General features: G+C 38.3%; 1 protein-coding gene and 1 long non-coding RNA gene across 2 annotated transcripts; both read left to right on the forward strand.

Annotated features, from left to right (window-relative positions):
• The first annotated feature begins 21,494 nt into the window (after window positions 1–21,494).
• wu:fb63a08 (MAM and LDL-receptor class A domain-containing protein 1) lies at window positions 21,495–44,336 on the forward strand. The gene is given in 37 exon segments (XM_052133312.1): window positions 21,495–21,669; window positions 21,775–21,818; window positions 22,978–23,115; window positions 23,299–23,555; window positions 25,868–25,952; window positions 26,091–26,249; window positions 26,578–26,715; window positions 26,899–27,093; window positions 27,096–27,154; window positions 27,250–27,334; window positions 27,473–27,631; window positions 27,961–28,098; window positions 28,283–28,539; window positions 28,635–28,719; window positions 30,235–30,393; window positions 30,738–30,875; window positions 31,060–31,316; window positions 31,412–31,496; window positions 31,635–31,793; window positions 32,123–32,260; window positions 32,445–32,701; window positions 32,797–32,881; window positions 33,020–33,178; window positions 33,508–33,645; window positions 33,829–34,085; window positions 34,181–34,265; window positions 34,404–34,562; window positions 35,721–35,858; window positions 36,126–36,382; window positions 36,485–36,569; window positions 36,711–37,247; window positions 37,699–37,907; window positions 38,302–38,452; window positions 38,798–39,117; window positions 39,710–39,839; window positions 42,073–42,241; window positions 43,774–44,336. Coding segments are annotated over 36 exon segments (5,943 nt in total). The 5' UTR covers window positions 21,495–21,592; the 3' UTR covers window positions 42,237–42,241; window positions 43,774–44,336.
• An 8,478-nt stretch (window positions 44,337–52,814) lies between these two features.
• On the forward strand, window positions 52,815–53,842 carry LOC127648656 (uncharacterized). Its single transcript, XR_007971192.1, has 3 exons — window positions 52,815–52,918; window positions 53,099–53,162; window positions 53,248–53,842. It is a non-coding gene; the product is annotated as an uncharacterized LOC127648656 (long non-coding RNA).
• Window positions 53,843–68,266: the final 14,424 nt, after the last annotated feature.

Genomic DNA, 68,266 nt, shown 5'->3' on the forward strand with positions numbered 1-68,266 from the left:
AGTTTTGATGGGTTTTTCGTAGTGCTGAGGTAGCATGCAGGGCATGGAAAGGACTTTAAGAGGAGCTGTGTGTCACTGTCAAGGTCTGTATACATCAGTCATGCAAACACACATTTGTTTTTCTATCATAGCGGCCACTTTCTATTGAATACTATTGTTTTAAAACTGAGCTAATAATTTTTATATCACCTAAGTGTGCCCATTAACCTAACCCATAAAGAATTGTTTTTATGTGTTTATCAAGCAGATTTCCTAGTGGTGTTTAAAGTTTTACTAAATGGGCATTTAGCATAGACGTTTATTGCTTGACATAAAGCTAATTCTGATATCTCCAGAATAACCCAAACCCTTACACAATGGCCACATTCAAACAAAAATCTTTTCCTTATAATACACATACATTTATACGTTTATACCTCTCACCTACAATAGAACACCTTTTTTCTCTACCGAAAACTGAGACTTATGAATACACTCCCCATTACTACTCCCCATTACTTTTTTTTTTTTTAAAACAGTATTTGCTTATTTATAAATGGATTTTCCAGTTATGGACCACTCCGGAAGTCTTTTTATTTATTTATTTTGGAAACTATTTTTTTTTTTTTTTTTTTTCAGATATTCCTCACTTTAGAGGGACAATTTTATACTTAAACTTAAAGTATATATACGCACACAATCTCAGTGTGCTCAAATATGCAAAAGTTATCTACGATATCAAAATAAAAAACTGAATTTGATAAAATGACAGGCTTTATCTAAAGACTCAATCCATGGCATGGGGAATATTAGCTATGTATTGTCTATATACTGTATGTTATTTTACTGTTGTAAACCTACAGACAATCAAGGTTATGAATTCACAGGAGGCTCAAAGCAGCTAATAAATAAACTACAGTATCTTAGTGTCCCAAACCACCTTACAGTGCACAAAGAAGACCTGTGTACAGCATGTACCTGTGATGCTGCTGTACTAATGCAGCCTTTCATCTTACTGATTTGCTTTTTAAACACATACTTTCTACTTCCAGTAATAAATCATTGACTTTCACATATTTTAGCTTGTGTTCCTTCAGCTGGTTGCAATAAATCCCCTGTGTATACTTAGAATTATAACTATAACTATGAATTTCCTTAACTTAAAATATTTCTTGCAACTGGGCCTTTACCCTTATTCCACAAGATCTGTATCACACTGCAACAGCGGAATACAAATAAGCAGTAAAACTGAAAAGAAACTTTGGGGTTTGGCGCACTCTTCTGGATTTTACATGCTAATACAAGCCAATAAAATAAATAAGATATTTTGGCTATGTTTGGAATAACATGCTGAATACTGGACAGTAAAAAACAATATAGTGCCTACTGCTTTTTATAAGTAGCTGATGAAATATGAGAGAAAATGTTTTCGTGTCAACCTATTTTCTCAGCAAATTATTTCTTGTGATCTACAAGAAAGTGGATATCGGGTTGTGTAACAGAACCTTTCATCATCACAGAATTTTGCTCTTGAAGAGAATATCACACCTTATTTAGTCCCAAACTTCGGCATCATAAGATCCCCTTAAGGAGAACAAAGTTAATGTTTGCTGAAACGTAACAGTTCCATGTCATAGGGAGCCTAATTTAAGATATGATATAAGATACTGCAATTTAAAAAAAATTCTAGAATAAGCATCAAAGTGGAACTATGTCATAAGATTTCTAGTTTAATCATTTCTAGGGTTTCCAGTCAGAAGAGGACAGAGGAAACATTTTTGCAACCTTGCACAGTAATCTATATGCATTTATGATCTTAGAAGAAGTCTGAATGTGGATGTGTTACACACTGTTCCAAAAGTATGTCCATAGGATGCAAAACTTATACATTACATTATACACACGGTATAGTGTTAACATGATTTTAGTGTACTAAAATTAAGGATCAACTATTGTTACATTGTATACTAGATTACAGATACCAGCGTTACATCGTCATAACAACAAAGTTGTAATATTGGCTATAACTTTTAAAAGATAAGGTTAATAAGCGATTGTATTGCACTAAAATCAGGTTAACACATAAAATGTTCAAGTATATACTTTTGAAGCTGAGTATTTTCACGCTTTTGGACTGTCCCTATTCATTTAGATTATAAGTGCCTTACTGGAACTGCAATAATTATGTGAAATTATTATTTGTGGTAATCAACATTATGCCACAAACGCTATCAGATGAGCATAACTCGTATTGAATTTGGAAAATTCCTTTAATAAGCTCTATAAACCTTTATAATATTTCCACATTTGAGAAGCTTAAGTAAGCTTAATATTTTGTTTTATTCTTCATCTGATTTGAATGCTACACAAATAAAGATAACCAATATACTGTGTCAACAACTGCATTAGGATTGAAATTCAAAGGAGAGATAACCATTCCGTAACTCTCTTTGTCTTTTTGGTTTTGAGTTCAATTAAGTTTAATTGAACTATCTAATCTGTGTCAACTATTCCAAGCAGGGTGTGACCACACACGGATTGTGATAAAGGTTTATTACTATACTGAGATGCAATGTCCCTTAATTTTAAGTTGCAAGTAACTGCCCTATATAAACAACTTTAAAACATCTTTTCATTTAGTGCCATGCTTCTGTTTGAAATGTGTCAAGGCAATGCAAGTTAATTTATGTAGCACATTTGATTTCATACAGAGTTGTAATTCAAAGTGCTTAACATGAGAATTATAAAGAAAATAAATATACATAAAAATTATAAGAAAAAAAAAAGAAAGAAAGAATAAAAATGTGTTATTTGAAAACTAAGAAAATGTGTTATGTTAGAAGATTAACGTAAACATCAGTTTTACTTTGGACACAATTACAGTAACTGGTGTTACAAAAGGTGTGTTCGACTTTATGCAGGCCTGCACAGATCAATTGATGCCTGACTAGAAACAATGCATATTGGTTAGAACTTTTATCCGACATCTGGCGCCACCATCACATCATGGAATAATGACACATGCCATCAAAGTTTCACAAGAGCAAGGCGAAAGTCAAGACCAGCTGCCTGGATCAGCCCACTGTCAGTCAATTGCCTAGTCTGCCTATAGACTCTGCAAACAGCACTTCTAAGCTAAACTCAATGGTTTCCAAAACAAATCCCTCAATGAGCAACAAACCACAAACCTAGTTACTGAACCTCACGTACTTTTAGCGTCTTGGCAGCAATGTGACAGCAACATTAATTAAGAACAGTTAGCAACAAGAGTTGCTAAAACAATGAAATAAAAAAAACTCAGTGACACCCTCCAAAGAGGAGGACACAGCGGAGATCACACTCGGAATTCTAAGTGGAATACACATCGGAGCGGAAGCACATCGTGCAGCGGGGTAGGTCCTACCCAAGGAGGGGAGGAGTTACTACAAACATGATGACCACGGACAGAGAGCCCTCTGCCCAAGGAAGACATGGTTTACCAGCGGAGAAACCATTTTGCGGAATATACATCACACAGGGTTACTTAAGGAGACAACCAGTACATGTGGAACACTTACCTCAGTACGGGGGCCTAAGTGAAGCATGTACTGGGGCGGCGGTGAGCCTCTCCGAAGACTTGTCGGCTGCTGGGCTAAGAAGGAAGAACGTCCAGGATTCACACTTTTTTTTGAGAACGCAGCTGGGAAAAGAGCTCACGTCTTCACCTAAAGGGAGGGAAAAGGCGCTATTCAAAAGCAGTACACCTGGCCAACTGATCCGAACGTACATGTTTGTGTCACCTGATAACACACGAGACAATACTAGCTCAACCCTGAGGTTATAGATCCTCATAAAGCTGCGGGCTGGGCAACACCTAACACCTCTACAGATGTCTGCTAGAGAGGCGCTGTGGGACAACACCCAAGAAACCGCTACATCCCTGGTAGAGAGGGCTCGCAGGCCAGCAGGGGGCGGCACAATCTGGGCATGGTATGCCACAGTAATGATCCCTGAAAGGGGTAGTGGAACCTTGGGCATGTAGCCCGGTCGGGCTCTCAGGATGACGTGAGAGTAAACTGGACTGAACGGTTTGCTGACAGAGAACGCCTGCAGGTCCCCTACCCTCTTGATGGAGGTGAGCGCCGTCAGGAGGACAGTCTTTAAGGAGAGCGCCTTTAACTCAGCTGACTCTAGGGGCTCGCGAGCGAATGAGGTGCGACCTGGGGGGTTTAACCCCTTCAAGCCTCTCAGCAACCTGAGAATCAAGTCATGCTTACCCAAATACTTAAATTTTAATGCATCGTGATGTGCCGATGTAGCGGCCCATCCAACCTCTCCTGCAGAAAGGAAAGCACTGATCCAACTGCGTATCTCTGAGGGTCTTCGCATCGTGAAGAACACCACTTAGCAAACAGACGCCACTTCAGGTCAACAGGCACCTTGATAATGGGGCCCTGGCCTTAGTGACCATGTCTAGCACAGTGGGTGGTAGGCCACTTAAGTCTTCCGCGTCCCATCCAAGGGCCAGACATGGAGATTCCAGAGGTCCAGTCACGAGTGCCAGATGGTGCCCCGTCCCTGAGAAAGAAGGTCCTTCCTCAGGGGAATTCGCCGGGGGGCGATGGAGCATGAAGTCCGAGAACTGAGTCCAGGGGGCCCATTGAGAGGCCACTAGAAGGATCTGCTCCTTGTCCGCCCTGACATTGCACAACGTCTGTGCAAGTAGGCTCACTGGGGGAAAACGCACTCTTGTGTTGCCTCAGGGGCCAGGGCATCTGCGCCGAGAGGAGCCTCGGTCAGAGAGTACCAGAGCGGAGAGTGGTAGGATTCTGGGTAGCGAACAGGTCTACCTGTGCTTGGCCAAATCGACTCCAGATCAGCTGGACCACCTGAGGGTGGAGTGTCCACTCTCCCCTGAGCGTGACTTGCCGCGACAGCGCGTCCACTGTGCTGTTGAGGTGGCCCGGGATGTGAGTGGCTCGCAGCGACTTGAGCAGCAGCTGATTCCAGAGGAGGAGATGACAGATGAGTTGTGACATTTGAAGAGTGTTGTCTGTCCGGACCAACAGATTCTTGCCCCGGATCAACAGCAATAGCCTTCTCAGGGCAAGAAGTACAGCCAACAACTCGAGGCAGTTGATGTGCCAACGCAGTCGCGGGCCGGTCCAAGGGCCAGCGACTATGTGCCCATTGCACATGGCGTCCTAGCCACACTAGGATGCATATGTCGTAACCATGACGTGCCTGGAGACCAGGCCTAGGGGAACTCCTACCCGCAGGGATGCTAGGTCTGGCCAGGGGCTGAACAGATGGCAACAAGCCTGCATGACGAAAACGCTGTGCGTGACGTGGAGCCATGTTCATCTCTCGACGAAATCCTCTATGGTGCCGCCAAATAGGCCAACTTGGTTCGACCAAGACAGGGGGAGAACCGCTGTAATGCACTGTAGATCCAACAGCCTTTCAGAGAGAGAGATGAATAGAACAGCAGGAGGAATTCAGCTCTGAGAATACATCCGCTCGGATCCGAAGAAAAAAATCTGAGTGTGTGCTTGCAAGCAACACTCCTATTATACCCGTATGTCCGGGGGAGTGGCATGCAAATCCCACAAGCCAATTCTCATTGTCCTTTTCTCAAAGATCAGAGATGTCTGGGCTCCCAAGTGTGACCCCTAGTGTCAACTCCTCGACACAACTTCGAGTGAGTGACAGATAGGGAACTCAATATAATAGTAAAAACTGGATTTAAAATTAAAAAACAATCAAGACTTCTGTCATGAGAGAGCCAAATTCTTAAACACAGCCACAGAACATCACATATAAACTTTTTAAAGGACAAAAAAAAAGAAAAGAAGGGAGAACAGAATATCATGGAATGGCTGGGAGAATGTCCATTTAAAGCTGTCATTCATTTGCGCTCTCACAGAAAGGCTTCTTTTATCTGACAGACTGCAAATATACTCTACACAAATGTTCTCGTTAAAAACGTCCATTATCAAGGCACCGTGTACACTTCCCATAAGGGTTGTTAATCTGTTACATAATGTGACAAGTGTCTCTGCATAAAATTTTCTTCTCACAATGGCTCAATAATACATTAAAGCCTCCACCAAAAAGAGTGTACTTCAAGGGGGTTGACTCTGCAGTTTTTCAGCTGGAAAACATGGTTAAATATCTGAAAATAAAGGAGGCATGTATTATCTACCAGCAGACTGTGAAGCATAAGATTCCAGGCACATATTTAAATTTTACTGTTCTGATACACCAAAGATCAATAGAATCCTAAAGTCCTAAACCAGTGGTTCTCAATATTTTACTTCGGATATCAAGTGGAGACCCAAACCAGTAACAAAATTTATTATTGTACCAAAGTAAACAAACAACAATATGAAAACTCATTATAATAACATACTGTAGCTGAATAGTAAAACGTCTAAGTTACTGGTGTAAATTTTGTTCCTTGAACAGAGGGAATGAGATACTGAGTGAGTCCTGCATCCAAAGCTCTTGCAGAAAGCAGAGTATTGTGTTGCCAGGGAAATGTGTTTGGTCCTCACCCCAGGAGGAACAGCAATCAGCTAAAAGATGCAATTTTTTGTGGCCCTTACCTACCAAATGGTGTCTGACATTGTTTGTGACAACCCTATTTTGTCAGATGAGTCCTGTTCAGGGACCAGACATGAAGTCGCCACAGTTCTGGCTGAAGATGCCAGATTGTGCCTCAAGCTTGCGAAAGCATATCTTCCCACAAAGGAATTCCCCAGGGCATAGCATCCAACAGCTTTACTACCTCCAGGAACTAGTGTCTGTTGTGTCATTTTGCTACAACTATTATAACCGCTTCCTTGTCTTCCCTTATCTTGCTCAGCACTCGTACAAGCGGACAGTGGGAAAAGCATGTTCACATTTCAAAGGCCATCTTTGAGCTAAGGATTCAAAGCCTAGTGGAGCTTGTATCATGGATTACCAGAGGCAACCATGCATAGGGTCTCCAAGGAAGCAAACAGGTCCACCTCAACCGAACACCTCCCAAATCCTCAAAATTGTCTGAGGATAGAGTCTCCATTCCCTGCTGTTCAGGTTGCCAGGGACATGCATCACATGTTTCGATAGGAGACATGACTCGCTCAAGAGGAGAATTCCGTTGTCAGTTTCAACATTGGGAGTGACCATACTCCTATTTTTTGATTTATATACACCATAACAGTAGTGCTGTCCACACGAATTAGCATGTGAGACTTTAAAACGTGTGACCGAAGGCTTTCAGAGCCAAGAGGACATGACCAGGTGCTAATCGCAGGATGTCCATCGTAGAGGTGTTGCTAGTCTGTTTGATGCATCCATGATTACAACTTTGCTTCTGATCATCTTGGCGAGTGTCACACCTTTCTGAAAAAACTCAGCTCTCCTCCACATAGCTGGTGTGGCTAAACGGTGATGTACCACCATGAGACTAAGGTGACCGTGTTGCCAAACGTAATGAGGGACCCTCGATTTGAGCCAGCACTGGAGAGGTCTCCTCTGTAGAAATCTTAGCAAGTTTATGATGGCTGTAGAGGCCCTCAAACCCAGTGCTCGATGGAACAGATGCAACAGTAGGCTTCTCCCCAGCTTGAACCTTGTCAAGTCTAGGAGAATGTACTTAATTGACGGTCAAGTGTGCCGACATGGTTACAGAGTCGAGTTTCATTCAAAAGAAGGAAACTTTCTGACGGCACCAACCCTGAAGCCCAAATGCACGAGCAACAGGTCTCTGTGCTTGCACACTTGTACCTCAGATTGAGTTTGCAGCAAACAACAGCAGGACCTTGAACTGGAGTTATTTTTATATTTTATTTTGTATGGTTTTCTTCTTTTTTTGTCCACATATACTGAAAGACTGACTCTGAACCTAACTGTGTATTTCTATTCAGACAGATGCTGTTGGACCACACAACCTCATTACCTGCAGAGAGGGGCTGCCACTCATATACACTGATGGATGATGAAGATCTATAGAGGATTGTGCAAAACACTTAACACCATCAGGGTAACACATGTGAAATGAAAATAACACAAAAAACAATAACTAAACTACATCACATACAACACAGAACACCCCAAAGTACATAACTGTTATTAAAAATAAACATAACAATTCCCATAAAATATATTTAAATGTATCGGGTCACACAAGGAATTCTGGGAAAGCCAATTTATAGATTTTTTTACTGTCATTTAACAATCATTGTTGTCAGTATGAAAGAAAAATACTCACTATATAAAAGACTGTACAAATTTCTATCCCAGCCTTAATGTGTGGAGCAATGTAAGGGTCTGTTGTCATGGGAGGATTCATTCTGCCGGTTTGTTTCTGTGTGTCTCCCTCGTGTTGTTGCTGGTGCTGAGTTAATCATGTGGCAGCGTTGCCCAGCAACACTCATTACCAGCCGCTGCTTGATTAGTTGGCACCTGCACACTATCTGCTCTTTCCCTTATAAGCAGCCCTTTTGTGTGAATTCAGTACCGGATCGTTCTCTTGTTGTGTGATTTATTACTTGTGTTCTCAAGCTATTCTCTGTATTTGTATTTTATATTTTTATCTAGTCTGGATATTTTTGCCTAATTTCCTGTGCTCCAGCCATTACCATCACCTCCATTTACCGGATTACTCACCTCTTCCCTCTGCTCCAGTCGCTGGCATCTTACACCCAGGAATTACCTCTACTCTCTCCTTGGTGCAGCTGCTGCCGTCATATTCCTCCACCTTCATCTTCTCCCATCTCATTTCTGAACTGTTCCATTGTTTGTGCTACTTTATATTCATAATTTACCTTAATTTTTCACCCATTAAACGTTGTTAGATTTTTCTCCTGCGTTTTGGTCCTATTTATATAACGACATAACAATCCGATCAAGATGGACCCAGCAGGACTTGCTCAGATACAACAATTTCTTACCAACCAGGAATCACACATCACCCAACAGGAAGAACTGGCTAAAACCACCAGGACGGCCATTGAGGGTCTCATCTATCGTCCAACAGATTCCAGCACCCAGTGAATCTCCTGCACCCACACCGCCACCACCAATGTCTATAGAAACAGCGATGCTGCCCATGCTTTGATCTGAACCACGCATCAACCCACCAGCAAGCTATTCGGGTGAGCTGAACTTCTGCAGAGCATTTCTGTCCCAATGTTTTCTAGCTTTTGCTTTGCAAACATCTGCTTTTCCTACTGAAGGTTACAAGGTGGCTTATGTCATTTCATTACTGTCAGGCTGAGCATCCCTTTGGGGTACAGCGGTGTGGGATCAGAAACATCCTTGTTGCTCCTCATTCAGTCATTTTCCATTGAGCTACTGAAGGTCTTCGACCATTTGTCGCACGGCAGACAGGCTGCCCGAGTATTAGCGGAACAACAACAAGGTAATTTGTCTGTTTTAGCCCACTACGCCACCACCACTCCTGAGAATCCAACCTCATCGATGCATCCCTGGTCAAGACCCTCAAGATTCTTACCTCTACACTCGAGCACAAGATTCTGGTCAATACCCTCTGTAACACCCAAATCACCCAGGTTACCACCACCATCATACTCATCGTTACCGGTAACCACACTGAACTCACCTCATTCTATGTCATTGACTTTCCCCTGGCTCCAGTCATCTTAGGTCACTCCTGGTTATCCTCACACAATCCCCACATCACATCAACCAGAAACTAAATATTGACTTGGAGCACTTATTTTCATTCTGCTTGTCTTTTGTTTGCTCCTTCCCCTGTGTCTTGTTCTGTGTTGCAGGATGAGCCGGTGAATGATTCCCATGTTCCTGTCGAGTACCATGACCTGAGAGATGTTTTCAGTAAGTCCCGTGCTGCTTCTCTTCCTCTGCATCGTCGCTATGATTGCGTTTTTTTGAGCTTAAGTCAGGTACTTATTCCCCTAATGGTGGTTTGAGAAATACATTTCCAATTCTCTGACGGCTAAGATCATTAGGCCCTCTTCTTCCCCTGGCGCAGGGTTCTTTTTTTTGGATAAGAAGGATGGTTCCCTTGATCCATGTATTGACTATCGTAAGCTGAATGACATAACAGTAAAGAACACTTACCCTTTGCCGATGATCTCTGCGCCAGCAGGGAGCCAACGTTTTCACTAAATTGGACCTCCGCAACACCTATCATTTGGTCCGCTTAAGGGAGAGGAAGAGAAGAAGACTGCTTTTATCACCCCTAGGGGGCACTTTGAATACTTGGTGATGCCTTTTGGTCTATCCAGGCTCTCGTAAATGACGTGCTGAGAGATATTGTAGATCAGTTTATTTTTGTCTGCCTGGATGAAATTTAGATTTTTTCCCATTCTCTCCAGGAACATGTTCAGCATGTCAGGCGTGTGTTCCAACGGCTGCTAGAGAATTGGATGTACGTCAAGGCTGAGAAGTGCGAATTCCACTCCCGACCTGTAAATTTTCTGGGACTCATTGTGTCACCGGAGGCTGTGGTGGATTGGCCAACCTCGGATTCTCACAAAGCCTGAAAGAGATTCCTGGGTTTTGCCAATTTTTACAAACCGTTTTATTCACAAAGGCCGAATCAGCCAAATCAAAGGCCACTTTGTCCAACCCCGATCCTTCTCTTCAGTTTTTAGTAGAGGGGGACACATCAGATGTGGGGGTAGGTGCGGTACTCTGCCAACGAAGTCCCTCTGATGACAAAATGCATCCATGCAACTTTTACTCCCATCGTCTTTCTCCAACTGAATGAAATTATGATACTGGCAACTGTGAGCTGCTGGCAATCAAGTTAGCCTTGGAGGAATGGTGCCATTGGTTAGAGTGGTATGGGGTAACTTTCATTCATCTGGACTGATAATAAAAACCTTGAATACAACCGTTCTGCTAAACGTCTGAATTCCAGGCAGGCTAGGTGGGCTCTTTTTTTTCGGTCGTTTTGACTTTACCATCTCTTGGTAAAGAGGCTCCTGGGGCATATGGCATCCTCAATAGAGGTCACACCACTTGAATATGATGAATATGAGACTGCTTTAGCACTGTCTTCAGACTCGAGTCCCAAGATGGGCATGGTGCCACTGGGCACACCGCATGCTTGTCACATCGGTCTGCCGCTGTCTGCTCAGCCCAGACCTGCCATTTCTACAGGCAATAGCAGGTCTCCAGGTGCGTTGTGGTTACGATGGAAGCCTCTAAGCATGATGGGGCACCGTGTACAATGGGTGTGCAGCCGCCAGCCACTTGACTGGCCCACGACTGCATTGGAACATCCATTGCCTCAAGTTACTGGCAGTGTTGCTCACCCTGCGGAGGCTTTGGCAGTTGATCCAGAGCAAGCACATCTTGGTCCGGACTGACAACACAGAGACGGTAGCGTACATCAACTGTCAAGGTGGCATGCGCTCTCGTCACATTTTGCAACTCGCACGCAGTCTCCTCCTCTGGAGTCAGCAGTGGCTCAAGTCATTGCGAGCCACATCCCGGGCAACATCAACAGCGCAGCGGACATGCTGTTGCAGCAGGTCATGCTCAGGGGAGAGTGGAGACTCCAACCCAGGTGGTCCAGCTGATCTGGAATCGATTAAATAGACCTGTTCACTTTCTCCAAATCCTGCTCTTGTATTCCCTGACCGAGGCTCCCCTCAGCACAGACACGCTGGCACACAGCTGGCCCCTGGGGCTACGCAAGTATGCGTACCCCCCGGTGAGCCTATTTGCACAGACGCTGTGCAAAGTCAGGGAGGACAAGTAGTGGGTCATCCTACTAGCACCATAGTGGTCCAACCAGAACAGATTCTCAGACCTCACGCTCCTGCTTTGGTGGACAGCGGAAAGGGAGTGCTGTCTCCAAACAGAGGATCACCCACTGGGTCACTGATGCCACTGCTTGGCATATCATGCCCAGGATGTGCCGCCCTCCTTGGGGCTTCAAGCACACTCTACTAGGAGTGTGGTGGCCTCCTTGGCCCTGACCAATGGCACTGCTTTGGCAGACATCTGCAGAGCAGCAGGCTGGTCAACACCCAACACCTTTGCAAGGTTTTACAATCTCCAGGTTAAGCTGATCTCGTCCCGTGTGTTGTCAGGTATGAGCAGGTAAGTTCCGGGAATGCTGGCCGGGTTTACCGCTTCGCATAGCGCTATTCCCCTACCTGAGGTGAAGATGTAAGCTTTTTACCCCCAGTTGTGTACATGAAGTTGTGGACCCTGGATGTCCTTCCTCCTTAGCCCTGTGACAGGCAAGTTTACAGAGAAACTCACTGCCAGCACAGTATGTGTTCTAACTAGGACCTGTACTGGGGTAGGTGATCCACATGCACTGGTTGCCCATGGTAACCCTGTGTGATGTATATCCCACGAAACGGTTTCCCCACTGCTAAAGCCATGTCTTTCTTGGGCAGAGGCCCCTTGTAGAGCTCCTCCCCCGGGGTAGGACTTACCATGGGAATTCTCCACATGAGACGCTGACAACAAGACCTTGTAAGACCGTGTGATGTATTTCCACACAAATCAGTGAGGAACAACCCCCGACGCGGACCCTATATGGCCCCCAGCTGAACGATTTTGTTCCATTTGGGGAGAAAAATGGAGAAGAGGCCACTGCATGGCCAGCCGGTCCCTATTTGTGGGCAGTCAACTTTCCCCAGAGGTGCAGGGGACCATACAACACTTGTATAAGCATTGGGGGAGGTTACGTGATGGCCGGGTGCGCTGGCTACAAGGCACACAAGGGTCTGCCCATTTCACACCGCCAGTTCATGTAACACAGTTCAGCTAGTTGTGGCATTTTGTATAGGGACCACTAGTGTCACTACATTGACACAACTTTGAGTGAGTGACAGATGGTTACTTTTGTAACCTCTGTGTCCCTCCTGTCACAATACTGAACTACCTGCTGAAATAACCGGGACCTTGTCTCGGCTCCTCAGCACAAAATCTGAATGAGTGGTTGCAAGCCAGCTCCTTTTATACCCATATGTCCAGGGAGTGGCATGCAAATTCCACTCGCGAGTTCCCATTGGCCTTTTCTCAAAGATCAGAGATGTTTGGGGCTCTCAAGAGCGACCACTGGTGTCACTACATTCAGGTTGAACATTCAACTGCAATAGGGTAAGTATGGAGGAGCCCTAGCAGTAACCTTTAACCTATTTCCATTATAATATTATAATAATAATACTATAACTATAATATGTCACACAACTAATTTGGTGATTTTGAATAGTTAAATATTCCTTCCTTCCTTTGATTTAACAAAGACTATGTAAGTCTATGTAAGATGCTATAACTGTGTAAGTCTGCCTGTATAGAAAGAAAACTTGATATCATAATGTAGTGACTTTAGAATTTATTTGACTTCAAGCTCACTGGGACTAATTTGAGCCTGCTTACAATACCTGAGACTTACTTGATACTTGACGTTTAAAAACTTAGACTTTCATGTACAAACATGATAACTTGACACCACAGCTTTTTTCTTCCCAATGCCACACCTTTGACAACTGGACTTTTTTGGCATTCTAGGAGTGAATGGATTCATTCTAATATTTTTTCATCTTTGCAGAACAAGTCTGTCACTGATTTAATTTGTCAAGTCACCTTGGATTATGCCCAACGGTGTGAGGGCTACAAGAAACTCACCAGGACTGTGACAGACTCCATCTTCACTGTGGAAGAGATGGCGATGTGCTCCATCACAGGAAAAAAGGGGATTTTCGGGGAGAAAAAAACAGAGCCATAACAAAGGCAAAGTGAAGCTAGTAATTGGTAAGCATGCCAAAATGTTGTTTGGGTTGGGCAAAATGCTATTGTATCAGCTTGTTAACACACACACCAAATGGTGCTCATTTTCTATTTCATTACCATCCCCAATGCAAAGTGAGGTCATAAGCCAATGTAAATAAAATAATGCACTCTTGGATCAAACATTGACACCCGTATTACACAATATTAATTAATTAGGCCCTCTTTGGCATATGACTCCAAACTTGTTTGTAAATTTAGTAGAATTTCATTTAATTTCTTAAAGAACATGTCAAAAGAAATTCACAGAGGCATCGGAGACCTGAGATCAAAGCTTGAATGGCACAAAAATTAAAAGACACCAGGAGATTAGCAGAAAGGTAAATATCGCTACCTATTTATACTGTATATACCAAGATACTAATGATTGCGTAATTCATAGAATCCCGTTTTGGATGGCTTACAGAGGGCCAGCTGTGGGTCTGCACAGGATCTGTGCTTGTTTACATATTTGACTACTCTGAATGCATAGACCAGTCATCACTTGAAAATAACTAGGGATGCACCGAAATTTCAGCCACCGAAAATGACATTTTTTGTTTTGGCTGAAAGAGAAAAAAGGCTGAAAATATGAGCCGAAAATATATGCCTCCCCGCCCCTCATTGCTCAGGTTTCACTCTCGATCGATCTAGCCATTATCACGGCGCTACAAATCAAAGGCCGATGTCAGCGGTGTGGAAATACTTCAAAGCAATACCGCATTTTTTATGATTTTTAAGGGCATTTTGAGCTTTTTTATGGACAGATTGGTTAATACATTTGTATTGCATGTTTACAAATAAATGCTCGATTTGAATCAATTTGTTTTAATGTCTTTATTGCGGGAAACATGACCATAGACCTTACAGAAGAACATGGTGCCATTTTGCATGGTGAATTTCAGCTTCCTCAATGTGTAGTCTTCATGTAAAAAATATACAATATTTGTCTTTCTTTGTGAAATGTAAAAAAAATATTTTGATTTGCCTTTATTTGGAAACCATTGTAGTTCATTGAAAATTGAGTATCTTCAAACCTCATGGAGCATTCCATACTTGTACAAATAAATTACTATGTTATCTAGATAATGTATGCAAATTCTCAAAATTGTATCTTGAAAACAGAATATTTGACACTGGTTTGAAATCAATCAATCATGGTCATATCATATCATGCACCCTGCTGGCTGCCTCAGTCACAGCATGGTGCCACCTCTTTTCATACCATCAACAGATCAACAAGTTCAACCTTTTCCTCTAACATGACATCTACAGGCCCTATCCATGACTGCTTGCAGGCCTAGTTTAGATTTGTGTTTTGTTGGTTTAAAAATTTGATTGAAAATGTAAGTACTAAGACTAATTTGTATTGAACACACACCCACTTGGTGGTACATGCAAGTGTATTTCATCTGTATGCATGATTTTACATGAGTTTCACATGAAGTCACAGGTTTACATGGGGTGCACATGGGTTTAACATGTTGTTGATTCCATTATGAGATAAACAATTTGAATGGGTTTCACATGTAATCCACATGGGCTTCACACACAGGGTTGGGGTGTAACAAGTAATTGGAATACATACTTAAAATACAAAATATAAGTTACTGTATTCCACTGCAGTTACAATTTAAATACTTGGTATTTAGAATACAATTACATTCAAAAATAATTTTGATTACTGAAGAGATTACTTTGCATTTTATTGTCATTTGTTTCATGTAATATTTCATCCTTTCAGATGGAAAACATTTATACATATAACTGATGCAATCCAAACTGCATTTGAACAATGATGAAACACTTTCTTATGAAGTGATACATTCATATGAGCAGACAGAGAAGATTGAAGTTTGCAGCAGAAGAAATAGTAATAAACTGTGTAAATTGTCATCTTTATGCTAAGAAAAAATGCTATTTCTAGCCATTTTACATGCACATGTTACCAGACACGATCATATTTTTATATGAAGAAAATTCATGCTAGATCATAATTTCTTTTTTCTAGTAAGACCTTTGATATTAGGGCAAAAATCATATTCTTGATAGTAATTGTTTTATTGTTTCCTGTAAAAATATCTAAAAATCCTTAAAACAAGATCAATTTGATTTATCTTGTTTTAGAAACAACACAGCAGAAGATATTTAGGTATTTCAGAGAATGTATTTTTAACATGTTTATTTTGTCTTACTGTTCTGGCAGAATTTTTATTTTTATAGTCAAAACAAGTGAAAAAAATCTACCAGTGCTGAAGAAATAATCCAAAGTATTTAGAATACTTTACTGACCTTGAGTAATCTAACTAAATACATTTTCAGATAAAATTTTACAGCATGTATTCTGTAATCTGTAGTTGAATATATTTAAAAAGTAACCCTCCCAAACCTGTTCACATTACACCATGAAAATGTTCCAAAAACGCATGTTTACATTGTGCAAAGTACATGTTTCAAATACTATGTTCCACATATTTCACATGTAATTTTAGCATGTTTTCACACATAAAATTTCACACGAGCAAAACCACATGAATATGTAGTCACATATGATCACATGTGTTGTTGCACATGTGAAATTCAAGTGATTTTTCTGTAAGGGGGAACCTTTAAAAAAAGTGTTCCCTTTACAAAAAGCTTCACTAGGATGCTGCGCTGAGAAAAGCGCTTTGGGAACAATCCTACATTGTGATCAGCTGTGAATATGCGTGTAACACGTTAATGAACATTGACCAGAATTTATAGCCTCGGCTGGTGAGATCATTGGATGCACCTGTGGCCAGACTATAAATAGACGCGTCACCAGCGTGTCGTCAGATCCATTTTTTTCAGAGCCCATTCTGTGTGTGTGTCTCACAAGCCTGTCACAAACTTTCTTTCCTCTGCTAGGAGTTAGAATTTGGATAGGCAGTGCGCAGTGAACCTTTTCTCCTTTCTCCGCTTTCTATTAAAAAATATATATATATATATATATATATATATATATATATATATATATATATGTATATATATATAAATAGAGAAAGAATGACTGAGAATCAGAGCAAATGATCAGTTTTGCTTTGTTTGTTTGGGGGAAGAGCATGCTGATCTCGCATTGGAGTGGGGCGGGTGCGAGCATTGCGATCTGCTTTTGGGCGAAATGCTTCACGCTCGCCTACTTCCGGGAGTCAGCGCCCACTATTTCATCGTGGGGCTCTCGCATATATCTGGCTGAGGAGCGAGAGACGGGTCCGTCCCTATCGCTCGCTCTCTCCCCAGATCCAGCTGATCCTTCTCGTAAGCTGAAGCGAGTCTCGGCGCCTCTTCGTTTCACGAGGGGGGCGCTGAACCTCTGTACATTCCACGCATAATAATAAAGCGGCTGAGAAATTACTCGAGGTGGTTATTCAGGCTGTGGCCAGACTACAGCTAGACTGTCCACGCGAACAAGAGACCCCAACCCCCCCCCCAATGCTCCAAACGATAAAGACAGATTTCTGTCTGGTGGCTAAAAAAATAAATTAAATATATTTAAAAAATACATATTTTTAAATACATTTTTTAAAAAAAGGAAGGGAACGCTATATTAGTCCCTTCCTTTCTTTGATAACCTCCAATGATGCCACCCAGACCCACCTCGGTCCTGTTACAAGGGAGCCTCAAAAGCAAAGCGTGGCGAGTCGTGCTCCCCCTCGCGGTGACTGGGGACAGTCTCGTCGCCCTCAACAGCCGCCCAAGCAGGACCTCAGGGTCGTGATTTATAAAAGAAAGAAGCCTTGCGGTCTTGTACCCAGCCTTGTGGAGGTAGTTCCCCTCGGGACGGGCGCGTGTACATCCACTTCGGCCCTCCCGATACCCTCACGAAACCTCTTCACTCCCGCCACTTTTGGTGCTTCAGGTGATAGAGGCTTCCAACAAAGAATTGGGTGTACCGTTGCTTCCTGCCTTAATCCAGGACACGGAACACTCAACACCCCCTCAACAGGAAGTCTTAAATTAATACCCATCTCAGAGTACCTGGCAGCGTGGAAAATTCTGCAAGATATTTTTATGTGGGTCCTATGAACAGTAGAGAAGGGCTACAGAATTAAATTTGCTGGCCTCCATCAATGGCGTGGTCCCCACTACCGTAAACCGGAGCAGGCATTTCTACTGTGAAATGAGACCATCCAATGATCTCACCAGCCAAGCCTATAAATTACGGTCAATGTTCATTGACGTGTTACACACATATTCACAGCTGGTCACAATGTAGGATTGTTCCCAAAGCGCTTTTCTCAGCGCAGCATCTCGTTCCGCTTTTTTCAGGGAACAAGGGTTACACTACGTAACCTGAGGCATTCTATTTAGCACCAAAAAGGGTTCTGCTATTGTTACAAGCCGAAGAACCCTTATTTGGTACTATTTGGAAACATTTTTATTAAGAGTGTAGATAGTTGCATTTTATTATTTGCATTAAGCATAGTTTTTTGTCCAATAAACAGATATTTTGAATTTACAGTGTGAAACACAAATCGCGACCTGTGATTCCCAAAATAATTACTCTTTTGAGTCTGTTCTTTTTACTGAATCTGAGTTCCGTTATGTCCAGCTTGCAAAAAGCCACAAACTGCTACCGTGTTATGTAATGTTGTACTTAAGATACTTAATTGCATTTCTTATTTCAAATTTCTAATTATTAAATTCTTTATGATTCCCATCCCTACAGAAAAGACCTGAGACCCATTTTAGGGTTGTGACCTACCAGTTGACATCCACTGCCCTTGACAAATTTTTGTGTATCTTTATATTAAAAAGTACTGCATTTTCATATTTAATAAAAATTCCTACCTGAATACTGAAAGCATAACTTATTTGAAAAGTACTTACTATAATTTTTATTACATTTTTCATACAGTACTGTGCAAAAGTCTTGGGCACATAAGATGCTTCACAAAAACATTTGTCTTAAGATGGTTATTTATATTTACAGCTTTAGTTTGTCAATAGGAAATAGAAAAATTAGACTCCCAAACATTTCTTTTGCAAATAGAATAGAATAATAGGGAGCCCTGTAACAGATAGCATGGTCCCCACAGAGCCCCCCACTGAATATTGAGTCAGTCTGGGATTACAAGAAGAGAGAGAAGCAATTGAGACAGCCGAAATAGATAGAAGAACTGTGGCAAATTCTCCAAGAAGCTTGGAACATCCTATCTGCCAACAAACAAGAAAAACAGTGTACCTAAAAGAATTGGGGCTGTTTTAAAGGCAACAGTGGTCACCAAATATTGATTTAGCTTTTTTTATATTTACTCAACTTTGTATGATGTTTATTCATAAATGATTCACAATTTATGCCATTATTTTTGAAGAAACTTACTATGCAACATTTTTCTTCATTTTGCAACCTACTCTGCATCAACTTTATGCTTTGAATGAGCATCAAATATTGGAGAACTATTTATACATGCTTTCCGAGCACTTTATTTCAAATCACTCATGCACACTTTCTAATTAAAGCCAGGCATCAGGAGACCAGCCATGTTCATTTTGTGATATGGTTTGTATTACAGCTGCTGTCAAAAGACGTCATTTAATAAACCACAAAGGGTAAAAAGCTAATCTAATCTTATCTAATCAGATGAAAATGCTGTCTTTTAACCTGCATTTGGTTTATCTGCTTATTGTAAAGGAGGACTTGTGTTTTACAGCTGAAAACAAATTATTTAGATGATAGTAGATATATGACCACACACCCAATACCAAACCACCATGACTGTGAAGTGGCGTTATTATCTGATGTTGCATATACTCTTCTCTTATAATCCTTATAAAAGCAAGAACTCATCCCTGAACCTGACGAGACCTGTTGCTGTTATCTTATCTGCTAAAAACAGGAAAAATAAAAAGAGGAACATTTTATTTTAGTTCCCAGCTACACATTCAAGAGTTCATTGAGCCTACTAAAGTATAGGCTTGCTTTGAAAAGTGTATGTACTTAAGAGAATGAATGTCAAGGATGTTACATCAAATATTTCTACATGTTATGGTAGTTAAGCATTAAACAAGCCAAGAATGCAATGAACAACAAGTGTGACCATGGATGAGAAAGTTCTAGTGTAACTTCTGGCTGTCACATGAATCTCTGTCCCTGAGGGATCAATACAATACCTCCATCAATGTAAACTTTGGTTTGCTCAAACTTGATTCAAGTATTACATAAGCAAGTGTAATTTTAGTGAATACATAGTCATTGAAATCCAAAGGGCAATCTAAATAGCTTGAAAAAGAACATTTACATTGAAATGTCAGGTTGATCGTACATGACTTCTCCTGATCTTATTTAAATCCAAATTAAAGATAATACAACTAGATAGATGTAACACAAGACTGCCCTGAGATCCAAACATACAAAATAAATTATGCCAGTAAAAGTTAATCTGTGGTAGTCATAAGAAATATTAAAACTAAAATAAAAACTAACTAAACTGAAATTGAGAAAACTAAAACTAAATTAAAACTAAGAGAATAACTGTGAAAACTAAAACTAATTTGGAATGACAAATTGAATATAAACTACAAATAAAATAATACTGGGCCAGACAGAGTTCAACATTTAAAAATACATTTGAAAGAACTACATTTTTAGAACAAACATAATAACTGTAACAATTTTCCAAGAGTGTCTAGTTAACATCACGGCAGTATCTTGCTAGGGAAATCGAAAGGTTAATTATCTATAGCTAGTTGCAAGCTTTGCAATAAAATAAACAGCTATTTGAGATCATTTAGCTAATGTTTAGCTATAGCAAAATGAGGAAATGCCATTGGTCTTGTACATCCCCAATCATGGCTAAGTTAATAGTTCTTCAACAAAAATATCTCATATGATATAAAGATATAAACTGACTTGCAAAATGGGCAATTATCACACCCACCCAATGTGACACCCACATCAGTGACTCTGACCTGGCAATTTCCATTGGCTCATCAGAAACTAAAAACCATGGACACAGTTCATGAATAATTTTAACTCTCAAAAATAGTAATAATAATAATAATTATCTTCACAGTGGCCTCAAAGAGTATAGGACAGTTAAGTCACCCTTAAAGTATGAATTTCATTGCAAAAGACATCAGAACATCAAACCAACAGACATACAATATGCAGACAAATGATGTTACACCTTCTCTCAGAACAAACTTTTCTTGTCTATATTTTTAATTACTTTTAAGCAACCGGTCCCAATGTAATTTTGATTGAATGTATCAAGTCAGCCCCCCACAAGTTCACACAGGTTTTGACAGTTGTGTACAGTAAATATGGACAAGTTCCAGTTATACTTGACAACTAGAAAGTGTCCAAATATAATTTGTCTAAATTTTTTATAGTATATATATTTCTGAAATGTTTTGCTTGAAAGGTGTGATTGTGATTATATATATATATATATATATATATATATATATATATATATATATATATATATATATATATATAATAAATGTCACTTGTTTTTATATTTTGTTCTCTAATGTAATGTATTCATGCATTTTTGAGCGTGCCTTTAAGAGGCAACTGTATATGTATTGTATTCTTGGCATTTCTGTACATGGACTTTGAGAAGGAAGTGACTGCAACTGAAATGAACAAAATTAAAGTACAGTTAACCAGTTATCTTCCTCTGTTACTGTAACTATACATCACAAACGTTCCACATTTGATAGGGCACTACCCAAAAACCACACCTCCTCAGGGTCAATGGTGCATTTTCACCACCTTCATAACAGCTAGCACATTCTAATCCTTGGCAAAGTCCCAAGATAAGCACAGGTGTTAAATTCTGGACAAACTTAACTCAAAACCAGAGTAATAATTGGGACATTGGGACAGCATACAATGCCTGGGGATACATACCTGATGGTACTTTCTGCAGTAGCCTGTTTATGTGTTCTAAACACTGAGGCTTATTCGGGGTAGGCTGTCAGACTTTTATCTCTTAACTGCCTTTAACAAATGTGACATACAGTATTTACCTTAACCTTCATTTTATTAACATTACATTTTCTCTTAACTGTTAGCAGAAATATCTCACTCACTCTTCGAGACAGGAGGTCAAATGCAGGTAGGACTTATATTAGCACAAAAGTCTGACTTTTTATAAGGTTTAATTTTAATGTGTATGTTCTAGAACTATGAGAATGAATGTGTTAACGCATCCGATTAATTTAATTTAACGTGTTATTTTTTTCTTAATCAAGATTTACACATTTGCCATTAATACATTTACTATTAATATAGCATAAACCAGCATAAACATTGCTTTTATAATGTGTCTGGAGAAAGGACGTCTTAACGCTATTTAATGTTCAAAACAAGCCCAGATGGGACATGTGATAGAAATCAAGTCTTCTGAGCCTATGTAGGTACATTTTAAAAAGAATCTTGTCTTAACTATTACCAAAATGAATGTTTCTTGAATTGGTGCTATTTTAGTGCATTTCTATCTTTATACTATGGAAGAATATCTAAAAAAGTGTTGGTCACACTTTATATTAGGTGGCCTTTACTACTATGTACTAACATTAAATACACACAAGACTATATATTTACTGTGTAACTACATGTTGTTCAGCAAAATTCCCACATTTGCTGCTTCTGAGGTTGAGGTACGGGTACGTTTTGGGGTAAGGGTTGTGTCAGGGGTAAAGTTAACAGTGTAACTGCAAATATAATTACAATACAACAACTACTGTACTGTATGTACATAATAAGTACATTGTATCACATGGATAAGTACATAGTAGTTAAGGCCACCTAATATAAAGTGGGTCCAAAGTGTTTAAAGAAAGCCACAGTAAATCTAATTTGATCTCAAAATGACTCGTCCACCCTGACAGTTCTGACCAGTTTGTATTCAAACATTCCCGATCCAGGTAAGGCTTTCTATAAAAAAACAACAACACATTTTTCTTCAGAAATCAGGCATATTTCCAGGTGAAACAGGTAATTCAATAAATAAAATATACAAAAATTTATAGAAGAAACCATAAAAAAGCTATGTGCTTGAAAAGGGTGGAGTTAAAATAATAATCAGCCAAAAAGGAAAAATGTGTGCATTTTGATGAAATGTTGACTTCAACATGTTATTTTACAACTGAGCTGGGATTTTTAAGTTTAAGATGGCTATTACATCCATCATTTATTCTAGATGGAGCAATTTGTGGGTAACTGCTTTGATTCATCTATGGTTTGGATTAAAAGGTTGCTTTTTGTTTTCATAGTTTGCAGCATCAACTGTGATTTTGAAAGTGATATCTGCAGTTGGTCTCAGTTGGTGACTGACGTTTTTGATTGGACAAGACAAACAGGTTCTACCACCTCATCAATGACCGGTCCCTCCTCTGACCATACAACAGGAAGTAGGTCAACAAACTTCCTCCATTGTTCTCTTACTCAAACTAAGTGTGAAGATTGTGAGAAACAAATCATTCCTTTTGTTTTGCCTACAACATATCTTTGCTATTTAACTAGGCTTCGGAATGCCAAAACATCTATGACCATTTCTCTGCTTAAGAGTGTCCTTTTCTGGTCCAAATTTGCAGGTGGTTTTTATATCTACATTGAGGGTGACAGTGCAACTCATGGTGACACGGCCCGTCTCCTCAGTTCAGAATGTGCTGACCCTCAACCTCAGTGTCTACAGTTTTGGTATCACATTTATGGTACCAGCAGCACCATGGGACTAACCGTCTACCTGCTTGAGGGCAACAAGGCCCAGGAGGTGTGGAGTACGAGAGAAAACCATGGAGATGTGTGGCATCATGCACTGGTTGAACTGAGACCAAACACAAAGTTTCGGGTCTGTAAAACTACCTAATCTTCTTGTAAAGTGTTACATGTTAACCTGTTAACCTTCACCCCCACTCAGGGGCTCACAGCTGAAAATGACATACCTGAATTAAAATAAATATAGCTCCTGAGAACAGTGTACCACAGGCACAATTAAGGTCTCTTTGGAAAGAAGACACTTGGCACTCTACTAACAATAAATCAGAGTTGATAATGCTCAAACAAATAAAAAGTTATAAAAGTTGAAGTGCCTCATAAATAATGTGAACTTCAAAAAATGTTTTATTATTTCATGTACAAATATATAAAAATAGACCTGGAGGAATCCAATTAGGGAAAGGATTGAAAGCCACAAGTCTCATCAGTTTATATTTCAAATTTGAGGAAGATATAATGAAAAATGGGGTTCCTGCAAGCTTTTTTCCAAGACTATGTCAGTTCCCTTTCTCCCTTCCCTCTTGTGAGGCACATCCCCAGAAATGACATCCCCAAACTAAAATAATTGTAGTTACTGAACAATTTGCTCTACATGCACAATTTAGACATATTTAAAAGAAGACACTTTGGAGTTTATTACCCAAATGTAAAAGTTGAAAAACTTACACAGACAAACATTTATAGAATTTAAAGTGTCTTGAAGATAATTTGTACTGCAAGTAACATTGCATTATTTTATGAAAAAATAAATGAAAACGAACCTGGAGGAATCCAGTTAGGTAATTGATTGAAAGCCACAAGTCTCATCAGTTTATATTTCACATTTGAGGAAGATATTATGAAAAATGAGATTTCTGCAATATGTTTTCCAAGACTATGTCCAGGTACCAAGAAGCCTCCTTGGATACCTCAAAAAGCAACCTAATGACCAAATGTTATGAAGGGTACTGCAAGCTATTTTAGTCATCATATACACTGTTCCATGCTTTTCAATTATAAAATAATCCACACAGCTGTTGCATGGGAAAGAATGGAAAGATAATTAGCACCGCATGTCAAGTAAATAATTCTGTATAGTTTTTATGTGGCTGGCCATTCAATCAACAATCAAACTGATGGGCAGTCGTTTAGACAGCATTCATAAATCAACAATCAAACTGATGGGCAGTCGTTTAGACAGCATTCATACTAAAGGTTAGATCCATACAATCAAACTGATGGGCAGTCGTTTAGACCGCGTATAATGTGTGCATGTTACATAGCAACTCACCGATGTGAAATTGGACCATCTTTTCCGTCCTCAAGCATATCACCCTCGGCGCTGTCTTCACTCTCCTCAATTTACGTCATCAGCTGCTCGGTGATCGCCAAATAAAACATCTTCAGCAGAAAAAAACTTCTTTTGGCGATCCATTTGATGAGATAATCCGTCCAGTAAGTAAGGCGAAAACAGATGTTGACTGGGGAACCGTCTTTTTACTATGGCTTGTTTGTTGTCAAATGGCGGGGTGTGGTCACAGCCTACATCGCAGGTTAGCTCCTCAATAGAGAGTGGCTGATTCAAATAAATAAAAAAATATCTTGTTACGAGGAATTTAGACTTTCCGTGTATCGTTGGAATCGTGCACTGCTTGGCTACATTTTCTATCAGTCATACAATTTCAATTCTTTCATTGGCTTTACGTTGTAAAGACAAAATAATAGGATCAGCATTTCATGGCGTCAGAAAAACTGACCGCAGTGTTTGGATATTTTGACCTATATATTGCCTATCTTTGTATTTGTGTGTGTGTGTGCGGTCTTAATTTGTTCATTACACTCTAAGCAACACACCCATATAACGTTAGGCTACGGGAGTCTGTTTTTATGCATAATTTTATTGCATAACCGACAAGTATGATACTTCACCCTGAAGAAACTTCGATGTAAACAAAGGAATAACCATCGATGTTACAACGTTATTGTTTCTTTGGACTAAAAATGCTCTATGGGATGTTATTCAGTGGACCCTCACCTTTCCATTCAATCTGGAACTTTTAGCAGTGGATGCGTGTGTGGCTCGTTATTACGACACTACTGGTATGTACTCCGTTTTTGATTACGTGTGTTTTGATCTGTACTGCTTACATAAATGCAAGAAATACATTCATTATAAGCTTTTCATCAAAAAACAGAGCTCTATCATCGATGCCTGAGGCTTACACCTTTAAAATGATATATAGTTTGCCAAGATTAATGATGTTCTTTCACGTTAAATCTATTCATAAACATTAAACTTGTGGGGGAAAAAAACTCTTCCGTGCGCTGGCGCTCTGGCAAAGGTTAACAGGTTAAATAGGGGGAGTGTTGAATTCATGTTGACATTAAATGTTAATGGTCTATTAGGTCATCTTTGAGGGGCGTAGAGGAAGCACAGCCCTGTCAGATGTTGCTATTGATGATGTCTCTCTGCACAGAGGAACCTGTGATGGTATGTTTCTACTCTTTGGCAGCCATTTGAAAAAACTTTAGGCTTAAATTAATTAACTCAACACAATCAGCATAATTACAGTTTACAAGTTGCAAAAGGGTTCTTAAATTTGTGTTAAGAGTTGTAAATATCTTTCAGATTTAATAAACCAGGTGACTCCATCACCAACATCTCTGGTGTCATCGACAGCAGCTTCAACAACACCACACCCTGCACCAATCCAAACTACCACCACAACTGTCCGAACTACAGTCAGACCCAATCCATCTACAGAAGTATCAAACACCCCTGCACCAAGTAAGCTTCAAACCCACTGTTGCAGTGTGATCACATTCTGTTGTGATTTCTGTTGTCATAAATACAGCCAAAATGTATTTCTCTGCAATTTCCATTGTTTTCAAAAAAGACAGAACAGCACTTGATTAATTACAGATGTAACTTAATGAAAATAATAATAATACTACTACAAATAATAATGCTTGCTTTAACAATGTTGATGTTACTTTACAACTTCTGTAAGTTCATTTTTTAAGTTCAAGTAGGCTGTCGTAGCAATCATGTGGGTAACGCAGATTTTGGTTGACTGCTTGGAATGACAGTTATGACTGCTTTTTTGTTTTGATAGTTTGCAGCATCAACTGTGATTTTGAAAGTGATATCTGCAGTTGGTCTCAGTTGGTGACTGATGTTTTTGATTGGACAAGACACACAGGTTCTACCACCTCATCAATGACCGGTCCCTCCTCTGACCATACAACAGGAAGTAGGTCAACAAACTTCCTCCATTGTTCTCTTACTCAAACTAAGTGTGAAGATTGTGAGAAACAAATCATTCCTTTAGTTTTGCCTACAATATATCTTTGCTATTTAACTAGGCTTCGAATGCCAAAACATCTATGACCATTTCTCTGCTTAAGAGTGTCTTTTTCTGGTCCAAATTTTGCAGGTGGTTTTTATATCTACATTGAGGGTGACAGTGCAACTCATGGTGACACGGCCCGTCTCCTCAGTTCAGAATGTGCTGACCCTCAACCTCAGTGTCTACAGTTTTGGTATCACATTTATGGTACCAGCAGCACCATGGGACTAACCGTCTACCTGCTTGAGGGCAACAAGGCCCAGGAGGTGTGGAGTAGGAGAGAAACCATGGAGATGTGTGGCATCATGCACTGGTTGAACTGAAACCAAACACAAAGTTTCGGGTCTGTAAAACTACCTAATCTTCTTGTAAAGTTTTAAATGTTAAATAGGGGGAGTGTTGAATTCATGTTGACATTAAATGTTAATGGTCTATTAGGTCATCTTTGAGGGGCGTAGAGGAAGCACAGCCCTGTCAGATGTTGCTATTGATGATGTCTCTCTGCACAGAGGAACCTGTGATGGTATGTTTCTACTCTTTGGCAGCCATTTGAAAAAACTTTAGGCTTAAATTAATTAACTCAACACAATCAGCATAATTACAGTTTACAAGTTGCAAAAGGGTTCTTAAATTTGTGTTAAGAGTTGTAAATATCTTTCAGATTTAATAAACCAGGTGACTCCATCACCAACATCTCTGGTGTCATCGACAGCAGCTTCAACAACACCACACCCTGCACCAATCCAAACTACCACCACAACTGTCCGAACTACAGTCAGACCCAATCCATCTACAGAAGTATCAAACACCCCTGCACCAAGTAAGCTTCAAACCCACTGTTGCAGTGTGATCACATTCTGTTGTGATTTCTGTTGTCATAAATACAGCCAAAATGTATTTCTCTGCAATTTCCATTGTTTTCAAAAAATGACAGAACAGCACTTGATTAATTACACATGTAACTTAATGAAAATAATAATAATACTACTACAAATAATAATGCTTGCTTTAACAATGTTGATGTTACTTTACAACTTCTGTAAGTTCATTTTTAAGTTCAAGTAGGCTGTCGTAGCAATCATGTGGGTAACTGCAGATTTTGGTTGACTGCTTGGAATGACAGTTATGACTGCTTTTTTGTTTTGATAGTTTGCAGCATCAACTGTGATTTTGAAAGTGATATCTGCAGTTGGTCTCAGTTGGTGACTGATGTTTTTGATTGGACAAGACACACAGGTTCTACCACCTCATCAATGACCGGTCCCTCCTCTGACCATACAACAGGAAGTAGGTCAACAAACTTCCTCCATTGTTCTCTTACTCAAACTAAGTGTGAAGATTGTGAGAAACAAATCATTCCTTTAGTTTTGCCTACAATATATCTTTGCTATTTAACTAGGCTTCGGAATGCCAAAACATCTATGACCATTTCTCTGCTTAAGAGTGTCTTTTTCTGGTCCAAATTTTGCAGGTGGTTTTTATATCTACATTGAGGGTGACAGTGCAACTCATGGTGACACGGCCCGTCTCCTCAGTTCAGAATGTGCTGACCCTCAACCTCAGTGTCTACAGTTTTGGTATCACATTTATGGTACCAGCAGCACCATGGGACTAACCGTCTACCTGCTTGAGGGCAACAAGGCCCAGGAGGTGTGGAGTAGGAGAGAAAACCATGGAGATGTGTGGCATCATGCACTGGTTGAACTGAGACCAAACACAAAGTTTCGGGTCTGTAAAACTACCTAATCTTCTTGTAAAGTGTTAAATGTTAAATAGGGGGAGTGTTGAATTCATGTTGACATTAAATGTTAATGGTCTATTAGGTCATCTTTGAGGGGCGTAGAGGAAGCACAGCCCTGTCAGATGTTGCTATTGATGATGTCTCTCTGCACAGAGGAACCTGTGATGGTATGTTTCTACTCTTTGGCAGCCATTTGAAAAAACTTTAGGCTTAAATTAATTAACTCAACACAATCAGCATAATTACAGTTTACAAGTTGCAAAAGGGTTCTTAAATTTGTGTTAAGAGTTGTAAATATCTTTCAGATTTAATAAACCAGGTGACTCCATCACCAACATCTCTGGTGTCATCGACAGCAGCTTCAACAACACCACACCCTGCACCAATCCAAACTACCACCACAACTGTCCGAACTACAGTCAGACCCAATCCATCTACAGAAGTATCAAACACCCCTGCACCAAGTAAGCTTCAAACCCACTGTTGCAGTGTGATCACATTCTGTTGTGATTTCTGTTGTCATAAATACAGCCAAAATGTATTTCTCTGCAATTTCCATTGTTTTCAAAAAAGACAGAACAGCACTTGATTAATTACAGATGTAACTTAATGAAAATAATAATAATACTACTACAAATAATAATGCTTGCTTTAACAATGTTGATGTTACTTTACAACTTCTGTAAGTTCATTTTTTAAGTTCAAGTAGGCTGTCGTAGCAATCATGTGGGTACGCAGATTTTGGTTGACTGCTTGGAATGACAGTTATGACTGCTTTTTTGTTTTGATAGTTTGCAGCATCAACTGTGATTTTGAAAGTGATATCTGCAGTTGGTCTCAGTTGGTGACTGATGTTTTTGATTGGACAAGACACACAGGTTCTACCACCTCATCAATGACCGGTCCCTCCTCTGACCATACAACAGGAAGTAGGTCAACAAACTTCCTCCATTGTTCTCTTACTCAAACTAAGTGTGAAGATTGTGAGAAACAAATCATTCCTTTTGTTTTGCCTACAACATATCTTTGCTATTTAACTAGGCTTCGAATGCCAAAACATCTATGACCATTTCTCTGCTTAAGAGTGTCCTTTTCTGGTCCAAATTTGCAGGTGGTTTTTATATCTACATTGAGGGTGACAGTGCAACTCATGGTGACACGGCCCGTCTCCTCAGTTCAGAATGTGCTGACCCTCAACCTCAGTGTCTACAGTTTTGGTATCACATTTATGGTACCAGCAGCACCATGGGACTAACCGTCTACCTGCTTGAGGGCAACAAGGCCCAGGAGGTGTGGAGTAGGAGAGAAAACCATGGAGATGTGTGGCATCATGCACTGGTTGAACTGAGACCAAACACAAAGTTTCGGTCTGTAAAACTACCTAATCTTCTTGTAAAGTGTTAAATGTTAAATAGGGAGTGTTGAATTCATGTTGACATTAAATGTTAATGGTCTATTAGGTCATCTTTGAGGGCGTAGAGGAAGCACAGCCCTGTCAGATGTTGCTATTGATGATGTCTCTCTGCACAGAGGAACCTGTGATGGTATGTTTCTACTCTTTGGCAGCCATTTGAAAATAATGTAGGCTTAAATTAATTAACTCAACACAATCATCACAATTACAGTTTACAAGTTGCAAAAGGGTTCTTAAATTTGTGTTAAGAGTTGTAAATATCTTTCAGATTTAATAAACCAGGTGACTCCATCACCAACATCTCTGGTGTCATCGACAGCAGCTTCAACAACACCACACCCTGCACCAATCCAAACTACCACCACAACTGTCCGAACTACAGTCAGACCCAATCCATCTACAGAAGTATCAAACACCCCTGCACCAAGTAAGCTTCAAACCCACTGTTGCAGTGTGATCACATTCTGTTGTGATTTCTGTTGTCATAAATACAGCCAAAATGTATTTCTCTGCAATTTCCATTGTTTTCAAAAAATGACAGAACAGCACTTGATTAATTACACATGTAACTTAATGAAAATAATAATAATGAAAATAATAATAATACTACTACAAATAATAATGCTTGCTTTAACAATGTTGATGTTACTTTACAACTTCTGAAAGTTCATTTTTTAAGTTCAAGTAGGCTGTCGTAGCAATCATGTGGGTAACGCAGATTTTGGTTGACTGCTTGGAATGACAGTTATGACTGCTTTTTTGTTTTGATAGTTTGCAGCATCAACTGTGATTTTGAAAGTGATATCTGCAGTTGGTCTCAGTTGGTGACTGATGTTTTTGATTGGACAAGACACACAGGTTCTACCACCTCATCAATGACCGGTCCCTCCTCTGACCATACAACAGGAAGTAGGTCAACAAACTTCCTCCATTGTTCTCTTACTCAAACTAAGTGTGAAGATTGTGAGAAACAAATCATTCCTTTAGTTTTGCCTACAATATATCTTTGCTATTTAACTAGGCTTCAGAATGCCAAAACATCTATGACCATTTCTCTGCTTAAGAGTGTCTTTTTCTGGTCCAAATTTTGCAGGTGGTTTTTATATCTACATTGAGGGTGACAGTGCAACTCATGGTGACACGGCCCGTCTCCTCAGTTCAGAATGTGCTGACCCTCAACCTCAGTGTCTACAGTTTTGGTATCACATTTATGGTACCAGCAGCACCATGGGACTAACCGTCTACCTGCTTGAGGGCAACAAGGCCCAGGAGGTGTGGAGTAGGAGAGAAAACCATGGAGATGTGTGGCATCATGCACTGGTTGAACTGAGACCAAACACAAAGTTTCGGGTCTGTAAAACTACCTAATCTTCTTGTAAAGTGTTAAATGTTAAATAGGGGGAGTGTTGAATTCATGTTGACATTAAATGTTAATGGTCTATTAGGTCATCTTTGAGGGGCGTAGAGGAAGCACAGCCCTGTCAGATGTTGCTATTGATGATGTCTCTCTGCACAGAGGAACCTGTGATGGTATGTTTCTACTCTTTGGCAGCCATTTGAAAATAATGTAGGCTTAAATTAATTAACTCAACACAATCATCACAATTACAGTTTACAAGTTGCAAAAGGGTTCTTAAATTTGTGTTAAGAGTTGTAAATATCTTTCAGATTTAATAAACCAGGTGACTCCATCACCAACATCTCTGGTGTCATCGACAGCAGCTTCAACAACACCACACCCTGCACCAATCCAAACTACCACCACAACTGTCCGAACTACAGTCAGACCCAATCCATCTACAGAAGTATCAAACACCCCTGCACCAAGTAAGCTTCAAACCCACTGTTGCAGTGTGATCACATTCTGTTGTGATTTCTGTTGTCATAAATACAGCCAAAATGTATTTCTCTGCAATTTCCATTGTTTTCAAAAAATGACAGAACAGCACTTGATTAATTACACATGTAACTTAATGAAAATAATAATAATACTACTACAAATAATAATGCTTGCTTTAACAATGTTGATGTTACTTTACAACTTCTGAAAGTTCATTTTTTAAGTTCAAGTAGGCTGTCGTAGCAATCATGTGGGTAACGCAGATTTTGGTTGACTGCTTGGAATGACAGTTATGACTGCTTTTTTGTTTTGATAGTTTGCAGCATCAACTGTGATTTTGAAAGTGATATCTGCAGTTGGTCTCAGTTGGTGACTGACGTTTTTGATTGGACAAGACACACAGGTTCTACTACCTCATCAATGACCGGTCCCTCCTCTGACCATACAACAGGAAGTAGGTCAACAAACTTCCTCCATTGTTCTCTTCCTCAAACTAAGTGTGAAGATTGTGAGAAACAAATCATTCCTTTAGTTTTGCCTACAATATATCTTTGCTATTTAACTAGGCTTCGGAATGCCAAAACATCTATGACCATTTCTCTGCTTAAGAGTGTCTTTTTCTGGTCCAAATTTTGCAGGTGGTTTTTATATCTACATTGAGGGTGACAGTGCAACTCATGGTGACACGGCCCGTCTCCTCAGTTCAGAATGTGCTGACCCTCAACCTCAGTGTCTACAGTTTTGGTATCACATTTATGGTACCAGCAGCACCATGGGACTAACCGTCTACCTGCTTGAGGGCAACAAGGCCCAGGAGGTGTGGAGTAGGAGAGAAAACCATGGAGATGTGTGGCATCATGCACTGGTTGAACTGAAACCAAACACAAAGTTTCGGGTCTGTAAAACTACCTAATCTTCTTGTAAAGTGTTAAATGTTAAATAGGGGGAGTGTTGAATTCATGTTGACATTAAATGTTAATGGTCTATTAGGTCATCTTTGAGGGGCGTAGAGGAAGCACAGCCCTGTCAGATGTTGCTATTGATGATGTCTCTCTGCACAGAGGAACCTGTGATGGTATGTTTCTACTCTTTGGCAGCCATTTGAAAATAATGTAGGCTTAAATTAATTAACTCAACACAATCATCACAATTACAGTTTACAAGTTGCAAAAGGGTTCTTAAATTTGTGTTAAGAGTTGTAAATATCTTTCAGATTTAATAAACCAGGTGACTCCATCACCAACATCTCTGGTGTCATCGACAGCAGCTTCAACAACACCACACCCTGCACCAATCCAAACTACCACCACAACTGTCCGAACTACAGTCAGACCCAATCCATCTACAGAAGTATCAAACACCCCTGCACCAAGTAAGCTTCAAACCCACTGTTGCAGTGTGATCACATTCTGTTGTGATTTCTGTTGTCATAAATACAGCCAAAATGTATTTCTCTGCAATTTCCATTGTTTTCAAAAAAAGACAGAACAGCACTTGATTAATTACAGATGTAACTTAATGAAAATAATAATAATACTACTACAAATAATAATGCTTGCTTTAACAATGTTGATGTTACTTTACAACTTCTGTAAGTTCATTTTTTAAGTTCAAGTAGGCTGTCGTAGCAATCATGTGGGTAACGCAGATTTTGGTTGACTGCTTGGAATGACAGTTATGACTGCTTTTTTGTTTTGATAGTTTGCAGCATCAACTGTGATTTTGAAAGTGATATCTGCAGTTGGTCTCAGTTGGTGACTGACGTTTTTGATTGGACAAGACACACAGGTTCTACTACCTCATCAATGACCGGTCCCTCCTCTGACCATACAACAGGAAGTAGGTCAACAAACTTCCTCCATTGTTCTCTTCCTCAAACTAAGTGTGAAGATTGTGAGAAACAAATCATTCCTTTTGTTTTGCCTACAATATATCTTTGCTATTTAACTAGGCTTCGGAATGCCAAAACATCTATGACCATTTCTCTGCTTAAGAGTGTCCTTTTCTGGTCCAAATTTGCAGGTGGTTTTTATATCTACATTGAGGGTGACAGTGCAACTCATGGTGACACGGCCCGTCTCCTCAGTTCAGAATGTGCTGACCCTCAACCTCAGTGTCTACAGTTTTGGTATCACATTTATGGTACCAGCAGCACCATGGGACTAACAGTCTACCTGCTTGAAGGCAACAAGGCCCAGGAGGTGTGGAGTAGGAGAGAAAACCATGGAGATGTGTGGCATCACGCACTGGTTGAACTGAGACCAAACACAAAGTTTCGGGTCTGTAAAACTACCTAATCTTCTTGTAAAGTGTTAAATGTTAAATAGGGGGAGTGTTGAATTCATGTTGACATTAAATGTTAATGGTCTATTAGGTCATCTTTGAGGGGCGTAGAGGAAGCACAGCCCTGTCAGATGTTGCTATTGATGATGTCTCTCTGCACAGAGGAACCTGTGATGGTATGTTTCTACTCTTTGGCAGCCATTTGAAAAAACTTTAGGCTTAAATTAATTAACTCAACACAATCATCACAATTACAGTTTACAAGTTGCAAAAGGGTTCTTAAATTTGTGTTAAGAGTTGTAAATATCTTTCAGATTTAATAAACCAGGTGACTCCATCACCAACATCTCTGGTGTCATCGACAGCAGCTTCAACAACACCACACCCTGCACCAATCCAAACTACCACCACAACTGTCCGAACTACAGTCAGACCCAATCCATCTACAGAAGTATCAAACACCCCTGCACCAAGTAAGCTTCAAACCCACTGTTGCAGTGTGATCACATTCTGTTGTGATTTCTGTTGTCATAAATACAGCCAAAATGTATTTCTCTGCAATTTCCATTGTGTTCATAAAAAGACAGAACAGCCCTTGGTTAAATACAGTTTTGCCTAATTAATATTTAAAAAATAAAACAAATTTGTAATGCTTATTTGTAACAATGTTGATGTTACTTTAAAACTAAGCTCATTTTGAAGTTTAATTAATCTGCTGTAGTGATCACAAAGGTAAAGCAGATTTTGGTTGACTGCTTGGAATGACAATAGAGTGCAACAGTCTGGTTCTGGAAGTACAAATCCCATTAATTTATCCCAAAGACCAATTTATTTACAACAATATCTCATAAAACTTTAAAGATATACCTACCGTTACCTATAAATTACTTACTACATTCCTCATTTGTAAGTCACTTTGTAAAAAAATGTCTGCTAAATGACTAAATGTAAATTTAAAGGTTGTTCATCGATATGCTTCAGTTGAAGCTATCCGTCTGCGTTATCTCAACTTCATTGTTTACAAATCCTGTTTTTAAAGCGGAATTCATGGTAAACAATTACATTACACATGGTACAGCTGAGAAAATTCCATTTATCAGAGAACCGCGGCTAACAAAACCCACGAAACGTGCCACAGTGAGACCACACGCTCCCATAATGTACTGTGAATGATGTAATCAAGTCGGTCTCCCTTCACCCTTAAACCACTTCAATATTTGTACATACCGGGATATTTTGCAATAAACTTAAAATATATTGTTTCTGTACTAAATATCAACAACCTAAAATCAATTATTTTATATATTCCCATTATTTTTTAATCAGTGATATCATTCACAATGCTTCATGGGATTATAGTTTGTGCCCTCAGGAAAGACGGTAAGCACACAGCCTTTTACCTTTTGTCTTTATGTCTGATTTTCAAGTACTTTCTTGCCTCAAAACAAAGTTTGTGATGCGATTCTCCTCGGAGCTGGTGTGTTTGGTTCATGGCTCACAACTCTTTTATGAAGAATTTTATAAAACTCTATGGAAGAAATGAATGCGGAAACTACTTCCGGAACCCAGATGGCTGAAAAAGTGGACCGGCACTGTTGCACTCTATTATAATTGCTTTTTTGTTTCGGCAGTTTGCAGCATCAACTGTGATTTTGAAAGTGATATCTGCAGTTGGAATCAGTTGCTGACTGACGTTTTTGATTGGACGAGACACAAAGGCTCCACCCCCTCATCAATGACCGGTCCCTCCGCAGACCACACAACAGGAAGTGGGTCTTGATTTTTTATTTTTTTATAGAAACTTTTCAAAGTGCACTCCATAACTTGTTCCTCATTAAAAAAAAATTACATAAAGAAATGTATACTGTTTTACACTTAAATAGTAAATTCATCATGGCTGACTGAATAGCACACTTCTAAAAAGGTTTTTTTCAGGAATTTGTATTCACGCCACTTGGAGTCACTATAATATCCAAAGTAAATTCTATGACTATTTCTCTGCTCTAGATTCTTATTTTTCTGGTCCAAATTTGCAGGTGGTTTTTATATCTACATTGAGGGTGACAGTGCAACTCATGGTGACACGGCCCGTCTCCTTAGTTCAGAATGTGCTGACCCTCAACCTCAGTGTCTGCAGTTTTGGTATCACATTTACGGTACCAGTAGCACCATGGGACTGAGCGTCTACCAGCTGGAGGGCAACAAGGCCCAGGAGGTGTGGAGGAGAAGAGAAAACCATGGAGACATGTGGCACCGTGCTCTAGTTGACCTTAGACCAAAGACAAAGTTTCAGGTCAGTAAAGTTAGAGAACTACCTAATCTTCTTGTAATACTTTAAATTTAAATAGGGTCAATGTTGATTTCATGTTAACTTAAAATTTTGTTGGCCTATCAGGTCATCTTTGAGGGGCGTATAGGAAGCACAGCCCTGTCAGATGTTGCCATTGATGATGTCTCTCTGCACAGAGGATCCTGTGATGGTACTGTATTTTTCTACTCTCTGGCAGGCCTTAGTCTTTATATAACTTCAACTTAAGTCAGCTTAATGAGCAAAATTACTATTTGCATAGGACAGGTTTGGGAAAAGTTTTTTCTTTTACTTTTCTGCAAATATTTTTCAGATTTTATAAACCAGGTGACTACAGCCACACCCATCCAAACAACATCTGCCCCTATCCAAACTACAGCTGCACCTGTTCAATCTACAGCCGCACCCATTCAGTCTACAGCAAGGCCCATCCAAACTACAGCCGTACCTGTCATAACTACAGCCGCACCCATCCAAACAACAGCTGCACCTGTTCAAACTACGGCTGCACCCATTCACTCAACAGCAAGGCCCATCCAAACTACAGCTGCACCTGTCATAACTACAGCCGCACCCATTCACTCTACAGCAAGGCCCATCCAAACTACACCCGCACCCATCCAAACAACAGCTGTACCTGTTCAAACTACGGATGCACTCATTCACTCTACGACAAGGCCCATCCAAACTACAGCCGCACCTGTCATAACTACAGCCACACCCATCCAAACTACAGCTGCACCCATTCACTCTACAGCAAGGCCCATCCAAACTACAGCCGCACCTGTCATAACTACAGCCACACCCGTTCACTCTACAGCAAGGCCCATCCAAACTACAGACGTCTCAAGTAAGCTCCCTACTGTATTTATCATTGCACTGTGTTCACATTCTGTTGTGATTGCTTCTGCAATAAAATAACACTCCCCCATTTCAATTTTAATATCTTACCTTCCTCTTGTTTTAAGAAAAGAGACAAAAATCATTTGTTAAATACACTACCTTACAATGTCAAAAATCAGTAATTAACTCCAGGTTGCTCCGGGGGGGATTGTCCCTGTAATAAGTGCACTGTAAGTCGCTTTGGATAAAAGTGTCTGCCAAATGCATAAATGTAAATGTAAATGTAAACATAAAAATGAATCTGAGCATAGTTGAGCCAAATCTGTCTCTCACAGGACAGATCATAGTTTGTAAGACCCAATTTTGTCATAACACTGTTTTATCTTTCACATTACAAAATAGACAAGTACAAAACCTAAATGAAAAAGTTTAAATGAAAATGTCTTCTTTCCTCACAGTGCCCTCTTGCCCCACAAACAGTCATTACACTGACTGCATCCCTGCCTGCCAGCCTACTTGTACACACCTGCACGGCCCCCCTGACTGCAACACTGACGGGCCATGTGTGCAGGGCTGTGTGTGTGATGATGGCTTTGTCCTTAAACAAAGTGTATGTGTGCCCATCCATGAATGTGGTTGCCAAGACGGCCATGGCAATAACCACAACGTGAGTGACCCAGTCACACTAAACTTCTAACATGCTCTTTAAATAAAGCTGAAATGTGTCATTTCTGCACCTCTAGTGTCACTAAAAGAAATTGCTCAAATAGTTCATTGGAATTTTGACATCTTCAGTTAGTTGAGCAAACAGATAGTCCCACCCCAAAATCACTCTGTTGGTTGTGGCAATGTTGCAGTGTCATGCTGGGGTGCTCAAACAAACACAGCAAAGTTTTGATAGCATAACAGAGCCACGTTTGTTTTACTTTTCAGGGTAGTCAACATCCAAATGGCTTGATTTACACAGTAGTTGTCTCTGAATATTAAGCTGAGATAGGAGAAAGTATCTTAAAATCAAGAAAAATTACTTTCTTAATCATTTCCTCTCTTTTGTTTTGCAGTTTGGTGATGTTTGGTATGACAACTACTGCTCACAGAGATGTGAGTGTGAGGAAGAAAATGACGGAGAGATTCAATGCAAGGAATATGAATGTGATACAGATCAGATATGTCACATGACTGAGGAGGGAGAATACAGTTGCCAGGAGACTGGTAAGTATTTTCCATTGAAACCATCACAATTTATTAAAGTGCAATAGTCATACAATTTTAGGGGCCTTCACACTGGGTGCATTCCATCTGGGCTGTTTTTCAATTGTCTGACCGTGCACACATCTCTAGCTGTTGTGTGACGTCTCACTATTTTTCAGTTTTTAATACAAGATGTCAAGTTAAAAGACATTCAACTTTTAAAATGCATCTCAAGACCCTTGCCTTCTATTCCATACCTCTGCCCTAGTTGCTTTTAAATGCATGAATGCACTCCGTGTGAATGGCCCCTTATGTAAATATACTGGTGTGACTAGTCTCATTACACTTCATGTTTCTGTGTGCCAGATTTCAGCAAGTGCAAAATCAACGATGACCCCGAATACAAAACCTTCGACAACATGAAGCACAAGTTTAAGGGCAAGTACTCTTACGTCCTGGTTCAGTCCACCACCAAGCCAAGCAACCTTCAGGCCGTTTATGTGGTCATCATCAACGAAAAAATCAAAGGCGAGAGCAGTGAGGAGGATGACAGCAGTGAGGAGGATGACAGCAGTGATGAAGATGACAGCAGCGAGGAGGACAATGATAATGGCGGTCGTGTTCGTGCTCTGAGAATCAGAGTTTATAACCACACTGTGGAATTTAAACAGGGCCGTAAAATCACAGTGAGTACATTTCTACCGATAAAAGCTATAATATGGCATTGTGGCATCTGGCAGGTTTGCTGCTTTAAGGGATAGTTCAATAGTTTCCAAAAATGAAAATTATGTCATAATTTACTCAACCCCATGCTGCTCCAAACTAGTGTGACTTTCTTTCTTACGTGGAACACAAAAGAAGATATTAACAAAAGTGGTTGGTGATTTAGACTGCTCTAACTTTGTGGACATTATTCCAAGTCGGCTAAAGCCATACAATGGAACAGCATGTATATTCTGCTAAATATCTGATTTCCAGTAGATTTTGTTTTTAAAAAAGTGACAAGTTTTCTGATTTTAAAAAAGCACCACAAACTGAGGGCCATGGTCACGTCTACACCAGATATATTTAAATAAATCTGATAAAAAGGGAATGTCTTATCTGCCTGACACACATCATTGGTACAATAAAAGTCTGAGAAATGGTCTGACGCTGAGAATAAGAATCAGCTTTTGAATGCCCCCTTGTGGTAAATGGTGAGTAATGCAGTGAAATATACCTAGTACTGGAATTCTACTTTTTAATCTCTCTCTCTCTCTTTTCCTTTCTGACATTCAGGTTGATGGGTTGAGCGTTAAACCTCCTGTCTCCCCCTCTGGAGGGATAAAGATTTGGGAACGTTCTTCTTGGGTCTATCTGAAGACTGACTTTGGACTCTCTGTGGAGTATAATGGCAAAGACAAAGCAGGTAGTGATTAATTCTATTTGTATTTATGATTAGCAAGTCTCTTCACAGTAAGTTTGGAATTCATATAATTTTAATATATAGCTGTATTAATAAATCATTATAATTGTTTGTTTGTGTGTGTGTGTATGTGTGTGTGTGTGTGTGTGTGTGTGTGTGTGTGTATTATAATGATTTTTGACAAGGCAAAGCCAAAATATTTCTCTTTCAAAACATGTTTAGTGCCTTTCCTGTTAAATTCATGTTTTGTAGTTGAATGTTACAGGGTTGAAGGTTAGTGCAAAAATGACTTATAACAACTTCAACGTTATTTTAAATACCAGTTAAAATTAGCACATATATATATATATATATATATATATATATATATATATATATATATATATATATATATATACAGTGAGGAAAATAAGTATTTGAACACCCTGCTATTTTGCAAGTTCTCCCACTTGGAAATCATGGAGGGATCTGAAATTGTCATCGTAGGTGCATGTCCACTGTGAGAGACATAATCTAAAAAAAAAAATCCAGAAATCACAATATATGATTTTTTAACTATTTATTTGTATGATACAGCTGCAAATAAGTATTTGAACACCTGAGAAGATCAGTGTTAATATTTGGTACAATTACAGAGGTCAAACGTTTCCTGTAGTTTTTCACCAGGTTTGCACACACTGCAGGAGGGATTTTGGCCCACTCCTCCACACAGATCTTCTCTAGATCAGTCAGGTTTCTGGGCTGTCGCTGAGAAACACGGAGTTTGAGCTCCCTCCAAAGATTCTCTATTGGGTTTAGGTCTGGAGACTAGCTAGGCCACGCCAGAACCTTGATATGCTTCTTATAGAGCCACTCCTTGGTTATCCTGGCTGTGTGCTTTGGGTCATTGTCATGTTGGAAGACCCAGCCTCGACCCATCTACAATGCTCTAACTGAGGGAAGGAGGTTGTTCCCCAAAATCTCACAATACATGGCCCCGGTCATCCTCTCCTTAATACAGTGCAGTCGCCCTGTCCCATGTGCAGAAAAACACCCCCAAAGCATGATGCTACCACCCCCATGCTTCACAGTAGGGATGGTGTTCTTGGGATGGTACTCATCATTCTTCTTCCTCCAAACACGGTTAGTGGAATTATGACCAAAAAGTTCTATTTTTGTCTCATCTGACCACATGACTTTCACCCATGACTCCTCTGGATCATCCAAATGGTCATTGGCAAACTTAAGACGGGCCTTGACATGTGCTGGTTTAAGCAGGGGAACCTTCCGTGCCATGCATGATTTCAAACCATGACGTCTTAGTGTATTACCAACAGTAACCTTGGAAACGGTGGTCCCAGCTCTTTTCAGGTAATTGACCAGCTCCTCCCGTGTAGTTCTGGGCTGATTTCTCACCTTTCTTAGGATCATTGAGAACCCACGAGGTGAGATCTTGCATGGAGCCCCAGTCCGAGGGAGATTGACAGTCATGTTTAGCTTCTTCCATTTTCTAATGATTGCTCCAACAGTGGACCTTTTTTCACCAAGCTGCTTGGCAATTTCCCGTAGCCCTTTCCAGCCTTGTGGAGGTGTACAATTTTGTCTCTAGTGTCTTTGGACAGCTCTTTGGTCTTGGCCATGTTAGTAGTTGGATCCTTACTGATTGTATGGGGTGGACAGGTGTCTTTATGCAGCTAACGACCTCAAACAGGTGCATCTAATTTAGGATACTAAATGGAGTGGAGGTGGACATTTTAAAGGCAGACTAACAGGTCTTTGAGGGTCAGAATTCTAGCTGATAGACAGGTGTTCAAATACTTATTTGCAGCTGTATCATACAAATAAATAGTTAAAAAATCATATATTGTGATTTCTGGATTTTTTTTTTAGATTATGTCTCTCACAGTGGACATGCACCTACGATGACAATTTCAGACCCTCCATGATTTCCAAGTGGGAGAACTTGCAAAATAGCAGGGTGTTCAAATACTTATTTTCCTCACTGTATATATATATATATATATATATACAGTATATATTTAAATTAAAACATGTATTGCTTTATACGCGTAACAACTTAAATCTATCAAATAATCACTACATTAAATATTCTGTTAATTATTAGGAACGAGCCATAGTCAGGCTGTTATCTCTCACTTCAGTATAAGCTGGCCAACATTTGATTTAATTAAAAACTGAGTGTAAAAATAAGAAGGAACATTGAAATAGTTACATCTCTCATTCTTTCCATCTGCAGAGGTCACTCTTCCCCACACATATAAAAGGAAGATTGGAGGTCTCTGTGGAAATTTTGATGACCGCAGCAAAAATGACATGATGAAGCCAAATGGGGAGCAGGCAAAGAATCTGAAAGAGTTTGGAGAGAGCTGGAGGGTAACGGACAACAAAATCATAGTCTGATGGAGGTAGAAATATTGGATGATATTCAAAATATTCAAAAAATATTAAACAAATCAAAATTATCTGATATTTAAGCTTCTACAAAGATGTCACCATTATAGATTACTGCTCTTCTAAGCATTCTCGTGAGGTGCCATCTGAGCTGCATTTTTAAATTGAGTACTGTTGAATGCTGGGCACTTGGTTGATTTTCCTTGAATATCCACTAAAACACATACTACAGTATATCTATATACAAATATATATAATATAATATAATATAATATAATATAATATAAACAGTGTATAAGCAAGAGTGCGATATGGCCCTATATCAGCTCTGTTGGGATTCGGCCACAGTGACGTAGGTAATTACAGCAGTGCTGATGTAGGGCCATATAGCACGATTGCGAGTGTGATATTGTTTATATACAACAGTTCAATGAACAAGTACATTTAAAAAAAACTAGTTTTTAAAACTAATTTCTTACGTGAAGAATCAGAATCAGCCGTTGCTGGTTCAAAACAAATGATGTGTCCAAGCCTCATTTAGTAATTAAAAAATGTCACTTCAGAAATAGTATCACGGCTTGTGCTGTTTCTAACAAGTTATTGGATAAACAAGGATAGACGTGTGTGTGTGTGTGTGTGTGTGTGTGTGTGTAAGAGAGCGAGAGAGCGATATGGAGTGTGTGAAATCACCTGTTGCCACACACAATCAGAGATGCTGTCAGCTTTCTCAGTGGAAAATATATGTCTAAGGGGGGTATTCCTCTCTATTTCGCGGTAGCCGATGCACAAGTCATTCACTATAGAAATGGCGATGTCCTCTGCCATTTTAAACAGTACGTATTCAATGTGGAAAGGTACGCACCGGTAAGCTGTCCGTTTAAAGCCATTTCCTAGCTTTGGAAATGTATTAGTAATACAGCGATCATAGAGTGCAGTTCTATGTAAACAATGACTAACATTCACTTTGTCACCAACTAGCTCATATTACACACAAAAATTATGTTTTGCCACCACCTGCTGGCTAAAATATGTAATTTCAAAAATAAAGCCAGTAACTCCTAACAGATACATACACTTTAGTTTAGAACAGCATGATCGCAGAGTGATACGCACAGTGAAGTGTAGTGTCACACCATCAGTGCTCATGGAACGTCTCTCGTCCAATCAGATTTGAGGACCGGAAATAACTGTGATGTGCATAATATATATATTTCAAAATTTTGGAAACTTGGCACTTAGAAATGTAAACTTAGGAACACTTTACATTTGTCTACCAAACTCATTTTAAGGATTTAAGCATAGGCCTATGCCTTTTAGAAGGGGGTTATAAGATCATGAGAAAAATAAATTTATGATAAAACGTGTCCACACTTTTGACTGGTATTGTGAACAATTACACAGTAATAATATCTATACAACACATGTTCTTATAGGCTTGCTGAAAGTTTTGGTGAACTGAAAACATCTTTTGATAATAATACAATGATAGTGACTCAATGGAAATAACAGTTCTGTATGCTAACAGTCTCCCTTCTTTGTTGTTCAGGCGGTCCTCACTTCAACAGAAATGGCTTCGGGCTTGAGCTAATGTAGACATTTACTTCAAATCAAATTCCTTTATCATCACTCAATCACATACACAAGTGCAACAGTGGGTGAAAGTCTTTGGTGCAGTTCCAAGCAACACCAGTATGACGATTACAATAAACATCTGATTTACACATAACACATTTTACACAGGGTGGAGCTCGCAGCACAGCAGCCATACTCTGTGCCATCTTGCCAACATACAACATGAACGATCTGTTGACCACACCTGTCATAGCTGATGCATTAATCAGACTAGATAAGCTTGCTGGATGTACATGTTTTTTGAAACATACACATTTTTGTCTTTTTTTTTCTGTAGAACACAATAGATGATAAGCAGAATGTTAGACTGTCAGCCTCGGTTAACATTTAATATCACTGCAAAATAAAAAAATGAAAGCAATGAAAGCAAATGGTGACTGAGTCTGAGATATTAGTTTATTCACAAATTGCATATATTGCCTTTTCTTTTTCTGTCACTGCTTTTCTGTTATTCTTGAATAAAGCATCATTTATAAAGGGTTTTGTATTTATTTGCATTCACAGCTCTAGCTTCATTTAGTGGCTACAATGTTTCTATGCTTACAGTATTCACACAAGTTTGCTTGAACAATTATTGAAGATGTGCAACTGCTAACAACATACACAGATGTGCTGCTGCAATGGCACCGAAAAATATCATACAGGACAGGATCATATAAAAAATGTTGAATTAAACTTTTGCCATTATTTACTCACCCTTTCATTAGTTACCAACAAAAGGAGATGTTTGGCAGAATGTTAAGCTCAGTCACCATTCGCTTTCATTGCATCATCATCCATACAATGAAAGTGAAAGGTGACTAAGGCTAATATTTTCCCTTACTTATCCTTTTGTGTTCCATTGCAGGAAGAAAGTGATACAGGGTTTGAAACGACATGAGGGTGAGAAGAATTAGAACAGAATTTTCCTTTTTGGGTGAACTATCCCAAGATGCATTATCACCTGTCAAACTATGGAGCTCCCTCCAAAACATTACAGCTGACAAACTACTCATCTGCAAATGATACAGAAAGCAGCAGCATGGCTGGCTTTCAATAAACCCAAGAGAACACATGTTGCACCGCTCTTTGTCTCTCTACACTGGCTGCCAATTGCTGCACGTATCAAAGTTCAAGGCTCTGATGCTAGCATACAGAACAGTCACTGGGTGTGCGCCAGCTTACCTAAAATCATTCATGCAAGCTACGTCCCCACCAGAAGGCTGTAGTCTGCAAATGAGTGGAGCCTTGTGCTACCAATACAAAGTTCCAAAAATTCCAAAACTTATTGTAGTGCAATAAGGTGCAGACTAGGTATATTTTTATGGGATATCCTATCATCTATCCTGATCCACTCCTAATCAGGATCCTGACCACTCTATGATTTTTACCACAGGTAAAACATGGCTACTTACCAAATAAATTATAAAATGGACATGAAATAATGATTTGAGTTGATGTCAAGGTTTCATGTGAGAAGAAAGAGACCACAGAGTCTCCAGAAACAAGGAATTCAACCTCCGGTGTGTGTCAGAGCTGTACTGGTTTTGATATTCTGAAAATATGAAAAATAAAAAAATTCATCTGTAGATGTGCGGTCATTATTTCGAAATATCGAAGTATAGGTTTCTGCAGAACAATAATGCGTCTCTGTTTCCCAATCTGTGTAATCTCAATGTAGTAATCAGTGGCCTTTGCCAAAATAGGATGGGTGTTTCTAAACTATTCAATGGAAGTAGGGAATCTCAATGCAGTAGGCAAATCACGTAAAGCTGTTGAAAATCACCATCCCACTTTGAAAATGCCCACTGATTGGGAAAAGCCCATTTTTGTTCTGCAGAGACATAAATATCAGATTGCTGGATGGTGCAATGGACCAATTACAATCACGTTTTCCAGAGAGCTGCGTAATAAATAAGGAATAATGTACAGTCAGCCAGCCCTTATCACAAAATAAGACCCAATAGGGTGATGAGGATAAGTCTTGTATGATCCTGAAGGTGTCTATTTTGTGATAATGACCGGCTGACTGTAGGCCTACTTATTTCATGGCTACATACCAATAAATAAATAAATGGACATGAAATTAAAATTGCTTTATTACATAAGGAGAAAGAGAGTGCAGAGAGCTATGAGAGACATGGAACTAGCAGAGTGTAGGGCATGGTTACCATGGGGTCAAATATACAGTTTAGTACTCACAATAAATATTTGAGTACGTGTAGTACTCCTGAAAAGAAGCATATTATGATTAATGCTGAATGCTGACGTGATGGCTTCTCATCGCTGTCTTTACTATGAATTCTCAATAACAGCATATGCATTTTACAATAGTTCAGCACATTATCAACGCAGGTATCACGTCTTTGCATATTAATGACTGGTTATAAACACAAATAACTTCAAACATTTTTCATGTGCAGTATTTACAACTGACAGAGTGACACTCAAACCTCATATTCTTTACAAGCAGAATAAGATTTCCAGAATGTACACATAAGCACTGAAACAAGATATAACATTTTAATTTATACATATAGCCTATCCCTTAATACATATGACATTAAATTAATGAATGTAGCTATGCAGATAGGACGCAAACCACATCCTCAATGCGAACACTGCGGAGTCTATTGTCTGATGTATTACATTCAATTAAGACACCTATGAAATTCACTCAACCAAAATGTAATACATACCTCACAGTTAACAGAGATCACAGGGGGGTTAAATGACCAAATATGTAAGTCAATGATCATTTATAACTCTTAAACAACATTATCAACTCGAATTACATCGCTATATTTTGACCATTTATTGCATATTACGGGCTGTCGCGCTAATCACGGAGCACCCATGCTAACCATGTGCTCGGCCGCACTAAACTCGTGACAAACCATTAATAAAGTGAAAAGAACTGCTTTCAAATCGTACAACTCATTAGTATTCCGTTTAACAGTGTTTATACTCATACAGAAGTGTGTGTGTGTGCATTTCGTTGCTCAGTTACCTGAAAAGAAGTAGGCTATATTATGATTAATGCTGATATGATTGCTTCTCATCGCTGTCTTTACTATGAATGAAGGAAGCACATCACAAGCACGCAACTGAAGGTGCAGGTGAACGTCATAACGCAGGTATGTCAAATGAAAATAATTAATTCAATAAATGCACATAACACTCTTTTTTAACATAAAGCACAAATAGGAATCTAACAATATTTAGCAGTATTAGAAAAATATAATTTAGCGATTTTATATAGAAAATAGAAATATACAAAAACATAACTTGTATTCACTATATCACATATGAAGTACTCAAATATTTGGAAAACAATTAATTAATAAAATAACTTAATGTGTCTAACCGTGTTCATGTATAGCCTGCATGGAATACCCTCAAATGTAAGCTATCTTAAAATCCACGATCCCGGATCCGGGATTTAAAATTACGTCAGTAATAATGTACTTCCAATTTTAAATGTATGCGGAGGAGTTATGAGCTTATATCTGGTACCATTTGAAAGCTTATGTAGCAAGGTAAGCAGGAGAAGGGGAGGGAGATTGTGAAGCAACTACCAATCCCTATTACAGATTACTGATAGGGTGGCCCAGTTTAAAGGACAGGCAATATGGAAAGGCAGCCGGGGGCTGTAGAGGGTCGTGGTACGTCTGAAGTTGGCCGGTGAAGGTTCGGCACGAGGAAAGAGTTTTGATTTTATTTGGACACCGGAGCAGAGCCCCTCCCGTCGACTGGGCTGGCAAGGCTTGATTCTGGATCTAAGACCTGAGGAATAAAAATTTTTTGCACTGGGTGGAAAACGAAGTGCGACCTTGTTGGTTGGTGAGTCGATTAGGAAGTGGTGTGGGATAGCATCGGCCGACGGCCTGTATAGGTCCGGTAGTGGTGCTGTCTCACAGCTTCTGGTTGATCATTAAACCAATAATCTTGCTAGGGGTGGCAGGGATACAGGTGGATGGTATGGATTACAGTGAAGCAGCGGGGAATGGTAGTGATGAGAGGAGGGAAAGTGAGTGGGAGGAAGTAGGGAGAATGCGCAGGGATAAGGAGGCTAGTCGTAAAAGAAAGAAAAAAGGTTGTGTCAGTTCAAATGGGACGGAAAGTGAAGAAGATGAAGGGAAGGAACCTAAAATAAGATTGTTTAATGTAGTGGTACGATTTGAGGGAGAAGGAGGAGTTAAAAAAATGGATCCACTTAAGTTAACTAAAGTAATAAGAGAAAAGGTAGGAGAAGTGAAGTATGCAAGAATTTTGGGAGATGGAAATCTACTGGTAGGATGTAATAATGAAGTACAGATGGAAAAAGCAAAGAAGATGAGTTGTGTTGGAAAAATAAAAATAGTAAAAGTAGTAAGAGTGGGGGAGAAAATAAATGGCGGAAGTAAGGGAGTGATATATGGAATTCCAATTACTGTAAATATGAAAGAGTTGGTGGAGAACTTGAGAATGAAGAATAGATCAGTTAAAAGTGCAGTAAGAATGACACGGGGAGTGGAGAAAGTAGAAACAGAATCTGTATTGGTTGAGTTTGAAACAAAGGAGGTACCAAAAGAGGTATATTATGGATTTATGAGATACAGCATAAGAGAGTATGTACCTAAGCCAATAAGATGTTATAATTACCAGGAATTTGGACATATGGCTACTGTATGTAAAGGAAAGAGGAGGTGTGCTAGGTGTAGTGGTGATCATGAATATGGAAAGTGTGGGGAAGAAGTAAGACCAAAGTTTTGTAACTGTGGAGGGAATCATAGTGTGGCATTTTGGGGATGTGAAGTGATGAAAAAATAAGTTAAAGTACAACAGATAAAATCAAAAGAAAACATTTCTTATGTTGAGGCTGTTAAGAGAACGGAGCAGGAAAAGAAGAATCAGAGTGGAGAAAGTATAAAAAGGGTGAGTAGGGAAGATCACAAAGAAAAGAAGGAAAAATGGGAAGAGAAGAAGAAAATAGTGACATTCATAGCAGGGGTGATAAATGCTACAGCTGAAGTCAGGTCTAAAACTGAAAGAATCCAGATTATTGTTAAAGCAGCAATACATCACTTGGATATGACAGGATTAAAGTGGGAAGAAGTGAGGGATGAACTCAGTGTACAGTCGAGTCAAGAGACAACATGTATAGGTTAATAATTTTTGTAATGCTAATCCTTCAATGGAATGCAAGAAGCCTGATCGCAAATGGGCAGGATTTTAAGCAATTTATAAGGAGTAGAAGAGAAAAGCCAGATGTTATATGCATTCAGGAATCCTGGTTAAAGCCTAATTTGGACTTTATAATATATGGATACGTATCAGTTAGACAAGATAGGGAAAATGGTGGTGGAGGGGATGTATAACATTTATAAGACAAGGGATTCGAATAGGGTGTTAGGTGTAGGAAAGGAGCAAGAATATGTAGTGGTAGAAACATGGGGTGAAAGGAAAAAAATTGTAGTTATAAATTATTACAATCCGTGTAGGAAATTAGATATAAACAATTTTGAGGAAATAGAGGGGCAAGACAATAATAATATTGTATGGTGTGGGGATTTCAATGCGCATAATGCATTGTGGGGTAGTGAGAAGATGGATAGTAATGGACAAGTAATTGAAGAGTTATTGGATGAGAAAAACTTAGTATGTTTAAATGATGGAAGTAAAACCAGGATAGAGGTTAGTACTGGGAAGGAATCTGTACTTGACCTCACACTGGTGTCCAGTAGTATGGCAGCGATATGTAATTGGAGTGTCTATAAGGATGGGACAATAGGAAGTGATCATTATCCAGTATTGTGTAAAATTAATATTTCATTATCTCAAAGTATAGAAGGAAGAGGAGGAAGATGGATATTTGAGAAGGCTAATTGGGAACATTTTCAGAAAGAAAGTGATAGATGTTTGAACCAGATTGAGTATAATGATGATATAGAGATACTGGAAAATAAAATAAAGAAAGGTATAATAACAGCGGCAATGGAGTCTATTCCAAAAAGTAAAGGTAAGGTAAAGAGGAAAATCGTACCATGGTGGGGTGAGGAATATAAAGAAGCAGTCAGAAATAGGAACAAAGCATTTAAAATAATGAAAAGAACTCATAACTTTATGCACATGGTTCAATATAAATATGCTCAGGCAATAGTAAGGAAAACAATTAGACAGGCAAAAAGAACATATTGGAGGAAGTATTGTAGCTCAATTGGGAATACAACTCAGATTGGAGAGGTGTGGACAATGATTAAAAAGATGGGTGGTGAAAGGAGAGAATGGAGTTACCCAGTTTTGAGTAGTGGAAATGAAATTGCAGTGACAAATAAGGAAAAGGCTGAAATGTTAGCAAATACATTTGTCAATGTGCACAGCTCTAATAATTTATCGGAAGAAGGGAAGAGAGGCAGAGAGAAGACTAAATCTGAAAATGTAGAGGTACTTATGAAGATGGGGAAAGTGGAGGATGAACAAAATGTACTATTTAACATGGGAGAATTAAAGAGAGCAATGGCCAAAACTGGGAAGACTGCACCAGGAAAAAATGACATTTGTTATAGCATGTTGAAACAGTTAAGTGAGGAGGGGAAGAATAAGTTGTTGATGCTGTACAATAAAGTGTGGGAGGAAGGGAAACTACCAAAGAGCTGGAAGGAGGCAATTATTGTGCCGATAAGAAAACCTGGGAAGAAGCTAGTAAACCCACAAGTTATAGACCTATTGCTCTGACATCTCATGTCAGTAAATTAATGGAAAGAATGATCCATTAATTTACTGACATGATGTCAAAGTGGGTTTAGAAGAGGTAGGAATACTATGGATGCAGTATTGTGTTTGGAAGATAACATAAGAAAAGCACAAGTAAATAAAGAGACAGTAGTGGCAGTATTTTTCGATGTAGAAAAAGCATATGATATGCTATGGAGAGAGGGACTAATGATTAAATTGTATAATATGGGAATTAGAGGAAATTTTCTTAACTGGATAAAGGATTTCCTGGAAGGAAGAACAATTCAGGTTAAAATAGGGGCAGACTTATCAAGTGAACATGTTATAGAAAACGGAACTCCTCAGGGGAGTGTTGTAAGTCCCACATTATTTTCAGTAATGATTAATGACATATATGTGAATATACCAATAGGTATGGGAAGATCACTTTTTGTGGATGATGGGGCAATATGGAAAAAAGGAAGAAATACAGAACATGTAGTTAAAAAAATACAAGAAGGGATACAGCAGGTGGAGAAGTGGGGAATAAAGTGGGGTGTTAAATTTTCTATAGAGAAAACTAAAGTGATGTTTTTTACAGGGAAGAAAATCAAGGAAAATATTAATATAAAACTACATGGAAGTAATTTAGAGAGAGTTAAAACATTCCGTTTTTTAGGAGTACACTTTGACACAAGGTTAACTTGGGTAGAACATATTAGAAATGTAGAAGACAAATGTAAAAAAGTAATAAATTTAATGAGATGTTTAACAGGTCTAGACTGGGGAACAGAGTATAAATCACTGAAATATATATATGTAAATCTAATAAGATCAAGGATGGATTATGGAAGTGTGGCATATGGATCAGCAGCCAAATCTGTACTTAGGAGGCTTGATGTAATGCAGGCTAAAGCACTGAGATTATGTCTAGGGCAGTTAAAACATCACCAGTGTGTGCTCTACAGGTGGAAGCGGGAGAAATGCCATTGAACATCCGACGTAAACAATTGCTTGTAAATTATTGGGTAAATCTAAAAGGGCATGGAGATAGTCATCCAACTAAAATGATATTACAAGATAATTGGGAAAGGGAGAGAGCACAAAAGTTCAGTTTTGGGTGGGTCGGAGATGAGGTGGCTAGAGAATTGGGAGTGTATGAAAAGGAATTCTGCCCAACTATAATATGGCCTGATACACCGGTATGGAAGCTAGAAACCATGGAAGTTGATTTTAAATTACTTCGAGTTAAAACAGTAAGTAATAGTACAGATCTGGTAGCGAATTTTATAGAAATATAGATTTTAAATATAAAGAGTATATTCAGATTTATACAGACGGATCAAAGGATCCAGAAACAGGAAAGACTGGAGCTGCAGTTTACATTTTCAACCAAAGAGGTGAGATAAGCAGACGAACCACAAATGATCTGAGTGTGTATGCAGTTGAATTATACGCTATTAAGATGGCACTAGAATGGATTGAGGAAAACTAAATTAAAAAAGCTTTAATTGGAAGTGATTCAGTGTCAGCTTTATACAGTCCCATGACTGGTATATCTAATAGTCATCAGGATTTACTGTATTCAGTATTGATAATATACACAAGAATAAGGGGGAAATGTTATGAGATTCAATTGACTTGGATTCCTGCTCATATCGGCATTGTGGGTAATGAGAGAGTGGACAAGTTAGCCAAACAAGCTGTTGAAAAAGAGAATATTGAAGAAAATATTAAGTTGTCAAAGTCTGAAGGAAAGAGTATAATATGGAAAGAAGCCATTAGAAAATGGCAACATCAGTGGGATATGGAAACTAAAGGGAGACATTTATATGCTATTCAAAGTAAAGTTGGGGCTGTGAAGAATAGGGGAGGGATTAGAAAAGAAGAAGTAGTTATGACCAGATTAAGGATAGGTCACAGTAATTTGAATAGCACACTACACATTATAGGGAAGCACCCAACTGGTTTTTGTGGTTGTTGTCAGGTTGCAGAAACTATAGAGCATGTGTTGTTGAGTTGCAGACAATATAAAGAACAGAGGAAAAATATGATGGAAGAGTTAGGAAAAATTGGAGCAATAGGGACAGGAATGAAGGAAATACTGGAAAGTGGGGAGAATGAACAAAGCAGAGGAAATATTTTATTATTTTTATCAAGAACAGGACTGATGAGGAGAATATGACGTAACTGGACATGACAGGAAATAAAGCCGGAAGATGGCGGTAGTGCAACGCTAATGGATGCAAGCTGCCGATAAACTCTAAAGAAGAAGAAGAAGAAGAAGGAAGAAGGCAGCCGGGGTCCTTGCAGCACCAGTTAGCCGTTTGGCTAGTAGCCGTGTGGGACTGGGTGTCCTGTGGTGTATTTTGTCTCAATTGAAGGTAAACCTGTATTATTTCGGTGTACTATTACAAGGGATGTTTTTTATTGTACTGATGCAGTCACCAGTATAGATTTAATAATTTTTGTAGATGAATTGGGGGTATTTGAATCCATTAATGTATTATTATATGGGTATGAGTTGGTAATTATGGTAATATGGTTATTTTATTATGTTTTAGAACTGTTTTCCTGATGGAATAAATTCAGGACCACCATGTATTTGTCTGGTAGTGCACCTTAAAGGTATGGTTATTCATTTTGAGTTTGTTGTTTGTTTGTTATCTGGATGTGACTGACGCTCATGAAAAATATTCTATTTTTTTTATAGGGTGTTGGATGTTGATTGCTAGTCGCTGTTCTCTTATATTGTTTTTTTGTTTGATGTTTATTTGATTTTATGTGACAATTGTGAAACTGACTGCTCCCTGACTTATTTGTGGTGATTAATTTCCTAGCCAGCTATATGTGTTTTTGTTTATTGTTTTTTGTTTAATGTATTGGTTGATTTGTTGCTGGCTAGTGGAATTGTTTATTTATCTATTTTTGTTTTTTTCTTTAAATTATGTATTTAATTTAAACCGCTTTCCATCCTTGATTAAGCTGCAGGGGGTAGTTTCCCATCGTGGTCGGTGGAGAACTGGGAGTACAATTTAATAGAGCCCTTATAGGTCTTTTGGTGTGGCTTCTAATTGTGAACGTGTATCACATAAGCATGTTTGTAGTGAAGGGCTTATGGGGGTTTGCTGTGGTTTGCACATGATGCAGTGAAGTGTCCCCTGTATAGGTAGCTCAGGTTTTTTTGTATTCCTAGTTGGACAAATTGAGAAATTGCTGCCCCTGCCAGCTGAATTAAGTCATGCCCTGAATAATTTTATGGTAGTGTTTAATAAAGAATTTTGTACTTTTTTTACAATTTGTTGTTGTCTGTGATCGATCTATTTTTTTTGGCCCTAGCGGGTGTCACACTTAGAATGTCTACTTTCTTGAGATATGCATTACTTTGGCATTTGTTTTACACCAAGTAACTTATTTACAATAAATTGCATAGTTCCACCCATCAAAAGTCGTGTCACAATTATGTGCGTTTTTGAATATGCATATTTCTCATATCGCTCAAATATGACGCACATGTACAAACCATGTATCAAATGAAAGCTCTCATTGCCAGTAAGAAGTTCCAATAAGTCTTTTTATTGAGGTATAATCACATATCTAATACACTTCGAATGAATCATGAAGTATACAATCAACATTTGTAAACATACAAGTGAAATTATTGAATATTTGCCGTGCTACTCGCACTAGACAGCACAGTTAGCCACAAATGCTACATAATCCTTTACCTTAGGTTATTCTCTGCAAAATGAGCCGTTTTTCAGTGTTTTCTGTGGTTGTGTGCCCAAGTAATCCCTCGATATGTCACGCAAGTGCAGAAACACCACAAAGTAATGTTATATGATATTCAACAATCCAGGAAAATATGTAAACATCCGATCCGGATAAAGCATATATTGCCGTAAAGCTTAGACCCTCCGCTTTCCGGCAATGTCTCTCAAGATCAAATAGACCAATCAGGGGCTGTGATATTGCATCCTGACTGTGAAGTGATCACTAGGTAGGTTACGTGCGCAAAACACACAGACGCGTCTCACCAGACACCTGAGCGCATATTTACCACTTTCAACAGTGTGTTATGTAATGACAAAGGGTTTTCTGTAAAATTACACTGGGATTTTGCATTTATAGCACTGTATATGGGTATGGGGAGACTTTAGATTTGGGAAGGCGGAAAGTACACCAAAAAAGGTAATATTCCTCCCTTCAAATAAATTGAAATAGATATTAAATAAAACATGATACAGACAAAATTCCTTTTTCAGGTATTTGCTGACATCTAGTGGAAACAGCCAAAACTGTCTGCGTGCTGCTAGGGTTTACAGGGCTTGAGTTATACACTTTCAAAAATGAATTTATATTAAAAAAATCAAAAAGCCTCTTTTTTTAGGAGGGTTATTACTGTTCAGACAACATATATTTAATTTTTTTTAATTTTTAGCAGTGTTTTATGCAACTTCAAAGGGTTTCCTGTAAAATGACACCAAAACTGTGTATTTAGGCCAAAGTATGTGGGAATGGGAAGCTTTTTAATTTGGGTAGGCCAAATCCAGGCGGAAATCCCCAAAAATGGCAAGGATCTTGGCGCATGCATTTCTGGTGTTACACTTCTTTGTCAAACTGAAACACTGGTTATTCCAGTTCTTTGCCACTGCAATTACTGTTCTGCAATCCTACATATTACCATTATTTAGGCTAATTTTCCCATACTGCCTGCTGCTCAAATGTGCCCCCTGACCATGTGTGTTGTCATGCATGTATATAGGGTAAAACGGGGCTAAAGGCTGACTTGACTTCCATGAGATCATTCTCTAAAGTTTGATTTTAAAGTAATTTGATCTAATATTCAATCTGTTTAATGTATTTTTTTACTTATTTTTTTATTTAGGTAGCTAATGAATATCCTGAAAATTATAACTAGTCATTTGTCATTTTCAGTTTTGTTCAATGTGATTATATATATATATAAAATCAATAACTGCCCAATAAGTAAAAGGGTAGTATTTTGGGTAAAAAGCCCCTCTGTTGCAGGGGCTAAAGGCCCATATAAAACAAATAGTTTTAGTGAATAGAGTGAATATATCTGAACAATGTTCAAAGGGGGCTCACATTGACTGATCCAATAACAATGGAGATTTATATGTTATGAAATTTCAAATGTGACCACTGAGAACATAATTGGAAACTCTCTTCCCTCAATTCAAGAGCTCTACCAGAAACATTGCACCCAAAAAGCCATCAGCATTGCTCTAGACCCCTACCATCTTTCCCATACACTTTTTGCACCATTGCCATCAGGAAGAAGATTCCGTAGTATCCAGGCCAGAACATCGAGTCTCTGCAACAGCTTCTTCCCCCAAGCCATAAGACTCCTGAACAACCTCTAGCCATACTCCAGAAGCTCACAGGGCCTTTTTGCCTGAGCTACCATCTGCACTGCACTAAGCTTCTGACTTTTAACAGTTCGGGAAAGGATTAACAAGACTTAAATAAACATAAAACTTAGAAATGAAACACAATGACAAATCCACGAACACACACTCTGCATGGCCACATGCTCTCTCTCTCTCTCTCTCTCTCTCGGTCTCTCTCCGGCATCCCCGGCTCCTCCTTTATCCCTCTCCCACTGATTGGGCAACTCAGCGCATCTCAGCAACTCAAAAAAGCATCTTGTTGTCTCAAAAGTATTTGCATATGTTGACAAATTGTCTCCAATAACTAGTGCTCTAGTATCAACACGACATCACTATAAACCCCCTGGGAGACAAGTGAGGTAGGCTTTTACCCCAGGTGTGGGTAATGAGATGAGATGTTCAACTGAGGTCCAGACACTCAGTGGTCATTAAAAATCCCAGGGCACGTCTCGTAAAGTGTAGAGGTGTCACCCTGATGTCCAGGCCAAAATTCCCCCCACTAGCCCCTTCCCAATCATGGCCTCCTAATAATACCCATTCATTAATTGGCTCTAGAACTCTACTCTATTCTCCAACAATAGCTGGTGTGTGGTGAGCATACTGGCGCACTATGGCTGCCATTGCATTATACAGGTGGATGCTTGAGGATAATCCCCTGCTCACTGTGTAAGGCACTTTATAAATTTAACATGAATTAATTAATTCATTCACTGTGTTGCCTGTGTTTAAGAGTGTGTTGTTTCTGCAAAATGTCTTGTAAGTTGTTGATGTATGATGGGACATGCTGTACCAAAAGGAAATTCTACAGACAGACTGGCCATGGTCATTAAACAGAATCTGATCTGAACCCAAGTTACATGAATATTTTATAGATCACAAATATACAAGAAATTTTAAGCTACCAATTTATTTCCATAAATTCCATAAAATGAAGGAAATTGTAGGCTGATAATTTCAGAACAAAATCAGCATAACCTACAAAAAAAATATTATGGTACAGACATTAAACAAAATGAACATATAAATCGAGTGTAGACATGACCTGCCGGCAGACGGGGTATGAAATAGAGTTTATTCAATATTTAATTACATTTGCTAAATAATTCTTCCAACACTCTAATATTTTTGCCTATTTTTAAGATTTACGCATTTAAATTTCCTAACAAAATTTCATCAAATTGAATTGTGTAATTTGTAACAAAACGTAGTTAATAAAACTTAATATATATATATAAATTATTATTATTATTATTATTATTTATTTATTTTTTATAATTTTTTTTTTATAAAAGATTTTATTTTATGATATTTTGTTATGAGCTTGAAAAGCATTCATTTTGATATGAATCTTTTGAGTGAAAATTTTACAGTGTCTTTTTCAACAACACCCTTACCATCATCCTCATTACCATCTATGCCTTCATCCTAACTTATCACCAACATCATATAATTATATATACACTTCTCTAAGAAGCGATTGTGAAATGAATGCTTATTAAATCTGACATTCCTGTTTTAAAAAGGTCTGCTTGATGTAATGGATATATGATACTGTGATAAAACCAAAAATAATATATATAAAAATGCAGTTATCGAGGCACAATGACAACTTATTACAAATAGGTTTGTAAATTAAAAAAGCTTTTTATGTATTTTCTGTATATGAGCTCATTAATTTGCATGTTTCAATCCTTAATTTGTTTTTAGTCATCTGAATAATGCAAATATTGTTTTAGGCCTTCAGAAATCTTTAAAATAAATATATTATTTATTTATTAATTATTCAGCTGCAAATCTCTCCAGGTGTGTGTTTACTAGTGTCATTTACCGTAAAAGAGGTGCAGCATGTTAAGCAACATTAGACAATAAATATATGAACACCTTGCACTGCACATCTGAAAGTAGGAATGTAGTATAGTGTCAGATCTGTTATTCTGACAAAAAGATTTACCCAGGTAAAGTTAAGTGAGTTCTCTGTATTCATTTCTATGGTCTTGTGTCTTTCAGCCGGGTGTTCAGTTTCCACAGTGCTCTGTTGTGCTGGGAGAAATTACAGCTGCAATCGCATACAGCTGCTATCAAAAGTGTTTCTGTGACGAATTCTGCAAGCTTAAGCAGGACTGCTGTGCTGACTACATTCAAGCATGCATTCTACATAATACTAAATATTCTCAAAACAAAATATACCTCCACTACAATCAGTAAGCAGTGCCTTAAATGAGACAAAACTTGAATATTTAAAAATCTAAGACACATTAAAAAAGCCTTTCTTTTATCCAAGCTACTTCTTGGTGTTATATTATATATCCTTATCATACTCACCAACATCCTCAGAGTTCAATCTATACTCCATCTCCCCCTTCTTAAGATTTGTTTGCAAGGACTTACTGTATGGACAAATATATATTGTAAGTTCTATAAAACTTAAAAAAAAAAAAAAAAAAGGATATGGTCACACTGTTATTATGACAGTATTGTTTTGTCTGTAACACTAGATGTTTAACCTAGCAAGATAACTCCACAGTTCTTGGGCTTCAACATGCTCCAAGTGCACTAAACAGGCAGTAAATGCATGTTTCTTTGCTAAATAAAACTGCAATGTTATGTAGGTTTGGCTTTTACACAAAACCCTATGCAACCATTATTTACAGCATGCATTTTGTGAAAGTTGGACTCAGTCAAATGCTACAAAATCAAACACACCAGTAATTCAAAAACAGTGTTACACATACTCGAGGGGTTATTTAAAGGGATAGTTCATTATTTACTCAAACTCATGCCATCCCAGATGTGTACTGTATGACCTTCTTTATAGAATAGAATCCTTTATTTTGGTCACACATTATACACACAGTTTTTTTTTGCATATATACAGTGAAATTTATTAGTTTTCACATATCCCAGCTAAGCTGGGGTCAGAGTGCAGGGTCAGCCATGATACAGCGCCCCTGGAGCAGATGGGGTTAAGGGCCTTGCTCAAGGGCCCAACAGTGGCAGCTTGGTGGTGCTGGGGCTTGAACCCCCAACCTTCTGGTCAGTAACCCTGAGCCTCAACCACAGAGCCACCACTACCCCACTGCCACCACTGCCTTTCTTCTGATCAGCACAAATTAAGATATTTAGACGAATATCTCAGTTCTGCAAGTCCATTGAATGTAAGTAAATGGCAGACAGAACTTTGAAGCTCCAAAAAGCACATAAATGCAGTATAAATGTAATATGTCAAATCAAATCAAATCACTTTATTGTCACACGACCATATACACAAGTGCAACAGTAGGTGAAAGTCTTGTGTGCAGTTACGAGCAACATAGCAGTCATGACAGTGACGAGACTTATACCAATTTACCATAAACAACATATTTACACAACACAATTTACATATCAAATATACACATAATTACACAACACAATAATAATATACAATGTACAGTAAACAATTCACACAATATAGAATACACATACATTATAAATAAAAAATATATATACAGTAGTTGTATTGTGAAGAGAAAATAATTAAGACCGTCCAGTGTGAGATAATAAGATTAATAATGTGCAGTGCTGATGTATATTGATCATGAGAGATCAAGAGTTCAAAAGTCTGATTGCTTTGGGGAAGAAGCTGTCATGAAGTCGGCTGGTGCGGGTCCTGATGCTGCGATACCGCCTGCCTGATGGTAGCAGTGAGCAGTCCATGACTCGGGTGGCTGGAGTCTCTGATGATCCTCCAAGCTTTTTTCACACACCGCCTGGTATAGATGTCCTGGACGGAGGGAAGCTCACCTCCATTGATGTGTCTGGCAGTTCGCACCACCCTTTGCAAGGCTTTGCGGTTGTGGGCGGTGCTATTGCCATACCAGGCTGTGATGCAGCCAGTCAGGATTCTCTCTACAGTGCTGGTGTACGTATATGTATGACTCAAGTGGTGAAATCTATATCTTCAGAAGCAGTATGATAGGTATGGGTGAGAAACATTAATATTTACTGTAAGTGATTACTATAAAATCTCTTCCCTTTCCAATAGGTGGCGATATGCACAAATTATATGAAACGCCAAAATCAAAAGAAGTGAAAGTGTAGAGGTGCAAGTGAAAGTGGAGATTTATAGAAAGAAATTACTTAAATATTGCTCTATTTCTCACCCACAACTATCAAATAATTTCTGATGACATGGATTGTACCACTGGAGTTTTATGTATTACTTTTATGCTTCCTTTTTGTGCTTTTTGGACCTTCAAAGTTGGACCACTTGCATTGTATGAACCTAAAGAGCTTAAATATTCTTCTTCTAAAAAAAAAATATGTTTAGCAGAAGAAAGTAAGTCATACACATCTGGGATGGCATGAGGGTGGGTAAATGATGAGAGAATTTTCATTTTTGGGTGAACTATTACTTTAAGTAGGTTCCAGGGAGTAAACTTGGGGGGAAAATGTTTTGCTTTGTTAAACATATAACAATATTAATCAAATTAATTAAATTCCTTGTTTCCAGTTTCCATGTTACAAATACTCCATGTTACTATTTGTAATCACTATATTAATAATAACTGTGCATTTACAAGCAGATCCTCAAATTAAACATTAAGTTTACATGTTCATCAGTATTACTGGCCTTTTTAATTATGCAGTCAGATATAGGCTACTGTAACATATTGGTCTATTATGATGTAAATCAGCTTATATTCTATCTTGAGGAAATCAAATAGACCTAGGGATGTGCTGTGCACGGCCTGTTATAAAATAAATCCGTTTAGTTATGGTATTCAGACAACAGTTTGTTGTCAACTGAAAACATGTCTTGTTTTCTTAGCTTTTCTTGGCCCCGTCTGTGAAGTTGTGCAAGTATGATCGGGTCAGAGGAACAAATGTGGTCAGCTTTACCCGCGGGCCAGGACAAGTCTTCAAAGAGGAGCGCGCGGATAGATTTAATTAAGACAGGTCGAGCCCTTCCTCGAGTCAGGATGCTCCTCTCTTGACCCGGGATATCCCGCTGCCCTCAGAGAAACAATTTCTTGTTTGTTAAAAAAAATTATAATAATCCAGCACTGAACTCACATCACATCGAAGTAGTTCAATGTGTTCGTATTCTTCATTGTTTTCAGGCGTCTTTTCTCATATTGATGTAGGTTATTAAAGCAACAAGCCACTCAGTGCTGTGCGTTACAGTGATTTTTACCACGATTATGGTGGTATTAGACCAATAACATAGCAGCAAGTGCATGCTTTATTGCTTTATTAATTATAACGTTACACAGTCTCTTCGTTGGTGTATTTGTTTAATTTGGAAACCTCTAAATCATAGTTCTCAACATTTTTGTCTCCAAGGCAATAGTTGAATTCTAATGTATTTCCTCTTCTTTTGTAATGATGACAAAGTTGCTTGTTTACAAACTTTATTGGCAGAAGCTAAGAACGTCAAAACATTAAAATAATGAATCACAATCCATTCTGTGATTCCAGACGTTTCAAAAAAATGCACGTTCTTCTATAAAATCAGCTGTTGGAGGAAGCTGCTCAGTGGTATTAAGAAATATGCAATCTAAAAAATAAACAAAATAAAAATCTGTTGATTTCTGTTGAAAATCTGGCAATTATTTCGTTGCCAGAAATTTACCAAAATAAATAAATAAATAAATACATTGACCATGTTTCAGGCTTTATGGGAAGACATTCTGATGCAGGTATTGTCTACAGTTCACTACCATTTATATTATTTAATGATATAAACTTGATATATTATCCTTCTGGTGGGCTACAATAAATATCTGCTTTTCACTTTAAAATGTTGTCAGGAGCCGTAGTAACTACAAACGGCCACATGAGGACTTGAAGTTTATCAAGAGTGCACATGTAGAGACAGTGCACCCAAACACAAAACACCAAGTGACAATGTACATTACTGATATAAAGAATAAGAAGAAACATTACTATTCCCATAAAATATAAATGTGATGGGTCACGAATCGACTTCACCCAGTTATTGTGTTTCACCATAACTTTAGCTGTAGTTTTATTCTATTTTTGAACATCATAGAAATGCTTTAAGATAATTACATTGTAAAATCATACTTTTTACATCTAAAAAACAAAACATTTTTTTTTACAATATTTTATCGTAAAATATATTAATTTGTTAAATATGCACTATATATATATATATATATATATATATATATATATATATATATATATATATATATATATATACACACACAGTACTTATCAAATGTCTTAGGGACATAAGATGTCTCACAAAAAACATTTATCTAAAGATAGTTATGTATATATCTTCATCTTTAGTGTGTCAATAGGACATATAAATTGTAGACTCCCAAAGATTGATTTAGATCGTTGTATGTTTACTTTGTATGACATTAATTGATAAATGAAAACTATTTATGTTTTTGAATACATCCTCACTATGCAACATTTTTCACCAGTGCCTAAAACCTTTGCACAGTACTGTACACACACATATATATATATATATATATGTAGGCCTACATTATTATTATTATTGTTATTATTATTATTATTATTATTATTATATATATATATATATATATATATATATATATATATATATATATATATATATATATATATATATATATATTACCATATAATTAGTCAACTACCCGGTAAGTAATTCACTTTCTTTCTTTCTTTTTTTACTGTTGCATTTTTACATTATTTTTCCGTTAAAATTACGGACCTTATTGTAATGTCAGTTTACATGTTGTAGACATAAACATCTTGATTTTTAGCAGTTTTATTTTTTAGCATATTTACATTTATTATAGCATTGCTTATTAACGTATTTTGAATCATTTAAGTAATCTTGAGGGCCATTTGGGCGTTTACTGGATCCCCCTAGTGGGCCTTGGCCCCCTTGTTAAAAACCGCTGCTGTAAATTAAGTTCGCTTTTGTGCAGACTTTAACGTGTGCTTATGAAATCCAAATCATTCATTCATTTGATTAATTTATAAAGCACTATTAATTTATAATCCCACTACATAGTTGCTCAAAGCGTTATACGTTCACAAAAGCCAGAAAACATATAAACACAAATTACATACCACATTAAAACATCAAACAATACATCAATGCCTCTACAAATACATTTTATCACGAGCTTTAAAAATAGAAATGCAAGGAGCAGCTCTAATTTCAATCGGCAGCCCGTTCCTTTTGATTTCAAATGAGATCGGGGCACCGAGAGTAGGGCTAATCATTTGTAGGCCTAGACTAGATAAACCCACTCAGTGCTTAATTCATTCTTTATTTGCTTGTAAATTAAACTTAGTTTATTTTCGGTTGTTGTAATACAGTTTATAAATGATACCTGCTGCTAGTCACATTCTACTCAGCAGAGATTCCTGTTGCGATCATTACGCAAAAATATTTGAGTGAGAGGCGCATCACTCAGTTCTAAAGTTTGGACATTGGACCCGTCCCAGGTGCTGACGGTCAGGTTCATACAACTCTCACGGCCACCATCAACCGATGAGCCCTTGATTTGCTTCTGAAATTCGAAGAAACTCTAAACTTGCGAGGCAAGGAGGGGAGGGCGCGCGAGTTGTCCGTCCTATACTGCAGATTACAGCGCTTGCACTCTCTGTCTCACTTACACTCCAATCTGGCTTTCATGAGCTGGCCGGCAGAACGTCGTCAAAATGAAAAGCGTATGTTCTCATTAAAGGCATCCTGCCGCTATCCTTGCTAGATGCAATTGACGTTAATTCACAGAACCGATAAAGTCTAAGGTTCCATGCGTCCTCGCCGCTCCGGGTCGGAGATGTAAGAGCACACGGGGTCAGCGGGAGGTTGAAATTAGACGTGCGCTCTCTGCGCGCATTTCTGTACGGATCAAATCCCGTACGCGGCTGTCCGCTGCTCCGCATCCCTGCTTTCGTCCTTCTGCTTGATTAAATCTAACCTCTCCACATCAAAAAGTCTTCGAACGCACATCGTATAACCTTACTTCCTAATTCTGATTTTGTCAAAACAAATGTAATTACAGGGTTGCGTTTGTTAATTTGTAAATTCACCTTGCAATTGCTGGTAAGTTTGCGCACAAGGGTCACTGAGAGAGAAACGTCCAGTCTTGCTACAAATAGTAGCCAATAACAACACAACACTGCATATAGAAATATACTAATAACAACAAATAATTGTAGGTTCACTTAAAAAAAAAAAAAAAAAAAATATATATATATATATATATATATATATATATATATATATATATATATATATATATATATATATATATATATTTGAGTGGGCTGAACATTTAAAGCTTAAAGCATTTGGACAATATAGTCAAAAAGCCTAAAATATGTACATGTGGTAACAGCTAAATTAACTTGTTTTATTCAAGTCAGAGTCAGATTAGGTAAAAATTGCTCCAGGGAAGAAGAAAAAAACAACTTCCTGTAGCCTATTTACTTTTTGCATGTGTGTGTGTGTGTGTGTGTGTGTGTGTGTGTGTGTGTGTGTGTGTGTGTGTGTGTGTGTTAGGCATATTGGTAACACTTGAGAAGGTTTAGAGCAATATGTTTTCATTCGTTAACATTAGTTAATGCATTAGGCTATCCTGAAGAAAAAAAACAATTAAGAATATATATTTATTACAGCATTTATTAATCTTTGTTAATGTTAGTTAATAAAAATACAATTGTTCATTGTTAGTTCATGTTAGTTCATAGTAAACTAATGTTGACTAATAAAACTTTTGATTTTAGAAATGTATTAATATATGTTGGAATAAACATTAACTAAGATCAGTAAATGCTGTAAATGTAGACTATTGTTTATTGTTAGTTTATGTTAAATAATGTCAACAAATTGAACCTTATTGTAGAGTTAGTGAGACATTTGTTGTACGGTCATATACACAGGAAAAGTAACCTGCAATGGTTCCCACAATAATCTATTTACTTGGTCCAACCCATTAAAAATATTTTTGTTTGTGAAACTTAATTTGTCTGGTTGATGTTGTCAGATTAATCACATTTTTGACTTGATTAAAACCAGTTAATTCAGATGTTACCACATGAAGCACAATTCTTTTTTACCTGACAAAACCTTTTTATAGTGTAGACTTAAAAAATGAATTTACAATGAACAGTGTTTTTAAACAGCATCTGTTAATTAATGTTAATTAATAAACATACAATTGTTCATTGTTAGTTCATGTTAGTTCATATAGTATTAACTAATATTCAACTTTTATTTTGAACTTTCAATAGTGCCAAATAGCACTGTTAGTTGTTATTCGTGTTAACAAATGTAGTTCATTAATGTTAATAAATTAAACCTTATTGTAAAGTCTATCAAATGTTAACCAAAAATGTGCTTCATGTGGTAACATTTAAATTATCTGCTTTGATTCATCTCTAAAATACTATTTAACATCACTGGATCAACCTGAATGTGTTTGGTTACACCAACAAAACTCCTATCTCAGAAAAAGTTTCCTAAAGGAATATTCTGGGTTCAATACAAGGTAAGTTCAATCTGTGGCATCACAGATTTTTTCTTAAAAAAAGTTATAATAATTAAGGTGTGGCACTTAGAATGGAAGTGAATGGGGCCAATTGTTTGAGGGTTTAAAGGCAGAAATGGAATGTAATAATTTTATAACAGCACTTTCATTACTTGTTCTGTTAAAACTGATGTATTATTTGAGCTGTGAAGTTGTTTAAATTGTCTTTTTTACAGTCATTTTAGGGTTTTAGGGTTTGTTGACCTCACATCGTCATGGCAACAAAGTTGTAAAATTCACTATAACTTTACATAGAAAAGGTTACTAAGCAATTTTATTACACTAAAATCATGTTAACTCACATATTGTTCATGTCTTTTGGCTATAATTTTGAAAGAATTATTATTTAAAAAATAAAAATAAAAAAGCCCCATTTACTTTCATTGTAAGTGCCTCACCGTAACCTAGATTTTAGATATTTTTTAAAGGAGGGGCAAGTCAAAATACATTTTAATCAACATTATACCACAAATTCTGTCGATTAAGCTTAACTAAGCAAAAATTCCTTTGAGTTAATAATTGCAGGTTACCACTTTTTGCAGTGTAGGTGAAGTGTAACATCTTTTATGAGTCACCTCCCATGAATTGTATAGTCATTTAAAGATAATGCTGATGTTTTTATAATCTTCATAACTTGTTGATAAGAAAAATCTATTAAAGAAGTGTTCAGAGAGTGATATGGGTACACTACAATATATTTCAAAGATATCATTTCAATAAAGAGCAGCATTTACACATTATATGTTGTTATAATACATTGCATTACTTAAATCTGTGCTTTAATTAAACTGTACACAGTTTACACAGTTGGTGTAGTAGGCTAAAGCACATAACTGTTAATCAGAAGGTCACTGGTTCAATCCCCACAGCCACCACCATTGTGTCCTTGAGCAAGAGGAGGGATTGTCCCTGTAATAAATGCACTGTAAATATCTTTGGATAGAAGAGTCTGCCAAATGCATAAATGTAAATGTTGTAAAAATATAGCCCATCAGAACTTAGAAAATGAGCCTTGCCAGGGTTTAATTGCTCCACATTGCAAACTGATGGACTTTGTTCAGGTCAAAACACAAACCACAAGATTTGGATTTGGTATCAGTCATCTATATGGATTGCAATATCTTCAGGGCTACTGTGTCATTATTGATTACTGGGCTACTGAAACAAAAACCTGGATGGCAACTTAGATGCTGTTCTCCTCCTCAAAGTCCATTTTATCAATGATTGTGCCTTCGTTGCATTTTCGCTCTGAGGAGTCAGTGGGGGCGATAAACTCTTCATACGGATCCTTCTTAGATTTATCGTGTTGAATAAAACCTCTTAATAGAGCAATAGCCAGGAAGGAATAGAAAAACATCACAAACAGGATGTAAAAGTAGGCGTTGTCATAAGAATTCCTGGTTGTTGTGGTGGGAGCAGTGGAAGTCGGGGCTATTGTAGTCACATTGTCTTGGGAACCCTGATGGTTCATCTTGATTTCCTTCAGAATGGCTTGTCGGCACCTGGTCAGCAGAGCAAGGAGCAATGTTTGGTTCATTGTAGCTCCACCTAGAGGCATTCTTATTAAATGATGCTCAGGTCAGATACAAGGTTTCAATCACTCAAAGGAAATAAATGCCCTGTTTGAACTCTCTACAAGGTCAAAATGATGCTTCCTTAATCTTCAGCTCCACATGATAAAAACAAGCATTCAGAGATTTTTTTATCAGCATGCATTCATGTCTATAAACCTTGTGGAAATTTTAACAAAGACTTGCTGATACTGATGTAAAGCGTAGATATTGAGCTGTGCGCAGTATGAGATAGATTATCCTTGGAGTTCAGAAGTTGATCCCTGATAGAGACGTTTGCTTCAAAATGCCATTTATGAATTTTTAAACGATTGAAGTCTCTTGAAGTCCTGAGATATTTTGTTCAGAAGGGCTTCGGATTTCTATTGCCACTCAACTGTAACGTCTAAGTTCAGTCCAAACGTTGAAGCTTCAATAGTAGACACGCTGGAGTCCCCCGTTTATCAAACACAGCTTTCGGTTTGCTTTGCTCCTTAAACTTCATGTCAGAGAGACTTCTGATGAAGTTCATCCACTTTAGTGTTGAAATTGATTGGAATGGTTTCTGTCCTATGCGTGTATGAGATATATAGCCTGAACAATTCAAGATAGAGAGAGTAGAGCAATATCAAGCGAGACGCTTTTGGAAAGGCATGCTGTCATACACACAATGTTCTCTCTCCAACATGATAAACCCACATTTTTTAGATAAAGGGCCTGCACCAGGACTCAGACACCAGCATACTGCTCAACATGATCCTATGCAATACCAAAACTCAGTACAACAGTGTAGATGAGCAATTTCGAAGGTAGCTTATTTGTTGAAAGAACAAGTACAGTAACATGTTACTTTTTGAATTTACACCATAATACTCAAGTTACCTTTCCAAATACGTTTTCAAATAACACTTTGTATTTGGCACAAATCCCGTTTATCCTCATTTCAAGTGAACCAGTATGTAGTATGGATCTTATTTTCTTGTAAGTTACAACAGGGCTAATGGGTAAAAGGACATTTTGATTATATTTTCACCCAAAGCACAAAACAGCAACAAAAACTGGTGGTGGTGGCATAGTGGGCTAAAGCACAGAACTGGTAAGCAGAAGGTTGCTGGTTCGATCCCCATAGCCACCACCATTGTGCTCTTGAGCAAGGCACTTAACTCCAGGTTGCTCTGGGTGGATTGTCCCTGTAATAAGTTCACTGTAAGTCGCTT

Source organism: Xyrauchen texanus, chromosome 9 (assembly GCF_025860055.1).
Source record: "Xyrauchen texanus isolate HMW12.3.18 chromosome 9, RBS_HiC_50CHRs, whole genome shotgun sequence".
In the NCBI taxonomy this organism is placed as follows: Eukaryota; Metazoa; Chordata; class Actinopteri; order Cypriniformes; family Catostomidae; genus Xyrauchen; species Xyrauchen texanus.